The 72,089-nt window shown below is 38.1% G+C and overlaps 2 protein-coding genes and 2 non-coding genes across 4 annotated transcripts; 3 read left to right on the top strand and 1 right to left on the bottom strand.

The window, feature by feature from the left end:
• Positions 1-19,710: 19,710 nt before the first annotated feature.
• LOC104431796 lies at positions 19,711-26,232 on the bottom strand. The gene is made up of 7 exons (XM_039308661.1): positions 25,894-26,232; positions 24,353-24,424; positions 24,198-24,265; positions 22,683-22,830; positions 22,511-22,594; positions 21,752-21,841; positions 19,711-20,260 (listed from the first exon to the last, which is right to left on the bottom strand). Exons 1-7 carry the CDS (start codon positions 26,161-26,163, stop codon positions 20,255-20,257), a joined length of 738 nt encoding a protein of 245 aa, XP_039164595.1. The 5' UTR covers positions 26,164-26,232; the 3' UTR covers positions 19,711-20,254.
• Positions 26,233-33,247: 7,015 nt separating this feature from the next.
• On the top strand, positions 33,248-33,331 carry LOC120289177. The gene has a single exon (XR_005547088.1). It is a non-coding gene; the product is annotated as a small nucleolar RNA snoR117 (small nucleolar RNA).
• Positions 33,332-33,411: 80 nt separating this feature from the next.
• Positions 33,412-33,502, top strand: LOC120289175. The gene has a single exon (XR_005547086.1). It is a non-coding gene; the product is annotated as a small nucleolar RNA snoR116 (small nucleolar RNA).
• Positions 33,503-37,230: 3,728 nt separating this feature from the next.
• LOC120294092 (dnaJ protein ERDJ2A-like) lies at positions 37,231-42,797 on the top strand. The gene is made up of 11 exons (XM_039314010.1): positions 37,231-37,393; positions 37,898-38,126; positions 38,222-38,317; positions 38,506-38,626; positions 38,715-38,821; positions 38,901-39,118; positions 39,433-39,610; positions 39,713-39,832; positions 40,198-40,284; positions 41,293-41,403; positions 41,758-42,797. Exons 2-11 carry the CDS (start codon positions 37,941-37,943, stop codon positions 42,577-42,579), a joined length of 2,046 nt encoding a protein of 681 aa, XP_039169944.1. The 5' UTR covers positions 37,231-37,393; positions 37,898-37,940; the 3' UTR covers positions 42,580-42,797.
• The last annotated feature ends 29,292 nt before the right edge of the window (positions 42,798-72,089 follow it).

Genomic DNA, 72,089 nt, shown 5'->3' with positions numbered 1-72,089 from the left:
TGTCCGCATATATATATATAGACAGAAATATAATATGTTTTATCATGATGATTTTTTCTTTTATTCAATAGAAGGTGCATTACATTTGCATGGTCTAATCTTTGATCTCGAAAATTTCTACAACAAAATTAGACAACCTATATAGTTCCCTAGTTTACCCAAATCGTTTTATTAGAAAATAGGAGTAGATTAAATCCCCATAAGGTATCAAAGGTAACTACATCTTTAAATTGAAATTTTTGCTATTTTAAATGGTAATAACAGATGCAAGTCGCCTTGCCATTATGTGAACACCAGTGTTCAATCGTCAGATCCATCATCTATCTCCAAATTGCTTTTACGTAACTTGAAATATTCGACATTATAATGCTTGTCCAATAAGGGGAAAGAGACGGGAACCCTCGCAGGTAAGTCGTTGGAAAAGGAGCAATTTTTTATATGCATAATATTAGTTAGATGAATCTCACTCAAGTAATCGACAACTTCATGTACAGTACTTACATTGAGAACCTAAACCCTGTCAAACTTTGTGAGTATCTTGAGGTTATTCTGACCTGAAGGGCCGAATTTTGTCAAGAAACTGAACTTACTTTGCTCCAGCAAGGTAACCCTAAACCTTTCTTTCTCTGGGACTAAGCTTTTGTTGGTAGTAGTAAGACACTCTCTGGCCTTCAAATCTTTTAGCTAACTGATGGTAGCCTCTATCAATGCTTCAAATTTTAAAATTGTCAACAGACTCGATATAAGAGTGATATTTTAGAAAAAAAAAAATTGATATGTTTGGGTACAATGTTATAAATTTAAGAATGATTTTATGATTTAAAATGTTAATTAAGGATTTATTAAGTTAGATTAATTAAAGGAAACCAAATCGGTTCAGTATAATTAGTTTCAAAACTTTAGCAGCAAAATTGCAATTTCCCAAAGTTTATGGACGAATTTACGAAATCTGGAAATTCTAATGACTAATCACAGAATTAGAAATCTTAGAATGATTGATAGTGAATTAACCACAAAGTTGGACTTAATTGTATAGTTTTGGAACTCTAGGGGCACATCCGTGATTTCACAAATTCAGGGCACGTATTTGCAAAACTGAAAATTACAGGGTCTGAGTACAGAATCAGAAACCTTAAGATGATTAGAGGTTATTTTATGGTTAGAAGCAATTGCTTAATACAGACAATTTAAGTAATGCTTTTGAAACTTTAAGGGCAAACTTGTAATTTCACCATTTAGGGGGCCTAATTTGCAAATATTGGAAATTCTAAGGTTGGTTGCACAATTAGACACCTGTGGTGATACATAGTTAAGTTATTCAAAAAATAATTGCTTAATCCAGTTAAACTGGATTTAAGTGCAAAGCTTCGACTCTTCAGGGGTAAATTAGTAATTCCACCAGCTAGAGGACAAATTTGCCTGAGCCCTGCGTTTTATGTTAATTCAAAAGGGTAAAAAAGTAAAAGCTGCTTTCGGTAACCTAGTGAGACGTAAGCAATCGATCTATAACAGCCCAATTCTTCTTCAACTATTGCTTCTAGCTTGCTAATAGTTTTCATTAGAACACATTTTAAAAATGGCTGATAATTCCTAATAAACATCAAATCCAAAACTCCTAAACATTGCGCCTGGCGTTTGTTGCATCACCATTAAGAATGGATCAAGTTGGTGCAAAGTAGCCTAATCGAAATCCTAGTGAGACGTAAGACTGTCTCGACTTCAAAAAAGAAGAAGATGAAGGAAAAGAAGAAGAAGAATTGGGCTGTGGCTATTGTGGGCCCAACTTAAATGGTGCTGCAAATCTTGAAGGAAAATATGATGCAGGGCCGGTTCTGGTTAGTGTAGGTGGGCGCGCGCACGCGAGAGAGAGAGAGAGAGGCCTTCCCAGGACAGGGGAAACGGAGAGAAAAGGGTAAGGAGGAAATTAACTTGAGAATACCACTTTCGTCACCGCCGGGAGGGGCGGGGGTATTTATCCACCTCCTCTTCATTCGTCGGGGCCACTTCAAAAGTGTCACGAGACTAGGTGAAAAAGAAGAAAGAACGTAGTGAAGAATTTGGAGAGGAAAAATGTACGATACAAAAGAAGTAACAATAAAGAGAAAGTGTATATTTCTTAAATATTCTGTAATCTTTCTAATCCTAAGATAGACACAATCCATATCAATTTACAATCTATACCGATGTTGTAAATCATATCTTCCAACAAAAAGCCTCTCTCGCAGCCGGGTTTTGCCTTGTTCTCATGGATTGGTCGTTCTAGAATTCGAGGGAGGATTCCAGCAAAAGCAAATCTGAGAAGCTGGAGACTTTCGTGGCGGTCGTTGCTGTGCCCGTGTCATCATCACCCGAGGGGCACGCTTTTTTGGGTCTGTTTTTCAGCCGCGAGAAGTTCGACAAGCCGAAACTTCAAATACCGGCGCTCATGCTCGACCGGTGACGAGTTTCGGAACATCTGCTCGCTCGCTCGATCATCGTTCGTGTTCTGGAAGTTCGCTTTGTCAAGGTACGAACCTCCTCGTTTTGTTTTTGTTTAAGGAAACATGAATTTCTTGAGTAATGCTTGAGCATATGGACCGAAATCGATTATGTTTCGTGCAATGTGTTGAAACCGGCCACCAATTGTTTGTAAAAATGTCTAAACGAAGCTGTGTTCTTGTTTGAGGACACTTTGACGTTCCACTTCATTTGGAAATCGCAACATCCGTCTTCGATCCATCCATTTTGCGTTCGTTTCCCGCGGCGAATCAAGGTGGTGATCATTGATGATGACCCGGTGGCATTATTAGACTGACGTGTCTCATGATGATGGTCGGTGATAGTCGATGATGGTGTCTGTGATTCGGGGAAGGCCAGGAATGGCCGGGGACAGAGAATCTGGTCCGGGTCTCTTGTTCACGGCCCAGAGTTCAGATACCCTTTTTTCGATTTTTTAAAAAATAATATTAAAATATTAAAACACGTTCCTTATTTTTTCTTGGGGAAGAAACCTACCCTATTCTGTAGATGATGTTCAATGAGATGCCTCCTCAAGTCATTGCCCTTATCATTATTTGTCTATTGATAGAGCTGATTAACCCCGTCTTTTTTCATGGTTTCACATGATAATTGGATTCCTTCTCCCTTTAGGATTAAGATCTTGCCCATCTGATTATTAATGCACTGTCATTGATATTAGAAACTAACTCGTCCATCATCCATCGACTCCTATCAATCAATGGCGGCAAATCCAGCACCAGACCTTCAAGAGTCGGCGGCCATGGCCACTAATCCGAACCAGTCCTTTGCTGGAAAAACCGGAGATACTCAAGCTCCAGATATAGAATTGGTTGTTCAGAGGCCGAAGGACATGTCGAACAGATATCCGAACTCCTCTGCTCCCGACAATTCGCTTGTCGCAGGAGACCTACGCACCCCTCAACAAGCATGTAATGGCCTGCGGTTCTCTGGCGTATTTGACTTTGCCCGGGCTGTAAAGTTTTTACTTTTCACCCTCGTCGTCTCTGCGGTTTCGGGCGCCGCGCTCCTGATTTATCTTGCCCTTGACCATCCCAGTCCTGTTCTCATAATCTCAGCATAAAATATGTTACTCTGTTCTTCCTGATAGTTGGATGGACACGCGGCAATGGCAAAATGGTGCGCATTGGTGAGTTCCTGGCCTACGTCGAATTCTATTTGATGATGGTCTTGTTCGTACTTGCGAAAAGGAGCATTGGTGAACGGTGAGAGCAAGAGGAAGCGGGGTCAGCGTTTGCACAGTAGATTTTCTTTACTTCGGTCTTTTGTTTTTTCTTACGCCTAGGTTTCAAAAAGTAATTTTGCCACTTCTAAAGTTTTGTGAAATTTAGTGTTACTACTGTCAATTATTCTAAAAATTTAAGGTGATGGTTTATTATTTAAATATTTTAACACTCCCCTTCACGCTTAGTCTAGTCGTGATTTATTATTTATATGTTCTAATGGAGTTTTTGCATTTTCCTCTTGATTTGTTGTTCCGATTCTCACTCTAATTTCAATGGATATTTAAAGAAAAGCAATTTTAAAGAGAGTAGGATCGCATAAGGGGCTTATTGATTTTCTATAACTATGTCGGTAATGTTCCCAAGCCTAGACTTCACGTGATCAAGAGTTTTGCGTGAAGTGTACGCCATATAAATTCAAAGGGTAAAAAGTAAAGTAACTTCTCATCTAAAGAGAAGCTTAAAAGTATTGATATGTTTTATCTCCCAATTTTCTTATCCTTCCCCGCTAGCTGGTGGGGGATTTTAGGATGGTTTTTAACCGCGGAAAACAAGCAATCGACTGTTACTTTGTTAATTAATTATAACTATTATCCTTTCGAAATGTATTAAAAGAGACAAAATATTTTGCATATCATAACTCTTATCTTTTCAAAATATTTATCCCTTTCAAGTTTGATCTCTTATTCATCTTATAATTCAAAAAACTGAAAATATACACATAAATTGATGGATAATTTATTCAGTAAATTGAAAATTAAATTATAAATGGAAATAATCTTATCAAACAAATGAATAAGATTTCTAATTTGAAGAATATTTCAAGATGGGAATGAATACACAAATAATCTTTACATAATTTGGATTTATAGCTTATGTTATAACTGTTTTGCTCAATGTTCATTAAATATAGAAACTACATTAACACTAATCTACTTTAAGAAAAGTTAAATATTATAACACCACTTATTTATTAATAAAAGAAGTTAAAAATTTGATATATTGCCATTTCATTCGATTAAAGGTCCTTTTGAAATCCACTTATTTTAAATGTATCTTAAGTTATTTAAAAGCAAATATTATTCAGTATAAAATAAATAAGAACATAGGTTTACGTGAAGTTCAAATAATTGGAAATTGATTAAAAAAGGGAAAAAGCCACGAAAACCCCGAACTTTGCCCAAAGTGACACATTTACTCCAAACTTTTTTTGTGACGTGAAAAACCCTAAACTTTGCCAATCGTGACACATTTACCCCAAACTTTTTTTGTGACGTGAAAAATCCCGAACTTTCGTTATGTGACACATTTACCCCAAAATTAGAGGGTATTTTGGTCTTTTCCTTTTTAAAAACATTTTTAAAATTTTTTTTACTTTTTAAAATTTTTTTAATTCTTTTTTTTCTTTTCCCTCCACCGGCTGGCCGGCGAAGGAAGCCGGCGTCCGGCGAGGGCTGCCCTCGCCGGCGTCGGGCGAGCTGCCCTCGCCGGCGTCGGCGAGGGCCCTCGCCGGCGTCGGCGAGGGCCGCCCGCCGGCCTCGGGTTAGGGCCGCCCTCGCTGCGTCGGGCGAGGGCCGCCCTCGCTGCGTCGGGCGAGGGCCGCCCTCGCTGCGTCGGGAGGGCCGCCCTCGCTGCGTCGGGCGAGGGTGCCCTCGCCGGATCCGGCAGGGCCGTCCTCGCCCGACGCCGGCGAGCTGCGTCGGGCGAGGGGTGCCCTCGGGCCGTCCTCGCCGGCGTCGGGCGAGGACGAGGGTGTCCCCCCTCGCTAGATCTGCGAGGGCCGTCCTCGCCCGTCGCCGGCGAGGGCCGCCCTCGCCTACGTCGGGCGAGGGTGTCCCTGCCCTCGCCCGACGCCGGCGAGGTCGCCGGACGCCGGCTTCCCTCCGCCGCCTCCGCCATGGCCGGCGGAGGAAAGAAGAAAAAAAAAAAAAAAAGAAAAAGGAAAAAATAGAATAAAAAGACAAAAATGCCCTTGATGGGGTAAATGTGTCACGGTTTGGAAAGTTTGGGGTTTTTCACGTCACAAAAAAAAGTTTGGGGTAAATGTGTCATTTTGGGCAAAGTTCAGGGTTTTTCGTGGCATTTTCCCTTAAAAATATAAAGAGAGAAGTTCGGAAGCTTTACTATATTAGCTTGTTGTTGGAATAATTTTTAAGGACTACGATAAAAATCTAGCCAATGGATAAAAAGAGATTATATGGAGCTTTGATTTAGGAATTGAAAAGATTCTGTTGTGGAAATGGATGGCCACGTTGGCACTATGCTTTCCTGATCGTCATATGGCAAGGCACGTCAACTGGCTCACATTCTCCCAATAAATATTTTTTTTTTATTGATTTGTAATTTCAAGTCTTTTATGGAGTTCGAATTTCAAGAAAGAAAGCGAATTAAAAGGAAGCATATCAAATTTATTCTCTAATATTCATATTTTGTTAATTTTAAATTTGAGAAGAATTCAAAATACACAAAATATTTTCAAAATAATTATTATTATCCTTTCGATAGATCTAACCATTCCAATTTTATCTCTTATTCATTTTAAAAATTGAAAAAAGTGAAAACATATAAATTTATTGATATACGTAACTTATTTAGTTAATTAAAAATAATTTAGAGAGAAGTATATCTTTTTCGTATTTTGAAGTGCAACATATTTCAACATGTGAATAAGTAGTCAGTTTATTTACTCAATTTGAGTTATGTTAAAATATTTTGAAGGAGCCTATTATACGATTTTTTTGCTTAATGATCATTAACTATAACTATCAAAGAAGTTAAAAAGTTTAACTTAGTTGAAACATGCATATTGACATTTCATTCAATTTCAAATACTTCTTTTCAAATCCACTTATTTTGATATGTCCCATATCTGTCGAAGCAAATCTATTGAGTAAAAAAATAAAATAAAAATGAATATAACTTTATGTAAAGTCCATGTAATTTGAAATCGTTTCAAGAAAAGTTAATAGAGAAGCTCATAAGTTTTAATGTATTTTTTTGTCGTTCAACATATTTATTAAATACTACAATTCAAATAAAATTTCGATAATAAATAAAGAGGGAGGTTACGTGTGAAACTCTTGGTCTGTCAACGGCAACTGTGAAACTTATTAGTGCTGATGGGAAAGAGCATATTGCTTGTGCTGTTGGTACTGGACCTGTGGATTTAGCATACAAGGCTATTGACCTAATTGTTAAGGTTTGAATTTTTGATTTTGTCCTATTACACTCATATTGTATTAAGAAGTCAGTTTAAAGAATACATCTACCAAATGTTATTTTACTTTTCAGTATCATTGTCTTAGAAGTGAGATATTTGTAGTGTTAATTTAATAAGGAATGAATAGGGAGAACACATTTGAATTTTGTCATCGTAACCAAGTATGAAAAGCTGCTTTCGGTAACCACTGAAAAGATATTTTTCATCTAGGTGCTTTCAAATTTGGGGTATAATATAATCATTAGTTTATTATCAAATTAACATTGCAAAAGATTATAGGTATCAAATAAAGTTGACAATATTGGAATTAATTTTCTTGAGTGTTGACTTTCAATTTCAGAACCGACAGATGTGCTCCTACATTATGCTGAACAGGTACCTACAATGCTTCTCGAGTACTCCATGACTGCCGTCACAAAGGGCATTGACGCAATAGCCACAACCCAAGTTTTGATCCGTGGCGAAAACAACCACATGTCTACACATGCTTTAACTGGGGAGACTATACACCGAACCTTCAAGTACAGGAGTGTTTAATATGTTTACAAACCATGTTGTTTTACTTCATATAAACTTCAAGTTATTGCATTTATTGTTTGAATGCCAGTGGTACCGGGTCGAGCATGGATATTGCAGTTTCAAGTGTGAAGGCCTATATTGGAGCATTGAACAAGATGTTGGGTTTCATGGAGCTGACTCCCTCAGAGGTTCCTAGGAACCCAGTGTTCGTGTAACCCCTAAGTTACTTGAAATTCACACTTGATTCGTAAGAATTTTAGAGAGAAATTTTGGAGAGAGAAACTCTGTATTTGTATTTTACTTGTCAATGAGTTGGTATAAATGAGATGAAGTAGGTCATTATATATACAAGTATGAGGCTAATTATAGCCATACATCTCCTCTTAATCTAATGGTGGAGGTTAGATCTCTTCAACTACCAACTATTACATAGCCGTACAATTACCATATTGCTCGCTCCTCCTAGGAGTATTCTAGAATATTAGAGAAAACTCTAGAATTTTAGGAGAAAGGTTGAGAGTCGCTTGCTATGACCATGATACATATGTATCCATGATTGCAAATTAGTTAATTATGCGTTTTTCATATATATTTTGTACCATATATGTATGGCATATGAAAAAGGAGTTGCATCTATGTATTGTCTTACCTTCCAGTCTGATAAATAAATACTAATTCAATGCATTTATCAATATCCAATAGATCTATAAATGATAAACTAAATCTTCTTATTTTTTTCTTTATTTATTTATTATTAGTATTAGATTTCAATCAAGGGGACCTGAAATTTTGTGAACAATGCCGAGTTGAATTTGTTGATTCTCGGATACGAAGATATCAAATGGGATACATCAAATTAGCATGTCCATTTCATTAATTGATTTAGAACATCTCTTATTCATTGATAGTATCTTATCTATCTTTCAAAGTTAGAAGAAAGAAGGAATCACTTGATTTGATTTTCCTGAATGACCCAATTATTATATACATTTCTATCAATTAGATATTATCCAAGGAATAGTTACGGCCTCCCCATCGCTTCCATCGCCACCGCTATGGTCATCATGATACGGAATCGGTCCAACGGTATGCCCGTCAACTAAAAGAAAGATGGCAACGAAACAGCATGATATAAGACTATTCAGAACGCCTATGTCCACCAAAAGAATTGCTGTGTATCTCACAAAAACAAGATCCGAAAAAGCTAGATCCGTGAACTCATGCATCTTGCCCTCAAGTGTTGTGGGTGCATCATAACGTGCTCCGGGAGACTCCAGAGTAGGAGGCGTGGCCAATGATCTGTAAAAAAACAATAGGAGTGAGCTAACGCTCAACAAGCAAAATAGCTAACTTAGAAACAATCGATCCAATCAACACTCAATTCCTAGAATGCAACTAGCATCAAACAACGAGCATGATAGTATGAACATGCATTGCAATTCGAATGCCAAATATAATCACATATAGAATGCTAGCATACATATGATGCATCATATGTCTCATTTCTCCATCTTGTCATGTCATTTGGGTCCACCCGCATCTCATGGTTCAATCGGTTTGCAAGCTGCAAGCATCTCTGCTACCAACCGAGGCATTTTGGTTTGCTAGCCAAGGCATTCTTCTCCAACATCCAATCCTAATATCATTGGGTTCTTGGCTTGCTAGCCAAGACTTTCAAGGTTTGCTAACCTTAGGCATCCCTTCTCTAGGGCATCTTGGTTTGATAGCCAAGTTATTCTCCTCCAACATCCAATCATGGCATCGTCAGATTCTTGGTTTGCTAGTCAAGACTCCCAAGGTTTGTTAGCCTTGGGCATCACATGAGATCAACTATCCTCATGCACCTCAAGCATATCACACATATGAATGACATGACATTCGCATACTCTAAAATACATTCCAATCAACACACCTTTCACAAGGAAGGATACCATGCCATTTACAAGCAAATCGGTGCCTCATTACCACACCCAATCTAAGTATAACTAATAATTCCAGAATTTGTCCTCACCAAATCAGCTCAATTTTCACAAGCCAACGACATATTATTAAAGCCATACTTAGATAGCTTGATGAGTGTAGTTACTATCTTTAGTGGACTATCAACCAAGATTCCATCACCTTTCAATAGAAATTTGTGAATTTTCAAAATTGAATAAAATAGTATAGTTTTGAGCCGTCTTTGAAATCAAAGCCATGCTTTCTTTCTATTCATGTTTTGCTAATTGGGGAATATAAAGAAAGCACGCAATTCGAAGAAAAATATATTAAATGCATCTACCGTAATAGAAGAGACCTCAAAAGAAAAGGAAAGTGTGAAGGGTAACTCTCACCATCATGGTCAAATAACACCTACAGGGAAATCAATACTAAAAAACAAGCAACGTATATTTGCTTGAAGAATAAGAAAAGCAAATGATAAAAGACAAACAGACTAGTAGGCTTTCCTTCCCACAGCATTCATAAAATATTATCAAACTGAACACGAAATACGAGTCTCGCAAATATAAGCAAATAAATGCTCGCATAAATTCTACCCCCAAAGAAAAAAAAATCTCTGGCTTGATACAAGTGGAAATGAGGGGCAAATGCTAAGAAAACATCTCAAGAAGCCTTTAACTATATTGGTTAGCAAGATTTTTTTTACAAAATGAGGAATAACATGATAGCTAGCATGGGAAGGGCCAAATTCAAGGACACCAATTATCTGCAGCAAACAAGAAAAAAAAAAAAAACAGGAGAAAATTTTAAGTGAAAAGGTGAAAAATGACGAAGAAAAAGTTTGCCATGCTCCCAATGTGAAGAGTCCTATGTAAGAACAGGCACCAATTACCACATAAAACTGGGGACAAAAAAAAAGCGTTTTTATTGAAACAATTTTATATCATGTGAAATAGCAATAATAAACCATATATCCAGAAGATAAGGTAATGATGGGAATAACTGACGAAACCAGCTTGACTTTATATTGTGATGCACCACTTGCAGAATCACTTAAGTGGCCAAAAGAACACTCTTCTTGTCTTGTAACATCTAAGCACCACTTGCTAATTCATTAAATCATTTCAAGATTAGCGTTTATTTTCTTCACTAGGAAAACAGCTCAGTTATATATTTATAATTAGAGATAATTATAAAGGGTTGATCACCTTTTAGTTGTCTGTTCATGAACAAGAGAACTTTTGGTATAAAATGATGCATTTAAGATTAGAGCGGTCAAGTCAATCTCAGAGCATCAAATTATTAGAACATGGTGATGCTGCAAAGAAGAGAATATCCTTCTAGGAGTATGGTCGAGGGAGAGAAGAACCTTCTAGATAGCAACATCTCATGGGTTGATAATACGCTAGATTTTTGCAACTCAATTGTGGTAATTAGGGGTCCCTTTTAACCTTGGAAGGGGGACTGCTAAGCCAATATAGATCAAATGGCCTAAGCCCATTTGCTAGTCCATCCCACCATTAACATCCAACCATTTTATTGCTCCACTCGGCTATAAGCTCACATTATTGAGCTAGTTGGGTCACCAATGGTCGATTGCATATATGTGAAGTTTGTCTTTCAACTTAAAGTAAGATATGTGTAAAGCACTAGTGGATGTGGTTGATTTGATTTAATGCTTAAGACCTTCTACCAAAAGGCTCCTATTACCCATTTCAAATGAAGAGACATCATCTTTTTGTTTCCGAAAAATTATCGCACGATCGACACTCTCTTGTTCTTATTAAATCATCAGAAAGTGCATTAACTAGATTGCACAGAATTAACTCTGTAAACTGCACACTCATTATAAGACAAGAATCGGAGTGAACGTGTCACTATGAGAATTCTCAATTCCTTGCAGTTTTAAGTCCTTGATGCTCAATCATACTTGATATAAGTTAAAAGACATCCTAAGACCGTCCAACTTTCTAAGCCAACTAAGATCAACAAAAGCATGATGAGTGCAAAAGGGCTAAAGTCAAATTATACGTAGCAGAGGAAAGTTCTTTAGGCAGTGATTTGCAACGAAACAAGATATAGCAACCATTCAAGCATGACTGAAAAAAAAATAGCAACTCCTATTGCATAGGTAAGTTACTCAACCCAAAACATGGATAATTATTGGTTCTTCAGGTAAGTCCATACGACGTTTGTAGTTATGCTATGATATCCCTGAGCGGAACAAACAAAAATCGGGCAAGTCTCCTCTTAAGTCTCAAGTCTTATCCAACATGCACAAGGTCCTTTTATTACATTATCAACAGTAAGTGCACCGCCATTATGTCACCAAGGTTTACCATTTTTTACATTCATCTCATACGATGTTGCTTTTTGCTTCTCCAATTTCAAATCATCAAAAGAAACCTAATCAGACAAATCTTGACCACAATGGACATTATATTCAATTAAAATGCACATTAAAACTTCCATGAAAAACATGATGCCAAAAAATAACGATGATAAAAAGTGATTCGAACATCCATTACTCCTAAAGCGTTTGTTTAAAAATTAGAACAGGCACCAAATTAAGCACATAGCAAAAAAAAAAAAAAAAATGTAAGGAAAATCCTTATTCTGCAGATTATTTTCAGAGAAATGAGATCCTACAAAACCAGAAGAAGTCTTATAGTACTGCTTCAGTACTTCCACATATGAAAAGGAAAATCAAATTATGATTGATTAACGGGAGAGAAGTATTGCCATGTTTGTTGCTTTGGCAGCCTGATTGATCTCATTAGATTTTATCCACAATCAGTCGACACAAATACAGTATCAATTAGCAACTTGTATGCTAAAGACCATTATCATTCTTTCATCGCGCTTTCATGAAACAGGTGATGGTGCGGCATTGAGTCTCAGTGCAGCAAAACAGGCAAGAATACAATGAAAATCGATGGGCCTAAGAAATTGTTATTGAAGTAGCTATTTTTCCATGCAGCTCTCCAGACTACTAACTTCACATACCAAGCCATGGGTTTCCTTCCCGGCCTCTGCAGAAATAATTGTGAGGAGGAGGTGACCCATAATCTTCAACCCATGTTGCTGAAGAGTATGCACTCATGGATACTGTTAAAATTGTCTCGAGTTTAAGCCCGAAGCGAATTGCTGAATTTTGAAAATAAATTAATTTGAAATAAAGGAAGATGGGTATACAAATTATTCTTCTTGGTGGAGTTGGATGAACGAAACAGAAAATTAAAGTCGCGTGAAGTCTTCTGCATGAAGAGTTAAAAGTGGTGGGCCCAAGGTCAAGTTTGACCTTGGGCACACACGCACACACGTTCAGCGAAGCAAGTTTCCTCATCCAATCTACGCTGAAGAAGTCCCTGCACGTAGACATAATAGGTGGGCCCAAGTCAAGAATTTGACTTTTCTTGGGCACACTCGTATTTCCTTTTCGGCGTGACCTACGTAAAAGGAACCCTACGTAGAGAGGAGCCGCATGTCAGAGGAGCAGCACGCCGCCGAGAGGGAGAAAGAAAGCCATGCCATTTTTACTCTGAGTGCTGTGGGTGTTCTGTTCGTGAGAGACATTCATAGGTGCTAGGTGCTTGGCTTTGGGTTTTCGTGTTTCTCGTGCGGCAAAGCTTATTCGTGATTTACATCCAAGTAAGATTGATGTATTTAGTGTAATTGGGGTTTGGGAAACACCGTGAGAGTGTTTGAGTGACTAGAGTGTGTAATTTTCTTGTATCGCTTGATTTACAGTGAAATTCGCTGCTGCTCTCCCCATGGACGTAGGTCTTTACGACTGAACCACCTAAATTTGGTGTCCGATTTATTTTTCTTCTTCCGTCTATATTTTATTCGATCGCTCGCCCTATCGCAACAGATACCATGCTATTGGTGGCTATTGATTGACTGTACAAAAAGTAGAATTGATCACTGTCTTTCAAGTTTCTTCCACGAATTAAGAGCTCTTCCAATTATCGGATCAGCTGAAAATCCTTTGTCATATGCACCAATGGCTTTTAGAAGGCCGGTGAATTTCTCCTGGTCATCCTGTTACCATGCCAAGGTTAAAGGTGAAGCTTGTGAGTTTCTTATATGCAGCTGGGAAGAACATTGGGAACAAATTTATTAAGTGCAAAGATATCTGTAGTACTGTATATAATAGTCATAGCACAACTGATGTGGTGAATGAGTGGCCAGTAGAAACCTAAAACTACATGGCCTAATGTTTCCAACATATGATGAAGTATTCATGGACTCCCCCCCGGCCCCCTCTCAACCTTGGGCTTGGGAATGGGAGTAAGCACAGACAATATCACCCCAGAATCAAAACATGAAACCTTGATTTTCGTCAATCCTATAAATTAAAACTATGTGATGGCAAAAGAATCTTTCAAGTGCCATAACTTGACATAAATGTACAATTAAGTGCTACATTCGAAGAAAAATAGATCATTAAGTGTTACTTCAGCCAAAGTCCAACCAAAATACGACGTGGCATTTTTCGAAGAAGCGAGTGCAAAATGATGTTGTTTTGCACGCTGATGTGGCAAATTATGCAAAAAAACGACATCGTTTTGAAAGCCGACATGGTAAAAAAAAAATTAATTTAATTTAATTTAATTTAATTTAATTTAAAATTAGTTAAAATATGAAAAAAAATTAAAATTAAATTTAGTTAAAATATTAAAGATAATAATTTTAAAATTAAATTAAATTAAATTATGAAAAAAAATTAAATTAAATTTAGTTAAAATATTAAAGATAATAATTTTAAAATTAAATTAAATTAAATTATGAAAAAATAATTTTAAAATTAAATTTAGTTAAAATATTCAAAATTAATCATTTTAAAATTAATGAAAATTAAAAAAAATTAAAACTTTTAAAAACTTTTAAAACTTTTAAAAAATTTAAAAAATTAAAAAAAAAAGGGTTGGTAGGCTTGCCGCCGGTTGGCCGGGTCGCTGGCCCTGGCTTGGACCCGACAACTGTCTGACCCCCTTTTTTAATTTTTTTAAATTTTTTAATTTTTTAAAATTTTTTAATTTTTTAATTTTTTAAAAAAATTTTAAATTTTTAAATTTTAAATTTATTATTTTTTTCATAGTTTAAATAAATTTAATTTTAAATTTATTATTTTCTTATATTTTAACTAAATTTAACTTTAAATTTATTATTTTTCATATTTTAAATAAATTTAATTTTAAATTTATTATTTTCTCATATTTTAAATAAATTTAACTTTAAATTTATTATTTTCTCATATTTTAACTAAATTTAACTTTAAATTTATTATTTTCTCATATTTTAACTAAATTTAACTTTAAATTTATTATTTTCTCATATTTTAACTAAATTTAACTTTAAATTTAATTTATTATTTTTTATATTATTTTTTTACCACATCGCCCAAAATGACGCCGTTTTTGCATTATTTGGCAATGTTAGCAAGCAAAACGGATGCCGTTTTGCACTTGCTTCGTTGGAAAAATGCCAAGTATGCAATTTGATTGGATTGGTACTTAAATGATCTATTTTGTTCCGATTTTGGCACTTAAGTGTACTTTTCGTAAATTATTACACTTAAGTGTCCTTTTCTGCCAAGTTATGGCACTTCAGGGTTTCGCATGACTAAATCACCACCTTGCTATATATAGTGCCCATCTCTTGATTGTGGTTGATCGGCTGAATGAGAGAGAGAGAGAGAGAGAGTTTGATGAGAGAGAATGACCATGAATAGAGAGAACATGCTGCAGGAGGCTTCCTTCTGCAACAAATTGATGAGAATAATTTTGGAAAGAAGGAACATTTCATCTGCACGAGTGAAAGCTTCACAAAGTTGCCTAATAGGAAATGTGATAAAGCCATATGGTTGATTATTGTGACCTTGAAAATGATAGCATCCATGGTTCAAAACATCATATTCCACAGTTCCTTTCTCGTAATAGTAAGACAGCAAGAATTGTAAATTGGTAAATTCGTTAATTGTAATAATTTTTTTAGATATGAATAACTTCTTTTTTTTTATTCTTGGGCACGAGATGGCCAATCACCGCTGCCTACCGGTAGCGGCGGTTGGCCGCAAAGAACAATGGCGGCCGGCATATTAACATTTTCAATAAAATGTATATAAAATATATTAACATTTTAAATAAAAAAATATAAGAAAATTATATTAAAAATTTAAATAAAAATATATAATATATTAACATTTTAAATAAAAAATATAAAAATATATATTAACATTTTAAATAAAAATATATTGACATTTTAAATAATATTAATATATAAAATGTAGCCGATCGAATTCAGTTCCCTCCATAGAAACTCCACGATGTCCAACATTCAAGAAATGAGGTCTGCCGTGGCCCTTGATGGACCGCCACCGCTACCACGCCAAACGTCAACTCGGCCGCCTCTTCGTCTACCACCACCAAGCATCGGTCGGAGAAGGAAATTTGGCTGCGCGTCATGACGCATCGTATGAGTCCGAGAAAGACTTACCCTTCATCCATACGAGACGAAGGCTACAACACCTCGCTGGGGCACGATCTTTGACTTCGGCGACACAGCAGCACCCCGCTGGGGCACCATCTAAACAAGTCCTCTTCTCCACTAGTTCGGTAGCCGGTAACGTCCTCCTTATTGCCATATACCAACTTCATGGATCGTTCTTTTATTCGGAGTTTTTGGGCATAACGAATTCATACAACGGGCATCCCTGTATACGGCCGTTATAGCTCTGGTAGCATTAATGGTTTTCATTACGACTGCCTTGCTATCTTGGTGATTGTCAAACAATGAAATTCTCTTTTCGTTGTGATTGTGGTGATTGTCAAAGAATAAATTTATCTTTTCGTTGCAATTGCCATTCCAGTAGGTTTTGTCACAGCTTCCACATAATATTGTCACATGATGTTACTTTTTGCTAGACGGATAAACTCTGGAAAGAAAGGAACTTTGTATTGCTGTAGTGAAAGAAAGTTCCTAGGGGTATAAACTCTGGAAAGAAAGGAACTTTGTATTGTTGTAGTGAAAGAAAGTTTCTAGAGGATAAACTCTGGAAAGAAAGAAACTTTGTATTGCTGAAATGGTTGGATGAATTCAAATGAGAGGGAATGCACCCCTTCTTATAATAGAGGCCTTGATTACATCCATTGATCGACTTTTCATCCGGCGGACGAGATCATACCGCCCAACCTACCAACTACAGGAGATTTCTAGATCTTGGCGTAATGACCGTATCGTCCGCCCTTGGAACGTTCCGGAAGAGCTCTTGTTGGGAATCTTAGCAATCGTAAGAGGTCCTCCTTGGAAAGGCACGGCCCTTTAGCTATAGAAACCTTTTGGTGGTGACATGTGTCTCTTCTTGAAGAAAACAATAAAAGGAGTTATGCTTTGAGAGAAAAGGGTTAATACAAAAACAAAAGAAATAAAGAAAAGGAAATGAGCTGAAATTGAATTCTTGGTAAATATGAGCTTGGCTTAGGTTGAATGAGATCGGGCTTGACTTAGTTTGATGCTGTGGCCCAATCCTACGCTTGACCAACAAACATAGAACACCATTCCTTGCATATTCACTAACTAGCCATTAAAAAAAAAAAAAAAGCACGTAGAGAAGTCAGCTGTTTCCATACTATAATGTTTCTATTGCAGAAATTAAGGGTGTAAATCTACGGAGTCGACAATCGCAATTACCATAGGAAATTAAGAATCGAACCTACAAACATGTGAACTACCCCATCCATGGCTCACCATAGATTCCAGAACTACACACTAATTTCCAAATTCAAAATGAGATAATGTCACTTCTTTTTTTCTCTTTTTCTTTTTCCCTCTTTTTTCTCTTTTGGCGAGCAAGAAACATTATTATTAAAGATGTTTATGGAAAGAAATGTTCCCCAACTTGACGGCATCACCTTGTAGACTCCAGGCAAATTCAATGAGCAATCTGTATGGCGAGTCGACCTACCAATGACAAGTAAGACACTCTTCGGCCTTCAAATCTTTTAGCTAACTAACGGCAGCCTCCATCAATGTTTAAATTTTAAAATCGTCAACAGACTTGATTTAAGAGTGATATTTTGGAAAAAAAAAATTAATATGTTTGAGTACAATTTTATAAATTTGAGAATGATTTTATGATTTAAAATGTTAATTATGGATTCATTAAGTTAGATTAATTAAAGGAAACCCAATCGGTTCAGAATAATTACTTTCAAAACTTTAGCAGCAAATTTGCAATTTCCCAAAGTTTATGGATGAATTTACAAAATCTGGAAATTCTGATGACTAGTTACAGAATCAGAAAGCTTAGAATGATTGATAGTGAATTAACCACAAAGTTGGACTTAATTGTATAGTTTTGGAACTGTAGGGGCAATCCATGATTCCACAGAGTTAGGGCACGTATTTGCAAATACTGAAAATTACAGGGTCTTATTGCAAAATCAGAAATCTTAATATGATTAGAAGTTATTTTATGGTTAGAAGCAATTGCTTAATACGGACAATTTAAGTAATGCTTTGAAACTTTAAGGGCAAACTTGTAATTTCACCATTTATTGGGCCTAATTTGCAAATACTGGAAATTCTAAGGTTGGTTACACAATTAGACACCTATGGTGATAGGTCGTTAAGTTATTCCAAAAATAATTGCTTAATCCACTTAAACTGAAATTAAGTGCAAAGCTTTACCTCTTCAGGGGTAAATTGGTAATTCCGCCAGCTAGAGGACGAATTTGCATGAGGCCTACGTTGTGTTAGTTCAAAAGGGCTAAAAAGTAAAAGAAACTTCTTATCAATTATGATATTAACGAGTAACAATTGTTTATCGAGTTCTAATTTCAAATAACGAAGTGCATGAAGAGTCCAATATTGATCTCTTCCAACATTTTTCCTCATGGAAAATGTTTGAGAAATATAACGATTATCCTTTTGAAATATTTATTAGTTTTAGATATCATCCTTATTAATGTTAGAATTGAAAAAGTTGCATATACATAATTTATTCCCTGAATCAAAATTTTAGTTGGAAAGAATAGACAAAACTTATTAGATGAATAAGATTTATATTTTGCAATATCAAATATTTCAAGATATGAATAAGTACACAATTTATCTACCGAATTTAAAAGCTTTTAGTATAATTTGGGGAGATAGCTTATGTTATGGCTCTTTTGCTTAAGTAAATGATTTTTTTCCATTCTACCCATTTTGGTTCAATATGCAATAGATCTATAACGTTACACAATCTGCAAATGAAAAACAGTCGGTCATTATTTGCAACTTGTTAATAGTTTTCATCGAGAACACATTTTAAAAATGACTAATAATTACTAATAGACATCAAATACAAACTCCTAAACATTGCGCCTAGCGCTTGTTGCATCACCATTAAGAATGGATCAAGTTGGTGTAAAGCAGCCTAATCAAAATCCTATTGAGAAGTAAGAGGCTCAACTTCAAAAAAAAAAGGAGGAAGAAGAATTGGGCTTTGACCAAAAAAGTGAATTGGGCCATGGTTATTGTGGTCCCAACTCAAATGGTGCTTCAAATCTTGACGTTTGCGAGCTAGTAGTCACCGAGTGCTTCTATGATATCCGTATCTTACAGGATAAGCAGCCCTTTTCTAAATCATTGAAAGTAGGGACATTGGATTTTTATACATAAGCATGATTCCTTTTGGGCTTAGTTTAGCCCATTTTATCATCTACTGCAAACTTGGACTCGCCTTGGCAATTACAAATATTCTGACCGGTCCGATCCTACTGGTTCGAGGATCACACAGGAGTTTACCGTGAAAAGAAAAACACCCCTATCTTGCATGACCCTTCTCTGGTGAAATTCTACACAAAAAGGAAATTGCTCTAGTCTTGAAATTTTCTCGAAATCCTCCTATCTCACACGTACAGACAGTGAACACTTCATAGATGAGTTTACACTCGTAAGTCTTCATGATAGGCAGTATCGCCTACCTATCGGACACTAAACTAGGTCCGTATCACTTCAACCATATACACTAGCTAAAAGTTTAGAGAATATTTTAATCAAAATCCAGGTGCATATGGTTGGATTTTTAAACCGCCTACGGGAAAGTGGACTAGATAAAATTTCTACAATTATGCATGCGTGGAAAGATAAGCACACTTCCCATCTACCAAAGTGAGTAAATATTCTTCAGAAACCAAAATTTAATTAGTGAGACATGAGGAAAGGAGGGTTCGCAACTTCATTTTAAATAAACGACATCCAATCACTTTAGAATAAAGGACAAACATTCTTTAGGACACCTTAGACCACAAAAGGAGGGACCTCTAGGTTTTTCCATGTCCATAAAGTTCATAAAGCCCCAGCAAGCGAAATGCCTACTCGAGCAATTCATTGATATGGAAATTATTTACACTTTTCATTCCTAAATATCAGAGCCCACACTGAGATCACTAGCCGTAGTAGCCTAACTACAGAACAACCACAACGGTTGATTTGTGATCAATTGGAACTTACAGAAAAAAAAAAAAAAAAAAAAGAACCATCAACACACATTTACATCAATTTTGTCTCTCATATTCCCCTCACATTACATTAATTAGTCAATTTCTCTCCTTTTCCATGTCATTTCTGACTTGTAGCAGTTTTTGCCTTCCATTTTTAGGGTTTTCGTTTCCTTCTATTTTTGGCCAAGGTCAGAGTAAGAGTGGAATGACTACAACTACACCTTCAGTTGAAATGCAGTTCTCCACATCAATTACTCCAGACAGTCTGATCCATAAGCAGCACGCCCTCTTCAGGTACCAATAGACAACCAGCTATCCATGATTTGGCCAATATAGGTCACTTAAACCTGGAAGAAATACATCAGAATAGAATGGAACAGAATTAGCTTAGGTGCAAGAAACTCAAAATTAGGAAAATCTTCTGATGGTTGACATATTGAGACAAATACAAACTATTATTTCACTTCACATCTACTCCCACAATGATTCCTTGACGATCTTTTATATGAGTCATAATAATGAGTTAACGCAACCCCAAAATTCCGCGACTTTTACCATAGTTCTCAGCTTGTACCTTATTACCTTAAGAAAATCAAAGATTCAAGCAAAACAATCTTCCTCACCAAACCAGCATCAGCAAAAAAGGAGCCAAAAGTGGCAGTAAACTGAACTAATTTAGACAGAAGTCATCAAATCTTCATGGACACATCTCATTATTAAGACACAAAGAATCAGGTTTAATAATCTGTCAAAATGTAAGGTTAATTGGGAATTCCCCCAACCTTTGAGGTATATAGCAAAAACCCCTGCCCTCTAAATCTTGACAAGCACCCCTAACCTTTGAGATAGGGAAAGACCTCCCACTACCATATGTAACAGTATTTTCCCTCTGCCTAAATTGACATAACAAAAGACAGATAGTTTAAAGAATGCCATTTAAAACATGTTAACATGTGCATTTTCCACTAAAAATTATTAAAATCCTTAATTCCGTTTGTTTTCAGTTTTGTAGAAGATTGATTGTATCATTGTTCATTCATATATATTTTATTTTGTCTTAAAAAGTAAATTACCTTTTTTTGGCTTGATGAATGCAGAGTTGCCACCTTTCTACATTTTGAATACATAAATTACTAAAAGATTCTTAGATAGACCTAACTGCGAAACTGGGTATTTTGCTTCAAAATTTCAAACTTTCCGAAAATACAGCATATTAATGCATTACAGAAGGTAAATAATCCCATGATTATCAATTCCAGCTGCCAAAAGTATTTGTCACTTTACATTTTTAAGACTTCAAAGATATTAAATGCAGATCTTGATCTTTAAATTAGTTCTATATAACATTTCTAACTTTCAAGATTGTGGCACTTTCCTTCTCACTGACAGGAAATATGACAAAAACACAAACGTAATGGAGTCTTTCATTTCAGAAGGTCAGGAAGGTATTTTAGAAAATTTTAAGACAAGGGCCTATTTGCACCCCCCCCAAAAAAAAAAAAAAAAAAAAACCATAGGTTGAAGGAATAATTGCAAAGATATAAAGGATGGGAAGCTCTTTGCAACTGCAAGAGACACCAGGTTGGGGAAATTTGCAATTAACCAAAAAATGTATCTTCTCTTTCCTATTTCCTTCTTTTGTTTACCCCAACACATGAAAATCTTTGAGCAATCCTGCGACGTATTATCAACACTCTTCTGATCAGTTGCGATGCAACATTATTTAATTCCTAGTCTACATAAGATAAAGAAACCACATCTTTCGTTTGTCATAAAGTCATCTCTAATGCTCTCAGCATCAAATTAATTATTCAGTCAAGTGAAACAGAATGGTGTACCTGTCTCCTACGGCTTTGTATGTACCAAGATCTGGCCATTACGTAGCATGGCAAGAGAAAACCAGCAAACTGAAGAACTGAAACCTGAAACTGAATTTCCAATATTACTATTAGTTTTCATGCTGCAAAACTAGTCAAAAGAGATTAATCACTCAAAAGTTCGATGCACTCAGCACGTTCGCATCTTTTCATTGATCTAAAGGCTGACCAAACTATGATCACAATTATTAGATTAATATCCGGAATTTCATAATCAAATTGTCTCACCAAAGCACAGCACATACTCATGCACTCTTTTGCAAGTGGCAATGCCTTCAACAAAACAGAATCAATCTTAGATTGGAAACAGTCAAAAACTTGCCATAGCAAAACTCACCTTTTGTTCCCAAAAAGTTCCATTTTTCAATCCTAAAGTGCTATTCTAAATACCTTAATTTAATAGGGACCTATAATCGAAGGCAGGGTACACATCTATCATTTCAAAATCGTAGGAAGTAATTACAGTCCGCCAACTGCTCGATTCAATTACCTCCGCAACTTCACTCAGGTAATGACGCCAGAAAGGGGAATGCAAAATAATTTATGTAAGGATATCAATGGTCTGAAATACAGATGCTGCCCCCATACACAAATTTTTCCCCCAATCATGTACACTATTTGTTGAGAAAATTATTCTGAAGAAAAAGTAAATTGTACTGCTATATTCACGTTACAGGCACACCCGTGCATTCTAAAGAATCATTGGTATTGGAGACTTACATCAAAAAACATTGATGATTCTTGCACCATTCCAGTTTCTCGCGTAATCATGAGAGCTTGGCGCAGAAGTAAAATTATCAACAACTGCCAAATAATGATCCACGTTTACTTCCTGATAGAGGCAATAATCAATGAAGATTACCAACACCAAGTCCTAGTTCCAGTCACTTACAACAAGAGCCACAGATCGGAGGCAGGCAATGCTGCTACTATTTTCAACAGCATACTCTTCGTAGTCCGATCGCAGAAATTGCCTTTCAGCAGCAGCTAGTGCTATAAGATGAGAATCACGAAGATTGATATGTGGGCCCCATGCTCGCCTAATCAATAGAAGCACACAATATCTTAGGCTACAAATGCTCAGCAAGGCCACAGTGGCGAATCATAGATGCGACAGACAGTAATATCCAAAATTAAACATTATGACCTAGCATGCAGAGATGGGACAAGCAAAGGCAAGGCACTGTCAGCTAAGACAAGCAGGATGCCATGCTTCTATATCTACTTTGCAGCTGATATTTCAGGTTGGTAATTCAGTGAAATGAAACAAGGTTGGACATAAGCATGGAGAAACTAGGTGAGTTTTCACTTGACAACTTGGAACATGAGAGCTTATAGATAGAATAAGAAGTTATGATCATTTAATAACCAGCACCCTCACGATCATAGCATCCAAATATTTTGCAAAAGAGTAGGGTACAACCCTGGGATCTCACTTCATGCTAACAGTGTGGAATTAAAAGAAGGAATTAATGTGTGAATCTGCCAAATCAGACAACCTAGTGAGAGCACAAACAACAGTAATAATAGCATCTAGAAGAATATCTCTGCCATACACTTAAAAATGATAGACCACTGGGAGACCAAATGATTTATCAATCTTTCTGGGGAAAATGCCTATAGTTATGTGAAAGGACACCCTACACTAGCAAATGCAACTTCTTCCCTTCCTAATACACCTTACCAAGAATAACGTAGCTTGGAATTAGATGCTATTGGAAAGAGACCTTAAATTAAAATTAAAATAAAAAAAAGTTTCAGATAAACAAGTTGAAGATAAAAGCTACTTGGATCAGATAACGGGATTTTGCCATATTTAGAACTAAATGCATTGAAAGACAGAAAGAGATTGAGTAGATAAGAGAATACTCAAGAGAAAGTGTTACTCTTGTGGATTACTATTCTAGTGGATTACTAGTGGCTGTTGATGCCTTAGTCATTTCCAAGTTTTCCCCACGGGAGAATACACTAAGCTGATTGAGCTTTGGAGTAAGAACAAAAACTATCAGGTAACTATGATTGTGTTTTCTTTACCCATTATTGATAAAAAAAAGAAATGAGAAACAATCATGAGACCAGCGGAGACTAGAGGAATGATATGAGGAAAAGATTGCATTTTTCTTGATCATCAATAACCATGCTAAATATCTCCCTCAAACATCAACAAAAAAACCAACAATGGAAGTAAATAAGAAGTTTCAAACCAAAAGCTAAATAAAAAGAAAGTAAAATCCTTAAAACATGCAAAAGAGCATGTCTCCCAACAATTAATTGCTTTCTCTAAGACGATAGAAGATGTTGATTGTAGATTGTTAAAATAAAGCATTTCTAGACATTGGCGGCCAACTAACATAGAAAGTATGCTCCATATAGAGATTTTATGTTCTTTATGAAGCTTAAAAGTTACCTGACATCAATGGCCACAAGATCGGGACTGATGGTGGCAGGTGGCAAAGAATAATTTGGAGAAAAAACCTATCACATGGAAAACCAGACCTTTTATATGTGAATTTGCATATTCAACATACATATTTAGATAAAGAAGCTCAGATGCGGTCCTACCTGGTTGCAAATCTCACAGTTAATGTCACCTTTTTTGTTGCACCACCTTTGAATGCACTTCCTGTGGGCAAACTACAAGAAAGATGAGAGCTGATATCATCAGACAATCCAAAACTCCAAAGCTTAGAGCAGATCCTACTGATTTCAACTTAGGGATCAATGATAAAGCAAAGCATGACTTGGTCATAATCTCAACCAACTAAAGCACAGAAGTACAACTCCTTGAGGAGAAGTCAGGCAAGGAATAACGAAATGATTATCCCAGTACTTGTGGATATATGAAGTGAGAGGTAGCTGCCACCACTCTTCTTCATGAGTACATTAAAAATCTAATGCATGATGCTAATAATTAATGCATCTACGTATCTTGTTTCATATTATAAACCCCAAAATCACATGGCATGAATCTTTGGACAGTCACTACCATACATCATCACGTACCACGAAATGCCTCTGTTTTACCATGCTCAAGTCATTCCTCAATGTTGAACTAACAAAAATCTTCCTTTACTGTGGACATCGCCGCGTCCCCTTTCTTACTCATGGATTTATTGGGTTTTAGATAAGGAAGATAGGAATATTGCTAACTAACCCATCCATGTGAGTCACAAACTAGATGGGGAGGCACTTAGGTACTACAAAAGAGTCATGGTTAAATATTCCGCCATTTACCGATGCTTGTTTAAAAAGCTTCACATTAACATTCAGAACGTTGGTCAAAATTAATGTGTATGCATTCACAGTATCGCTGACGCTTTGTTTTAACTTGGCAGCTGAACGCCCATACCAGTTGTGAATCAACTGTTTTGCATATAGAGAAAATGCCATGTGAAACCCTTTGTTCCCCCAATCCGTCCCCTGCCCAGCGTGAATTCTCCATATTAGTATCAGAAAGTCTCCTCCCACTCTCCTACTCATCCATATATATTCAGTCTTTCGTTCATTCATCGTAGAACAAGTTCTTTCTGTCATTGACATGCTGACTGTCAGCCAAAGGCAGTGACAGTGATAGGAAATGTAGAGGACCTCTCTCTCTCTCTCTCTCTCTCTCTCTCTCTCTCTCTCTCTCTTACTCACACACACACACACACAAGTGCTTTACCTTTTCAACTGTTAGTTTCCCTCGAAGAGAAATCAGAGTAAATACGCAACAGCACACCAAACCCCAACAAAGTCGTAAATGCAAAGAAAATACTGCAGCACACAACCACTGAATTAAAAGCCGTCACGCGATTGAGACCAGCTCCCCCCCAAACAAAAAAAAAAAAATTGCAAGTTCCACGAAACTCCACCTTTTCCAAAGGGGACAAAACAGACTACTTGTTTTCCCTTGTACCTTCTTCGACGAAGAGTGATCACATGGGAGTTTGAAAATCGAGACCCTTGATCACAGACAGAGAGAAAGAGAGAGAGGCAGGTTTCGTCTAATTTACAGAATTGGCGAATGTCAACGCCCCAACTTGAACCACCGAAAGGAAAGAAGAAAACGAAACAAGCTCACGGAGAGAGAGAGAGAGAGAGAGAGAGAGAGAGAGAGAGACCTTGAGAGTGCCACTGCAGGCGCAAGGAGACTCCATGGCCTGGACTTCGTCCTCCTCCTGGCATATCCTGCACTCCACCACCGCTCTCTCCCTCGCCTTCTTCTTCGCCGCCGCCGCCGTCGAGCACCCTTCCCCTCCGTCGACGACCACGACCACCACCCCCGCCATCGCCTGCCTTTGCTTCTCCCTCTCCGGCGCCCCTCCGGCGCCGCCATCCGCCGCCGGCTTCGCGGCGGCCCCGTCCACGCGCACCGTAACGTCGTCCACCATCTCCGTCTCCCTCTCTCTCTCTACGGTGGTGCCGAGTCAATGGCAGTTTCTCTCTCTACAGAGGAGGGAGGAGGGGGAAGGAGAAGAAGGGAAGAAGCAGGGAGCGTGCGTTTTAAAAAGGCAGAGCACGGGCCTTCTCCGGTGACGTATTTCTGGTTAAAATGGGGCCCCTCGTTGTCTTTCGCCTTTTTGTGAATGGTCCAAACTGCCCCCGCCTTCGGACTTGAATTTCGTTCTCTATTTTGAAATTAATACTGTCAAAACTAAATATTTTTTTTTTCATTAGATATACCTAGCAGATATACTATATCCCTTATTAAGACATTTTTCTAAATACTATGTTTAAAAACTGTCGCTCCCGATACATTTCAGTTTATTGAATCTTATAAATGGAGTGATCAAGTGCATTATAGTTTCTTTTCACGTCCATGCATCTGTGAACTCGGGTGCATGTAAGCGATGCTCCTACAACACAAAATTGATGCTCTCAAGTCGATTGGTATTGGCAAGAGAAAAATCACAATTCTATTCGATAAGCAACACGTTAAATTACGACAAGAAAATGTTAATTCTTGTTGATAAACAGGTTAAGCATGTCAAATCATGGCGTATTATTTAGGGTTTTTCATGTTTTTTGTTTTTGTTATGTATTGCGTAATCGGATCGAGTCCCTTACCTAATAATATAGTCCTTTATTTATGTGAGTATAGGGGGAGATAAGAAGTTCAAGAACCAATAATTTAAGATGATTGCTGACCCACCACATCCAAATGAAATAAAATAAATAAATACTTAAAGAGAAGATGCCACCCTTCTAGCATTAACTCTCGCAGAAATGCGGAAATTTTTCTTGATTTTCTACTCATATATTTTCCCTTAATTAACCATATTTTGTCCATTTATTTTATCGAGTGTATGGTCTCTGCCATCTACAATTCCCATGTTATGGCTAGTGGTGGGTTGCCTTTGTTTTGGCTTCACTCGAATGGTTTAGGTGTAGAGAATCAAAAGATAGCATCCAATAGGAAACAATGTGCCTAAGCAAAACCAATTCTATATGATAAACAACACAATTAAACAACAACGGTAAACTATTAATTGTGGCGTATTATTTGAGTTAGCCTTACCTATTAATAAATTCCCTTAATCATGTGATTGTCGGAGGGAAACAAGAAGCTTGAGAACCGATATAATCTAAGATGATGGCCGACCCCCCCACACACGAATGAAAGAAAAAACTTAAAAATAGAAAACGCCACCCTCCTCGCATAGATTCTCGCAAAAAAATTTCAAAATCTCCTTAATTTTCTACTCATATATATTCCCTTAATAAACTATATTTTGTTTATTTATTTTATCAGGTGTATGGTCTCTATGCCATCTACAAATCCCATGTTATGGCTAACCGGTGGGGTGCCTATCTCCTGGTCTCGCTCAAATGGTTTAGGTAATAGAGAATCAAAAAGTGGCATCCAATAGGAAGCAATGTCCTATTTATTTATGTTCTTTTGGGTAATCAAGGAATTTATATATGGAAGAAAAACGTGGTCTTGTCTCTTGTTTGGTACCTCGAGAAATGGGACAGACACCCACAGCATCAAAATCAAGGAGAGTTTGTTTCCGTAGGTAGAGAAACCCCACGTCTCTTTCCTAGTAATTTCCAATGTAGTGTCCGCTCTTTGCCATGATAACCAAGACGAAGAAAATACGTTCTTACGTGCGAAGAGGCAAGGCGTTTCATTAGTGTCGTCATTTGCAAGCCATTCTTGTTTCTCGCATGCTTGCATTGATGACATGCGGATGCACGATCGACTTGATTATACCTCTCGTGAAGGGACATCATTGTGTTTTCTGAGGCATATTCTTTTCGCCATTTAGAAAAATTTATGTTGTTTTTAAAGGTTTCTTTTTGGGCGTGAGGGAGCAATTTGTTCGTTTTAAACTGAGTGGGCAATTGATCATTCCACGAACACGAAGGGTTAGAGAGGATGGATGTTATTTATATTGTGAAAATTTCTTGGCATCCCGACATCCCGTATGTTTGGATCGTTTAGCTCAGTCCCCCTTGGTCTTTATATATCGATAAAGGAGAAAATTGTCAAAAAAGTCATATATTTAATATATAACAGCCAATTCAGTCTTAAATATTTTAATTGTGTCAATTTTATCATAAACCTTTTGACAACTTATTAATTTATTCATAAAATTTTTAGTTGTGTTAACTTAATTCAATTTTTTTTTTTTAAATTTGTCGATTTAATTTTAAACCTTTCGACGATTTATCAATTTAGCTTTTCCAACCAACATTGACCAGAAATCGTTGATATGGTAGCAGCATAGTCAATGTCGATTGTCCTAAGTGAGATGGTGTCGATGTAGACAACTTTTTCCATTTCTCTTTCTTTTTTTCTTTTTTTCCTTCATCAACTATCGTTGGCCTTAGGCAACCCTCGCCAGCCCAAGCACAGGTATTCCTTGCCTAAGGCCGATAAGGGTAATTATCGCCTAAGGTTAGCGGAGGAAAAAGAAAAGAAAATAAAAAAAGGAAAAAAGATTATAAAAATTATTCATGTCAGTATTAATCGTGCCTCGTAAGACAGTCTAAGTTAACTAGATTGTTACGTTAGCAATTTTCCAGCCAAAATTGATCGAAATGATTAAATGAGCAAATCTTTTAAAAATTTATGACTAAATTGATAAATCATCAAAATTTGTATACCTAAATCAAGAAGTCGTCAAGAGATTTATAATTAAATTGACAAAATTGAAAAGCTTAGAATTTAATTAGCCATTGTACAATAAATTTAGGACTTATTGGATAATTTTCACGTTGATTAAGAACGAGTATTATCCCTCGAGTTATTGGCCTTAGATTATCACCCCTTAGTCAAATCGCCACCGGTGAAATGTAGGTTGATGCATTTGACTTTAGAGAAAGTTGTAAGTCGATTTATTTGACTCTGATTGTAATCGAATCAAGTTGGATCGGCATGGTTTATTGCTCAAGGTTATTTTAAGTGGCTCATGCTAAATCAAATACTCCACCTAATCTCAATTAAGTCAAATTTTCACGTCTTTGAATCTTCAAAGGTAATGGTTTGGAATTGCACCTATTTCGATTCATAGGTCCATTGTACTTTATTTCATTTCAACCACAAGATTATCACTAAAATAAATTACTGAGATATAAGTAAGTATATGATATTATAGATTATTGATCTAAGGCTATTAAACTCATGAATCACAAATGGCTATTAAAACGGTAATCACGTTATTCCCTCTTATCAAAATTATATATGGGGTATTACACTTGTGACGACAATTTAGCAACATGTGGGAGAGGCTTTCCCTAAGTGGCGAAGCTTGGAGTGTAAGAGGACGGGACAATAAATAAGTTGGGTGAGGAGGAGACTTTTCTCTTGGACCTACTACAAAGGAAATAGTAATGATTCCGAAGAAACGGGAAGTTCATGGAAATGTTCAATCATGTCCCTTGCCGAAATTTATGTTCTATTTTCGTACATGCCGGCAGATGATTTTCATTGAATAGGACCAGCAGGATCAATCCAGAAGGCTCGATTGAATTACCAACTTAAAATTTCGACCCGCTTGGCTCCATGAATTAAATTTTTCGATACTCAATTTCATTCCAACCACAAGTTTCTTTTATCTATTTTTGCTCGTGGCCACAATAATTCCCAAGTAAACTGATTATTGGACGAATCCCAATCACAATGTGCGGGTCTGATCGGGCATATAGTTCATTGCCCAACACATGCCCATCAAGGTGAAATCGGGATGGATGGATGGGTGGATCGGGCCTTATAGCTAAAATGCCCATGGTCTACCTAGGCCCAACAAATGAAATTTTAGGCCCATTTGACTCGGGCCGAATTCGGTGGCCCGAGATTGGGTCCCCCCACCCGAGCGCCAACACGTCTAGGGTTTACGACAGCTTCACTTCGCCTCACCATCTATTTACCCCCCACCCTCCCTTTTTTTCTCGTTGACCCAGATCTCCCGCCGCAAAAAGCCCAAAACATCTTCGTGCTCGTCGTCATCGTCGTCTTCCATTGCAGGGTTCTCAGATCTTCCATCTTCCACTCGGCTCATCAATTTCGATCTTAGATCGTTGTGCATTAGCTCACTTGGTTCTCGATTCAATTCTAAATCCATTGACTTGTGCGATTTCATCTTAAAGCTTTTATCAGTGCCAATTTCGCCCTAAAATTTTTGATTTTGTTTCAATTTAGTCATAAATATTTTGATTTAATACCAATTTAGTCTTTCTAATTAATTTTGGTCAGATATTGCTTATGTGGATACTAGTCGACTAATATGGCATGGCCGGCGTTAACGTGGTAATAATATTTTGATATTTTTGAATTATTTATTAATTTATCTATTTTCTTTTCATTTTCCCTCTTCTTTGTCTTTTCTCTTTTTTTTTCTTTCTTTCTTTCTGTTCTTCTCCCTCCTCCTTTGTCTAGCTAGTCACCGGTCAGGCGACCAACTAGAGATGAGGGTCGATGGAGTCGACGAGCTTCACTAGCCACTAGTGAGGCTCGAGTCCTCACCAATGGGTAGTAGCTGTGAAGGCGGCCTCACGCTAGGCGAGTGGGACTCACCCTCGCCCCGATTTGGGAGGGTCAGGCCTTCCTGGCCATGGGCAAGGGCTTGAGCTCTTGCAAGAGTGACCTTGTGGCCTTTGGCGAGGGCTTCGCCAAGGGCTAGGCGAGGCTCAACCACGCCAGATCTAGTGAGGTCAAGCCTTGCACTACCTCACCCGCCTAGCATGAGACTGCCCTTGTTGTTGCTAGCGAGGGCTCGAGCCTCGCTAGAGGCTGACAAGGTGGAGGTCAACCTCGACCTTGTTGACCCTTGTGTCTGGCTTGTTCACGTTAGTGTTAGTTATGCCACATTAGTCGGCGGCGTCCACGGCAATAATATCCAACCAAAATTAGTTGAAATGACTAGTTGACACTAGATCAAAAAGGTTAATGACTAAATTGATACCAAATCAAAAGTTTTAAAACTAAATTGGCATCAATAAAGGGTTTAAAGCTAAATTGGCACAAAGTCAAGATGTTTCATATTGAATTGATATTGTTAAAAAGTTTAAGACTATATTGATACAAATGCAATATGTTTATAACTTTTATGATATTTTTCCCCTACTTTTGAATCTGGCGATTCTCCCCCCTCTCCCCCCCAAAAAGGAAGAAGAAGAAAAGAAAACGAAATCCAAATCATCAAACTATCCAAATTCATTTACTTACTACTTGAACCAAATGAATCCCAAACTAGAAAGACCGAAGTTTTCAATTTAGTTTGAATATTTTTGACCCCCTACTTGTAGTTGTGGTAATTATGTCATAGACTAATTGCCATTTACAGTGTTTGCTGGCAATAATAGCTATCATTTCGACCCCCATTTAATAGTTGTAATAACTGGATTGTAAAATTATACATATGGGGTAATTATTTAGTTATATATAATCAAGGGATATGTGCTTAATATTTAGTTGTAATTATAAATAAATTGCTAAGATATAATTAAGTATTTGATATTATAGATTAGTTATTTGAAGGCTATTAAATTCATGAATCGCGAGTAACTATTAAAGCAGTAACATGACATTCCTTCTAATTTATATTATATATGGGGTATTACACCTCTTATCTAGCAACATGTGGGAGAACCTTTTCCAAAGTGGCGAAGCGTAGGGTGTAGAAGGAAAGGACAATCAACAAGTTGGGTAAGGAGGAGACTTGGATGTTTTCTCTTGGACCTACTATAAAAGGAATTGTTAATAATTCCGTGCACAGGCGAAATTCATGTAAATATTCAATCAAGTCCCCCTTACATGTCGGCCAATGATTTTCATCAAACAAGACTGGTAAGATCAATTGAGAAGGCCCGATTGAATTACGGACTTAAATTTTTTTATTTTTGATAAAGGTAAGAGATATATATTGATTTAAGTCAACAAGAACGCTATACAGCAACAACTCGGCACCAGGAACTTGCACTCACAAGGACAATGGTGCCAAGGTAAAGAAAACCAACTGCACGAGAGCAAAGAAAAACTAAATAGTGGCAAAGCAAAAACCGAATCACAAAAAATTACCGAATCCCAATAATTACACAAGTGCAGGGAGATGAATACAAATGTAGGAATGGTAGGACAGCTCGCCAACTGCACCAGAGAAGCTTCCAAAAATTCGAACAAGCACCTTCAGCTGCACGAACCGATGAGGACCTCCAACCAGAATAAGAAATGAGAGAACCCCTACTCGAAAAGGTCTACTGACCAATAGGTGGATCATTCCGCCAACAAGAAGGGTTTACTCACCAGCAATGCAACAATTTACGATTTGTGGTGCTGGGAGGAATCCGGTGAAAAGACAGAGTCTTGTCCCTAACAATCTTCTCCAACCATATCTTCATGGTAGAAAGGGAGGGCGGTCTGCACAAATTAATTTTTTTTGATACTTGATTTCATTTCCGACCAAAAGTTTCTTATCTATTTTTGCTCATGCTGCGGTTATTCCTGAGTAGAACTGATCATTGAGCGAGTCCCGATCACGACGTGCGGGTCCAGTCAGGCGTAGTTCGCTGTCCAACACAGGCCGATCGAGGTGAAATCGGGATGGATGGATGGATGGATCGGGCCGTGTCGCTAAAATGCCCATGGTCTCCAGGGCCCAACAAACTAAAATTCGGGCCCATTTGACCCGGGCCGATGCTGGCGGCCCGTGATCGGATCCCCAACCCGAGCGCCGACGCGTCTAGGGTTTGCGACAGCTTCGCTTCGCCGTGCCTCGCCATCTATTTAACTCCCCTCTTTGACCCCGATCTCACACCACAAAAAAACCCTAAGTATCTTCCTCCTCCTCCTTCCCGCCGTCGTCGTCGTCGTCGTCGATCGCAGAGTTCTCAGATCTTCCATCATCCGCTCGGGTCATCTGCTTCGAGCTCAGATTGCTGAGCACTCGGTCGCACGGCTCTCGATTGCTTGCTTCTTTCCCCCCTTTCCCGTAGCGCTTTAGGTGGCCGGTAGCATCTCGCTCGAGCGGCGTGGGCCTGTGATGCGTAAGATTGTCCGTACCATCTGAGACTACCGTCTCTGATCGACACTCCGTCTTCTCTAGCTTTCTGAGGCCTTCTTCGCTCTCGCTGTTGCTTCCGATTCAATTTTTTTTTTCTTTTTCAGCCTTTTTGTTTCCATTGTCTGCGAATTTTGGAGGCAGTGATGATCCGAAAACATATACCATCAAACTCTGAAGCCCGATCAGGGCTCGTTGATGAGATCGAGAATCGAGATTCTCTGAGCCTTGTGTCTTTTCTGTGCAAGACCTCCTGATTTTGATTTCGGTTTTTTTGCTTTTCTGCTTCAAAGATTGGAGTAGACGAGGGATGGAAAAAGGCAACAAATTAGAGTCACTGCTACGCCCTTGATTTCCATGGCGTAATCAGCGCTGTACGTTGCCGAGATCGACGGTTGCTGAGATTCTAGCATTTTGCCCTTTTCCAGGGCTTTGTGCATTCAACGCTTCCTACACATCTCTACCAAATCCTCTCTCCGATTCACCCATTCTTGAAGTTTGGAAATTTTTGGAAGATTTGGATTTTTAAGATTTTCGCATTTGATTGAAATTGAAATCTTAGAGTTAATTTTGACAAATTCGAAATTTTTTCAAATAGGTCGTAATTGTGGTCGGAATTAATATGTTTCGAGTTCAGTAAATATTTGTTAAATAATTTACATGAAAATCAAAAGAGAATGTGCAAAAGATACTAGACTTAAGGGCGGAGTATGCGGTTAATTTTTTGGAAGTTGAATCGTTAATATGTATACACTAATGTTTGATAATCTTAAAGAGAATAGCACCAATGCATTTATAATAGGAATTAGCCATTTTATACCCCTATTGCTAATTGGATGTTCCTCATTTCAACGAATCTCTCTACATTTTATTTTAAGTCGATCATAATAAGCCGGACAAAACGTAGGATTTGATGGTACGACAAGAATCTTGACCTAATTTATAATGGAAATGTGTCGATTTGTTAATTTTTATGAATTCAAAATTAGACAAGTTGTCGATTCAGCCTCATTGGTTTTACATCGTGTAAACGGGTCGTGTCCGATCTTGCCTAAAGGAAGAAGTGGACGAACTTTTTGGAAGAGTACCGGACATGGTCATGATGATGCTCTGGGGCCTAGTTTTGCACACGAAAAAGTGGACTGAACTTGGAGGGCTTCTCGAGGTGAAAGGTTGTTTTGGGGTTGAGATGGCCATGTATCCTGGAGTTTACTCTGCCAAATGCCAAATTTCGTTTGAAACAAGTGATGAGACAGGGAAATCGACTGGCGATGAGATTGGAAAATCGACACTCCCTCTAGGTTCCGGCACTTATTTAGGTGGTTAGTGTCGAATAATAGTATAGCATGAAAAATTAATATTAGTCATAAATTTATCATTGTTCAGTCATACACTTTTAAACTTCGTAGATTTAATCATAAACCCATATAACTAATTTCTACTAAAAATGTAATGATCTGTCACATATGATAGCATGCAATTACTGCACCATTATGTCGGCAATTTCCAATAGCAATTGGCAATATTACATTGTGATTGCGTAAAAAAATTTAAAACTAAATTGATAAAATTAAAAAGTTTAGTATTGAATTGACATTTATGTAATAGGTTTACGATTATCTGGACAATTTCTCTATATCAAAACCAAAAAGCAAATGAAGGACTACCAATAATATTAACCCAATATGCAATGTGGAAGTAAAAAACCCTTGAAAAGCTCTTTTGGATGATATATATGGAGTTGGGTCTGCAATTCCATTGACACAAAAACAAATTTTCAGTATGAAAATGAAAAAATACAATAAACGAGGCTGTTTTTGCAAATAAGAATAGGATAACAACGATAGTTTTTTTGCTTCGAATGACCAGTGTCGATAATTGCAGGAAATTGTCGGACTAAATTGCAACATGTTGAAGTCAAGCACGTGCATTCAGAAGCCAACCAATTTGTTGTTTCTTTTTTTATTTTTCCATTCAACGTGTTGAGTGAGATTGGACGTTAGATACGCAATGAAGCAACCGGTCCTTCGGAATATCTTAATAAAATTTATGCTCGACACGGAATGGGCGCTATATTTTACAAAATTTAGCATTCGGAGAAATTATCGCAAACTAGTCCCTCGGAATATCTCTACTACATAAGTTTAATAAAAGAAAGGGGTTAAGCATATATGGCGCAATTATATATAGTCAGAATAGTGTTAAGAGGTTATTTGGTTAGATTTGAGATTTCGGTAATTTTAAATACATGCTTATATGATATATCCATATATTTATAACAAATACAGTTTTCCATCAAATGATACAATTTATTCAATTTTAATTTTTTTAAAAGTAAAATAAATGGATTTACAAGTCCTTTGAAAACTTTAAAATAAGGATAAAATTCAAACTAATTTCAATTAAATAATTTTGATTCGATGAATTAAAATATTTTTGTCACTTGAATAATTATAATTAATTTACTTAACTAAGGATGAGTATATTCAAATAACTGTGAAAGAGATGTAGCTCGAGCTTTAACTCAGTAAAGGATACTTCGATTATAATGAATAAATGTGTATTTCTAACATATATAAAGTACATTCTCACAGAAGTCCGACCAAACGAAGGAGGTTCACTTCACTCCTTCAAATAATATGTTTGTTCTTTGAGATTTCATACATTGCAACATGCTGTAAAAGAGAATCAAATTGACAACCATGGAGTTTGCATAGATTAAACTAGAAAGAAGATATAACTCTTTTCACATAGTAATTATTATTTGACATGAATTCTCGGGTGACGAATCGCCATATCACCAACGACAAATACACAATAAATTTTCATCCCCGCCATGTAAGTGGTAACACATTCGAAACCTTTTAAGAGTAAAAACCGAAGTTTACAAGAATATTCGAACCAATTTCAATGAATAATGAAAAAAGCAGCAGTGAAATTTAATTTTCAAAATTATTATATCGTTATCTTTTGCATCTTTATTTAACTTAAAATAATATAAGATGAGACGAGATGTTAGGCCGAAGAAGGGGTTAAAATTTTTCTTTTGTTGGAGGGTTTTTCGATTGGGCAAATATGACAAAACATCCAAAATCATATCTAGTACAACATAAATACCTCAATTTTTTTTTTTTTGTATCGCAAAAAAAAACCTAAACTAATATAAATGTGACGTATGTACTTTCTATTTCAATTCCATCTAGGATATATTTATTGTACTAGTATAAATTCAGGGTTTTTATTATTATTATTATTATTAGGGATGAGCATATTGAACTAGCCAAATTGGGAACCACTCGAGTTGAACCGGACTGGCCGATTTGGTTTGGTTTCTTGAGGCATCAGTCTAATTCCCAGTTCCATAAAAATGGAACCGGTAATTTATGGTCTAGTTTCCGGTTAAGGGAAGAACCTGGACTAGATCGACTCTTTTTTAAAATGTATTTTTTTAATTTTAAAAATAGCAATAATCATTAAAAGAGAAACAAATCTAGTATTTTTAAAAATTTTAAAATTCTTTTTGTTAAGTGATCGGTTTCACTAGATAGGACCGGATTGGATTGAATCGGTAGGTTCGCTCCGATTCCCTATCTAGGGACCATATGGTCAAGTCATCAATCTCAAAAGTTGGGAACCGAGAACCGGATAAAAAAAACAAATACTCCTATTTATGACACAAACTAATAAGATTTTTAATGATATAAACAAGGTTCGAGATATCTACCATAATAAGTAAAATCCGAGATTTTTTTGTGTCATTAAGCCTTTTGAAAGTATCCAAATTGCGCGTATGCAAAAACTGTCCTAGATGTTGACTAAAGATCTTCAACGAGTGGGACGAAAATGCCCTCCAACTGCCGTCGTGTTCCCATGGCTAAAATCGGTAATCCACCGCCAAGCCCTACTGTTACGACTGCTTCAATTGCATCATCATCTTCTTCATTTCGTAGATCTCAATCCGAAATACAGAAAACCCCACGGAGAGAGAAGCTCCTCTTCCTCCTCTTCCTCCTTCGTCTCGCCTCCACGCATTCCGATTTTCGGGCGCTCGCTGCCAATTGGGCTGGCGGGCTCGCATGAGCAGCAGCCTCCGCAGCGAATCGCGATCCTGACGGAACCGGTAATTCCTCAGTTCGATCGGAGGAGCCGGGATGTTTTTTCAATCGAGAAGTGTTTGGTCATGCGATTTTCGCTTTTTGATTTTCGTTAGCGGGATCTGTTTGCCTGATTTTGTGCCGAATTTGTTGGATTGTTGGGGGTTTTGATGATTGGGGCTGGTTTTTCGTGGTTTTTGGATTGATTTCTGCGAGATTTATGATCTAGTTCCCGGGGCGGAGTAGCGCGGTGGAGCTAAAATCTGATTGTGATTTGATTCGCGTAGAGGAGCATGGTCTCTGTGGGTGGTGAAGAACTGTTGGAATTATCACTGAGGCGTGTTTCATTGCGGAATCCTTGATTATGGGATTATAATGCGATGCGTGATGCGTGTTGTGCTGTTGGCTAGTGTTAAGTGCGAGTTCGGTGCGGACCGACCGACTGGAAAGCTTGGATGCTGTTTGGATTCTTATGCTCGTATACCTAGTATAGTTTGTGAGGGCGTGCTGAATTTCGTTGATTCGTGCAGGTTTAGTTGCCGTTGCGGCGATCTTGTGTGCTGAAAGGTCGCCATGGCTGCGTCGGAGGAGAATAGTGCGTTGTTTCCTATTTTCATTTTGACTATAATGGCGCTGCCTTTGGTGCCTTATACCGTTATGAAGTTATGCCATGCTGCTACCAAGAAATCGAAGATCACGCACTGCCAGTGTTCGGAATGCTTGCGATCAGGGAAGTATCGCAGGTCTATATTCAAGAGGGTGAGTTGCACGGTTGGCTTCTTGAAAGGATTCGATGTTTTTGAATGGTACCGGAGTTTATGACTGTATGTTCTCGTTTATCTTTGTTGTCACAGATCTCTACATTTTCAACATGCAGCAACCTGACATTAGTACTGCTCTGGATCGTCATGATATTTCTAGTGTACTACATCAAAAATATGAGCGGGGAGGTAAAATCTATGTTGGGAACTTTTCTATTGTCCTATCTATTATGCTGTTGTCAGTACCCGTGCCAGTTATTTATGAGCTTTTTTTCTTGGCATTTGTATTTGTCATCTCTTATTGCCATCAATGCCTATGAATTTTAGTTTCCTGAATGTTGTTTCTCACTGAGTTGTCTTTTTTCTGGCGTGCATAGATTCAAGTTTTTGAGCCTTTTAGCATTCTTGGGTTAGAACCTGGAGCTTCCGATTCAGAAATAAAGAAGGCCTATAGAAGACTTTCAATTCAATACCATCCTGATAAGAATCCTGATCCAGGTTGATGGTTTTACAAATACCTTCAAGGATGATTTAGTTAAATATTTCATGTATCCTAAAAGCTGACTTTGTATATATCTGTTATCAGAGGCACACAATTATTTCGTGGAGTACATTTCCAAGGCTTATCAAGCTCTCACTGATCCTATATCTAAGGAAAATTTTGAAAAATATGGCCATCCGGACGGGAAGCAGGTAACTTGTCGTTTGAAGCTGTCTACTAATCTGATTAATATTCTTTGAGAAAACTTAAAATTATCCTGGTCTTGTGCAGGGATTTCAAATGGGTATTGCTCTCCCTCAGTTTCTGCTGGATATCGATGGTGCTTCTGGTGGAATTCTTCTACTTTGGATTGTGGGCGTCTGTATTCTTTTGCCTCTAGTTATTGCTGTGATATACCTCTCAAGGTCATCAAAGTATACTGGAAACTATGTCATGCATCATACCCTGTCCAATTACTATCGCTTAATGAAACCGTCTTTGGCACCGAGGTATGTGTATGTCCCATTCATTTTGTTGTGTTATGCATCAATAGTCATGTTTATGCTATTAGATGTTAGTTATAAGCAAGACCTACCATTTATTTTTGCTATATATAAAATGAAGGAGGAAATTGTTAGTTTAAGTTGTAACTGTTGTTTTGATAGTAGGACTCTTCAATCGTTCGTGGAGTTAACATGTCCTTTATTTAACTTTTACTACTCCCTTTCAAGCATCTTCCTGATGTTGTAATATGTTTTTTGTGAACGCTTAGACCTGTAAAGTTTTATAATACTCCATTTCTCTCGTCTACTGTTGCTTGCAGCAAAGTTATGGAGGTCTTTATCAAGGCTGCTGAATTCATGGAAATTCCAGTCCGAAGGACTGATGAGGAACCCCTTCAAAAGCTGTTTTTATTGGTCAGGAGTGAGTTGAATCTGGATCTCAAGAACATCAAGCAAGAACAAGCTAAGTTTTGGAAGCAACATCCCCCATTCGTTAAGGTGATATGCAGCAAGATTGTCATAAGTAGCTGTGGAATATTTTTTTTTTAAAAATAATTTGGCTCTTAATAAAGATGTGGTTGGTGCTTTGATTTCTTTCAGACAGAATTGTTGATTCAGGCTCAGTTAACAAGAGAATCAGATTCCTTGTCTCCAGCTTTGGTCGGTGATTTCAGACGTGTTTTGGAACTTACACCTCGGCTACTTGAAGAATTAATGAAGGTGCTGTTTAGTTTCTTAGTGATGATTGGCAGTGGGATGGGTTTGTACTACATATAATTTGCATGCTTTCTATATAGAAATCATGTCTCTCATGTCCTTCGTTCTTGTTCTTTTCATAATGGTCCATATCTTGGCGGTTATTTTTCAAGCAGTTCCATGCAGAAATGATTGAATCTTTGTATAGCTCTTTGCTTGACATGTGTGTTTCATACTGCTCAATTAGTGGCACAAGAACTGAGATACTAGTATTTATGCTATATGAAAACCTCTTTGATTGTGTTGGTGTTCTTTGTTGACATATTGTGAAACCATTCAACTAGCTTCATTATCCTCTTCCTCTCAGTAATGTTTTAACTTTTCATCAGATGGCTGTCATTCCTCGCACTGCCCAAGGACATGGTTGGCTGAGGCCTGCAATTGGGGTTGTGGAGCTTTCTCAATGCATTATTCAGGTGCTGAAGCTGAGAACTTGATCTTTTTTAATTGTCATCGTCGACTAATTCCATTGATTTGGGTTGTCAAGGAAAGACACTTTTGCCATTTATGCTTTAATAGTTTTGATGCATGAGCAAGCCATTAGGAGTCAAGGAGATTGATTTTCAATCTACTGAACAAATACTTACAACCACCCCCCCTGCTGCCGTGTTTGCATGTGTGTGTTTGTTGCGCTGAGATTCTTTGTTACTTGAACCTTCTGCAGTGATCTCATGATGTCTAATGTTGTGGAGAACTGAACTCAGAATATGCAGTTACAATTCATTGAAACTTGAGTATTAGCTAGTAGCAGAGAGTTGTATGAAGTACAGATATATACGTCAACGGTATGTAAAGCAAAATGACAAATGTCTGATGATCTGAAAATTGATACTACAGGGTTGTTTGGTAAAGCTGAAAAGTGCCGAAAATTTAAGCAGCGAAGTTTATATGTCAACCATTTCAAGTGCTGAAAAAAATAAAAATAAAAAGCTGTTTGATATAATTGAAAATTGGTTGCTGAAATATTACTAATGTCTTGCCAAATACAAAATTATGATTAGTATTGGGAAGTTCTAACAATATAATTGGCCAGATTCTAATAACAATCAATCATTTTCTATGGAAGGAATTTAGAATCCCTTACTTATCATATCAAGTGAATTCTGACTGTAAATGCCAATTCAGCTTATGAAACCGACTTCATCTCATTGAGTGCTGAATTTTTAGTTTTCAGCACTTGATTGGGCTTATCAAACAGGCCTTAAGCCGATGTTCATGATGTTAAAGGTCTGACGTGCATCTTCTCTAATTTGAGGCTGATTTGCCATTTGCCTCCTTTATTTTTTTTTGTCGTTTTTAATGCTCACTTGCCTTTGTCTTCTTTTTCAATATATCTGAGATGTGGAGGGATGTAGAGTTGCACCAAATTTCAAAATTATAACTAATCGTGGGGTGCATGTGGGTGTTTTATGAATGTACTGTAGGCTGTTCCTCTCAGTGCAAAGAAGACAACCGGAGGATCCAGTGAAGGCATTGCACCTTTTCTGCAGCTGCCGCATATCAGTGAATCTGTTATTAAGAGGATTGCTCGCAAGGTGTGTATATATTGCTACATGCATTGTCTCTGGTCAGAAATCTTTGCTCTACTATTCTCAAGGGTGGTCATGATATGCGTGATGGTTTGAGATCAAGGCTGTCCTTTTTTCGGTTAATTTAAATCAAATATTGACCAATTGTTGCACCTGCCGAAGTGACTGTGAGCCCTGTCCCTGAATCTTTTGTATTGCTGGATTTGTAATGTGACTTTTAATGAAAATTGGCACTTCATGATGCATTACACTGTGCAAGTGGATATTACTGAGTCAGCCCTGCCCTGAGCAATGGGAACCACGGCATTGCAGATTTTTTCTTTCTCCTAAGCTCACATCTTTGCTCGTTATCTTTTGCAGAAAGTGAGAACATTTCAGGAGCTCCGGGACATGTCTCTTGAGGACCGTGCCGAACTCCTCCAGGCAGCAGGCCTCTCCAGCACAGAAGTACAAGACATAGAGAGAGTTCTGGAGATGATGCCTTCTCTATCAATAGACATTACATGTGAGACTGAAGGTGAAGAAGGCATACAAGAGGGTGATGTGGTCACGATTCAGGCTTGGGTTACACTCAAAAGAGATAACGGACTCGTCGGCGCCCTACCTCACGCACCGCGGTATCCTTTCCACAAAGAAGAAAGTTTCTGGTTTCTTCTGGCAGACCCCAACTCCAATGACGTTTGGTTTTCTCAGAAGTTAAGTTTCATGGATGAAGCGGCTGCTGTAAGTGCTGCCTCTAAGGCAATTGAGGAGACTATGGAGGGATTGGGAGCAGATGCAAAGGAAAAAAGTAAGGCCGTCAGAGAAGCGGTAGAGAAGGTGAGGAGTGGCTCGAGGTTGGTCATGGGCAAGTTTTTGGCCCCCGTGGAAGGGAACTACAATTTGATGTGTTACTGCTTGTGTGATTCGTGGATTGGTTGCGACAAAAAGGTGAACTCAAAGGTCAAAGTTCTCAAAAGGACTCGTGCAGGCACTAGGGGCGGCGCTGCACTGGAAGAGTCCATCGTGGAGGACGGGATCGAAGAGGAGGAGGAGAGTGATGAAGAGGAGTATGATTATGAGAGCGAGTACAGCGAAGATGAGGCTGACGAGCAGGACTCGAAAAAGAAAGGCAAGACTGCTAATGGCACGGTGCCTAAGAAGGGTTCGAGTTCGGAAGGCTCGGGGACAGATGAGGACTGACCACAGTAGAGACGGTGGAACATCATTGTGTACTTTGACCCTTTCTAGTTACGGCAGGAGTTCTCGATAGGTTCAGGATTGATAGTTTTTATACCGTGGATCTTGGTTCGAGCCAAATGATGATTACAAAGAATTTTGTTATGCTTTCTTGAGGCGTCTTTCTTATTCGATAGCAGTGTTACACCAAATTTTAACTCAGTGCATTGGATATGACCGCATGGTAAACTTCGGAGGAGTGCGAGGGTGGAGATTTCGTTCTCAGTATTTTTCTCCACAAATGTTAGTGACTTGTATTCCTAAAACATGGAGGAAATTACTTCCTTCCTATTTTAGACTTTTCTTGCAAAGATGAGAATGTTTTACTTTAAAAAGTATGACCAAATCGACATGTCAATATATATTTATTTTGGAACGATATGAAAAGTTTTAGCTTGGGAAAGTTGCTGGGTTTCTAAAATTTAAAGCTAAAATATGTCGCAACTCTAAATAAACACTTATTTCACTATTTTTTGTTACTAAATATGTTTTAAGCATGTGAAAAAAGGGCATCATCAAAACCGATACCTTACCTGTCAACTTAGTTCCCCATAATCAAGAACAATATAAAAAATTATCCTGCAATGAGCCCGACTCTCAAAGTCTACCTACACTTGACTTTGTTTAAATATACCTTGAATTTTGATTATTTTGACTCAATAAGTTCCCTGTACTCGTCGTGGTGAAATAATTCCTGGTCGATGAACGAATGCTCGTCATGCTTGTAATGAACATTTCATTAACTCGGAACTCGAGTATGAGCGCTAAGGACCCGCGTGAGGCCTTTATGGACCCGAACCTAATTGTCGAGGACCAGAGCTCAAACGTTAGAGACATAAGCTTTGCCTTTGTGGACTTGGGGTCTGTTGTTGGGACATTGGGCAAGGGCTCCAGGGCTTCGGGCTTGGCCTCAACGAACCTGGGCATAGGCATTGGCAGCATGGGCTTGGCTTTGATGGACTTGAGCCTGGGGGTTGGAGATGTGGTCTGGAATGTCGTGGACCCGGAAACCAGTATTGGGGTTCCCATGTCAAAGCATAGAGTTTTGGGTCCAAGAGTTAATATACAGTCATATTATTTTTCTGAAATTATTTTCTTGAATTTAAGTATAAGTTTTTCAATGATCGATTTTTCAAAGCATACCAAACGCCGAAAAATGAGGAAAATGTTTTCTACGAAACAAATGAAATTTTAAAAATTGATTTTTTTTTTTTGAGTGTTAGATTGTGCAGAAGAGTGGCACGGAATAATGTGATTCATAGGAGAATGCCCAAGAAAGGGCGCGAAATGTGTGCATGATGAGCACATGATTATTGTTTGCCAGCAATCAATGTCACCAAAAATGAGCCGAGAGAGATTGTCGATTCAAATTGATCAAATTCTAGGATATTTTGAAACAAAATTAAAATTCGAAAGAACTTTGAGAGACGAAACCAGGAAGTATTGGAAAATTTCCAGAATCGATTATGATCCTCAAACGAGTCCAACATTAGTTGCTCTCTACAAATTAGCCAACGTCGGACCCTCTGCGACAATGTAGAAAGTTCTATCTCTCTAAATATTTAATTATTAAAGTATTTTCAGGGAAAGAGTACAATGCCGGCAATGAGAGATCCCAACTATGAATCTGCTCAATTCTTCAAAGTAGTTACTAATCATCACCCCAAGAGAGAATTTCAATTTGGGAATTTTCTTTTTGCGTGAGGACAATATGCTCTCTTTTCTTTTTAATTCTTTGATTCCAAACTTGAAAGAGGAGATGCGATTGTACTTTTCATTTCTCCCACCTCCTTTGCTCTGTCGCTGTTCGGGGCTTCGAGCCGTCGGGAGTTCTTTATCCATTCATTCTATGTAACCATCTCCTTCTTCCCCCCCGAATCATGTACAAGTAGAATTATATGGCTTGTTAGAAATATCCAATTCATTAATAATTTCAAGTGGCTTGTTAGATGTGATATGACCAAACATCTCAATAAAATAATCATTGATGAAATACTTTTCTTCAACCATTTAATCCATGGGATACCTTATTTATATTTATTTACGGAATGAATGATTATTCTAGGGTTTTGAGATTCTTTCTTCTAACAAATAAGTAAGGAACAATCTTAACATGTGTATATGTAATCCCCATTGTTCCTCCTATTCAAGGCAAAATTGTATAGAGAGGAGTAAAGAAAATTCACACTAAGCAAAAGCATGACATTTAGCTCAATTTCCGATCTATAGAACAAATGGAATATTCGAGGCATCGTTATACTAAGCCTCTCGCTTTAAGTTTTTCTCATTCTATGTGCACCCTTTAGAAAGAAAATAGTGAGCCCCCCCATCATTTTCCTCTTGTGGTTGGCCTATTTGCTAGCTGATTGGGTAGCTGCATTCGGGATTGGGCTCATCTCTCACAGCCAAGGTAATTTGTTCGCTCATGCAGTTGAAATAGACAGAGCACTTCAAGCATTTTGGGCCTCATTTCTGTTGTTACATCTTGGTGGTCCGGACACCATTACTGCATTCTCTTTAGAGGATAGTTCGCTCTGGCGATGGCACTTGCTCAGTCTCATCTTCCAAGTTGGTATTGTCATCTATGTTTTTGTGCAGATATTTTCTAGTGACAAGTCACTAGTGATCCAAACAATGCTAGTTCTTCTTGCTGGGGTCATAAAAAATGCGGAGAGGACACTTGCACTTTATCTCTCGAGCCTCCTGAGGCTCAACGAATCAATGTTCGTACAAAAAAATCTAAGTGAGAATGAATTGGGGTGGTTGGTTGAAGAACTCGAAGATCCAGGTTGTAAATATTCTAATGAAGAAGAAGCAAAGCTTACTGAGAGCATGGTGGTGAAGCATGCTTACTTCTTCTTTCGTATCTTTAAGGTCTTCCTCTCAGATCTCTTTTACTCAAATGCAGAACGCGACATAAGCCGCAAATATTTTTGCGAAGTTTCTGCAGTAGATGCATTAAGGGTGATATCAGTAGAACTCCATTTGATGTACGAGGTGCTCCACACAAAAGTGTTGGTAATGCGTTCCAAATGGAGCTACATTTTCCGCTTCATAGCCTTCATTGAGGTTGCGATAGCTTTCGCCTTGTTCAATCGCTTCAAGAAGCATCAGCTCCCCAAACTTGATGTGGCAATTACCTATATCCTTCTTTTCGGAGGTGTCGCTCTTGATGTGATTACTTTGTTTATACTCGTTTTCTCCGATTGGACTGTTGCTGAAATTATGCACTACAAAACTAGAACATCTAAACCATATTCATTTCTCCTTCGACAAAAAATAAAACTACATTCATTTCTCCACAAGTTAATATCTACCACAGATGACCTGAGGAAGCCTCGATTCGCCACATGTAGAGTAGAGCCTAATGCAAATGCTACGTACACGGTCTTAGATACACCATTCATACTCCGAAGGTGGTCAGAATCCATCTCTGCTTGCAACTTTTTTTCTGAATTCTGGAAAGAGAGTCCAAGAAAGATGTACAAGCGTGATCAATGTTGGGGCATCATCGCTTTTTCTGATATCTATAGCCTTACATTCCATATGGTTGAGAAGATAATCCCTCATTTCCATCAAACTTGCGAGAAATTCATCGGAAGGGAATTATCAACCCTTGCAATGATTCCGAGGTACGTGTCCAAGAATCCCTGAATCCCTTTATTTATGAGCTATGGATCTTTATCTTTGAGGAGGTGAGATGTAAATCCAAAAACGCATGTAATCCGACAGAGGTGAGGAAGATATTTGAGGCCAGAGGTGATATGTTTCTCCAAGGTAAACTGGGGGAGGTCAATCTTTTAGGTTATGTCACCAACACTACTTACGACATTAGTGTTATAATGTGGCATATTGCTACTGAAATCTGCTACAACAAAGAGAAACCCACAGAAAAAATTGATGAAAGGGAATTTAGCAAGATCCTTTCCGACTACATGTTGTATCTTTTACTTAATCAACCCCATTTGGTGTCTGCTGTGGCGGGCTTCGCTCGAGTCTCGATGATGGCCATAATGCTTAAGTATGATTGTATCAGCAGAGATGTCAAGGATGTGGAGGGGGTATGCAGGGCATTGTGTAAAGAAGATCTTGGCTTAATCTCCGGTTGGAAAGACCCGCTCTACTTGGGGATCGTATTGGCCAAAGAGATGGAAAGGCTTGGGGAAAGGAAGTGGAAGGTGATGAGCGGAGTGTGGGTTGAGATTCTAACCTATGCAGCAGGTCACATTAAGGGAGAGGCATATGTGCAGGTGCTGAGCAAAGGTGGAGAGCTTCTTGCCTTTGTTTGGCTATTGATGGCTCACTTTGGTTGTCTCTACAAACCTGAATGGGTCACCTATGAGCCATTTGTGTTTGGGATGGATGAGAAAATGGAAACATCACTCGACCATGATAACGGAAATCAAGAGGAAGATGATAGGTCAAGAGCAACACAACTCGTCTAAGTGATTTCAACTGAATCAATTTCATTCGTTACCGACTTCTCTCGGATGTTGCCAAAATCCTAGCTTCACTCTCCTTTCCATTCCTAAGTATTTTGTTTTTATCAACGACTAGATTCAATGATTATTATTGGACAGCCAGTTAATAAATTATTCCTCTCTTCCATGAGAAGAATATGCTTCCTCCTTTCTCTGTTTAGTCTTTGATGCCAAACTTCAAAGGTAAGATCGGAATGTACTTTTCCTCTTCTCCCATCTCCTTTGCTACTTATCGTTATGGAGATGATTTTTATGGTAACAGGCGTATACGTTTATTAGGACATGACCAGAAACATTAGTCATGCCTTGAATCATCTACGCCACTAGTGCACGTATAATAATTCAACCAATTTTTCCTCTGTTGATCTTGATCAAATGGATAATCCCATTTTAGACGAACCAAAGCATTGAACTATTGCTTATTTAATATCCCGTTTTATGATTCATGGAAATTAGTGAGTTGGAGTTTTTCTGGTAACATTGATCGGTTCATCGGAAATACAACACAAGACATCACATAGATTACGTCGTTGCTTCTTGAAGAATTAGATTGGAAATGGATTGAAGTAGAGATATTCCTAGAACCAAAAGAATGACTCTATCAAGATAGAATTTTCTCTTACTTGAAATTTCAATCAATAGATCAACAAGTTGAACTTATCAATTTGTGTTGGTCTTCTCTCTGTTTCCACCATGGACTCAAGCCCTGTTTGGTTGGCCATTTGGAAGGCACTTTGGGACTCTAAAGTCCCTTGGCCAAATACAAATGTGTTTGGTTCATTTTTTTGGGTGACTTTGGCAAGATGCAATTGCATCTCCAAGTGGCTTTAAAGGCCTTTAGCCCAATGTAGCTCTAGAGATACTTTGGGAAGTTGCATTTTCAAAATGTAAATCCACGATCTTGTTCATCTTCTCCAAAACCACCGCACACCACCGCACGAAGAAGCGGGCGACCGCCGGCAAGGGTCGTGCGCGCCGGCGACTTGTTGCCGAGGTTGCGACCCGGCAATCGTGCGACCCAGGCGGCTGCTTGAGATCGCGCGACCCTAGGCGACGACCCGGGCGACGGTCGCCCGAGGTCGTGCAACCCAGCGACGGTTGCCGGGGTTGCGCAACCCCGGCGAACGGTTGCCGAGGTTGCACGACCACAGCGATCGTCGGGGCCAAATCCGACCATTCGGCCACTAGGTCCGGCAGTCCGGCCGCCAGGTTCGCGGTCCGGTGGCGGACAAAAAAAAAATACATTTTTTTTTTTTTTTTTAATTTAATAAAAGTCATTTACAAATGCAAATTTTATCAAACGTTATTTGCATTTCGGAAAACCCCCATTCTCCCAAAGGTATTTGCATTTTTGCAAGTGCATTCCCCAAAAGCCAAACCAAATGGACCCTCAGTGTTTTAGAAATATCTTGCATTGGAAAAATCCAAAAAGGTACAAGAATCATGAACCAACTATTTCGCGAATGAACACGAATAATGTATCTCCGACATTAAATGGTAGAAGAAAAGTATCTCATTCACGATTAGTTTAATGAAATGTTTGGTCATATTACGTCTAACAAGGCATTTGATATTATTAATGTATTAGATACTAACAAGTCATGTTAGTGTACTTGAATATGGTGTGTGGGCCAAAGAGGAAAAGGTTCCATAGAATGTGTGGGTAGAGCATTCGCGACGGCTCAAAGCTACGAATGGCGACATCTCCACTTTCCAGTTTGAAATTAAAGAATGCGAAGGGAAGAGAGCATATTTTCCTCACGCAAGAGAAAATTCCCAAATTGAAATTCTCTCTTTAGGTGATGACTAATGACTACCTTGACGAATTGAGCAGATGCATAGTGGGGATCTCTCATTTCTTATTGTACCCTTTCTCTTAAAATACTTTAATAATTAAATATTTAGAAAGAGAGCATTCTAAATTGTCTCATCAAAAGTTTGCAAGTGCCACGTTAATAGCTGACGTGGCGTGTGCCTATTTACTATTATTCAATTACAAATTGACACATACCACCAGAGCAATAAATTAAAAATCCCTTAATCTACCTAGATTTCTTTTTCCTCCTATTCCATCTTCCATCTGTAGCCACGAGCCCAACCTTCGCCCCTCCTTCTGCCATCGCCACCAATGAAGTCAGAGTTGACGGCCCCGCATTAATCCAGTTTGGCCGTCTCCCCCGCCCGGTGCATCGATTCCATATCCGGCGACGAGTGACTAGATATGGTCACGAGACAAGCCATGGCTGAAGTTGATCTCTCTCCTTCCACCACTCAACAGAGATTCCATGCATTGGAACTGGTGGCTTGTAGGAAAAATATGGCTTCGAAATGGGTTGAACAATGAAATCGGATTGAGTAAAACAACTCGGACTTTGATGCGTGATATTACTTTTTTTAAGAATTTATTTGCCCCACAATGTTGTTGATGGTCACCGGCAAAAACCCTCAAGAATACAACAAAGTCTCAAATGAGAATACTAGACAACAATTCTAGTATTTCTCCAGGATTTCTCTAGGAAACAATCGAAAAATTGGCTGCAGTTTTTTTTTTCAGAAAGAAGACTCGAAAATGACCACTCCGGTTCTTCCGAAAATTGACAAGTATAAAACAGTCTTAAAACACACGCAACTCTTCGTGAAAATTGCAAAACATGAACAAACGTGTCTTTTCAAAAATTGTTCGGATAAACAAATGCGTCCCTTCGAAAGAAGTCGAAAACCGAACAAACGCAACCCTTCGGGAAAAGTTGTCTTGAAAAGACACAAACAAAATTCGGAATAATAATTAGTTAATTTTTTTTATAAAATAAAATTTCAATTTTCATTTTATTTTATTTCCGAAAATTCTCAAAAACAAAACAACCTTTGGTAGGGTCTAGCCCCATCCAATCATTCCTTTAAGTACAAAAGGAAATCCCACACTTTTAAATTGACCCACTCCCTCCCACTTTTCCTATGTGGGATAAGGAAAAAACACTTAGTTTGTTTTGACAAACAAACTTCTAACAATCCCCCACTTTGTTTGTAAAAACAGAGATTTCAAAATAAAAATTTTAAAAACCGTACATCCAAAATTTTAGTAAGATTAATATACATACATAAAGGTCTCTTTCGAGTTAAACCTTTACTTAGTGCAAAGTATATCAAAGCTCTATCAAAGTGACAAGTAGCTTGGCTTTAAACTTGTACTTTTATGTAATAGAACCGGACATATCGCACATATACTAACCTCTTGTTTCAGCGAGAAGTTCTATATTACTCCGCACTATTATGGCCTTGTGCTTGATCCTGTTTCATGAGCTCTCTAGAAAGCAACCCTCACTTTCGTAAGAAGCGGCACACTTCTAAGCTCATATAGGTGAAGTATCTACTATGTGTTTCTGTTACTATCAACACACTACAAACTTGTATCATATTTCATTAAGAATTCAATTCAGCCTACAAAACGTAACAGACGATACTAACTTCTCATATCAGGGCTACGTCAGTATCAAACAATCACATTCAATAACTTGTTCTTACCCATTAAACCTTGTAACTAGTGATGTTCTAGAAAAAAGGTCGGGTTACCATTATTGGTGATTTCAATTAAAGGGTTTCAGCCCCATTTCTTGTGAGGTCATTATTACCATGTGTCTTGGTAAAGCCTTTGTCAAAGGATCGGCAAGATTATTACTAGACCTCACATAGACAATTGTTATGATACCATCTTTAATCAATTGTCTCACATATTCATGTCTTAGACTAATATGTCTAGACTTACCATTATTGTGATGACTCAGACCCGGGGCAGTACGGAGGGATGGACTGAGATCGCCTTGACAGTACGTGGGTGAGGCCAAAGACATGTCTCTCGTCCCACATCGCTTAGGGGGGAGTCCTGAGCTAGTTTATAAAGGCTTGGGTCCCTTTAATATGTATAACGCGTTTTAAAGCCGTGATGACTCAGTGTCCAAAGCGGATAATATTATACAGTGGGGCTCGGGTCGTTACAAATGGGATCAGAGCCGACTCCCGACCGCGTGTGGGGGTCACAGCAAGGACGCTGTGCCTTAAGGGGGGAGAATGTGACGACCCAGACCCGGGGCAGTACGGAGGGATGGACTGAGATTGCCTTGGCAATACGCGGGTGAGGCCAATGACATGTCTCCCGTCCCACATCGCTTAGGGGGGGAGTCCTGGGCTAGTTTATAAAGGCTTGGGTCCTTTTAATCTGTATAACGCGTTTTAAAGCCGTGAGGACTCAGTGTCTAAAGCGGAAAATATTATATAGTGGGGCCTGGGTCGTTACAATTATAGGTGCTACTATAGGCTCTTGCCAAAGTAGCCTGACTATCACATTGGATATAAATAGGAGGCACAGGACTAGGCCATAATTTGGAGCCATGGCCGTGAGCCCACTGCTCAGCATCTGGAAATCTGCCGCTTAGCCACCGGGACGACAGAAAGGGTGGACGCGGAGGTCGGTCATCACTCATGGCCATGGCTCTGAATTTGGAGTCTTGGCCGCGAGTCCATTGCTCTGTGTCTTTAATCTGCCGCCGGGATGACAAAGAGGGTGGATGTGGAGGTTGCTGTCGCTCATGGCCATGGACATGGAGCCCATTGCTCTGTGCTCCTCGTCTGTCGCTCAACCTTCGGGACAATAGAGAGGGTGGACGCGGAGGTCGACCTAGATAACGATACCGTCACTCAACAGCCAGATTTGGTTTGCTGCTCAATAGCTTTGAGCTCGAGTCTTGGCTCGTCCATGGCTACCGGTGACAAGCTCAACAGCTTTGCCACAGACACGGTGGGGCGATGGCTCAAGGATGGTGGCGGCGGCAGCTTGGGTGGTGGAGATAGCCAAGCCCAGGCTGAGCAGAGGTTGAAGATGGAGGGGGAAAAGAGAAAAAATTAATTTTTTAAATTTCCACGTCAATAGTCACGTGTGAAGATCTAATTGGATATTGGTACATGCATGCCACGTCATCCGTTATACTGAGCCTCTCGCTTTAGGTTTTTATTATTCTATTTGCACCCTTAGAAATAAAATAGCGAACCACCGCATCATTTTCTTCTTGTGGTTGGCCTATTTGATGGTTGGCTCGGTAGTTTTATATAGGATTGGCTGCATCTCTCACAACCAAGGCAATTCGTGTGCTTATATAGCTGAAATAGATGGTGCATTTCAAGTATTTTTGGGCCTCATTTCTTTTGTTACATCTTGGCAGGCTAGACACTATCACTGCCTTCTCTTTGGAAGATAGCTCACTTTGGCCCCGCTTGGTAACTGGCCAAATAGTGTCTAAGTTAATTTTTTTGTTCTCTGGAATAAAAAAGAATAAAAATCCATTTGGTAATTTTTTTTTTTGCCGGGAACAAATTTATTCTTGGGATTAGATTTGGAACAATTTTTTTTTTAAAAAAAAAGTTGATTCTTTATTCCTAAGAACAACTCCAGAATCAAGCTTATTTTTTCCCTATATTCTTATGTTCTTTTCCTTTACTTCTTTTTTTCCTTTTGCCGGTCGTTGGCCCCGGCTAGGCCGAGGCTTAACCTTGCCCAGCCATTGCGAGGTCGGCGTTGCCGGGCCATGGCAAGGCCGACCTCATGGCGATTAGGTGAGGTTGAGCCTCGCCTAGTCGTTGGCAAGGCCCCAGCGAGGCTCCGGTGAGGCTATTGGCCATCGCCGAGGCGGTGACCGGCGAAAGGAAGAAGAAGAAGAAGAAGAAAAGGAAAGAAAGACAAGAAAAGAATAAAAAAGTGAAAAAAATTAATAAAATTATTTAAAAGTTCAAAGAAGTTCTAAGTTACAAAAGAATTTGAGTGTTGTACCAAACGAATTTTTATTCTAGGAATAGAAAGTTTGTTCAGTTATCAAATGTTTTCAAATGTTCAAAACTCGTACAAAGAATAGAATTAGAAAAAGTCATTTCGAGCAGAAATTGTTCCCGAGAATAAAATGATTATTGAACGCACCCTTTGGAGATGGCACTTGTTCAATCTCATTTTCCAAGTCGGTACTTCCATTTATGTTTTTGTGCAAGTACTTTCCAATGATGTTGGTGTTGTTTGCCAGAGTCATAAAAAATGTGCAGAGGATATTGGCACTTAGGGCGCTTTTGGTAAACATTCTGTTCCCGAGAACAATGTCTAATTATAAATGATTCTTTTTGATTTTGTTTCCGGAAACAATTTCTGCAAAAGAATGCGTTTGGTAACTGCGCACAAAATTTTTGATTCGGAATAGAAAAATAATAGAAATGTGTTTGGTAACTACATAAAATTTCTATTCCAATTCTAAAATTTTATCAAATCATATAAATTCTATTGATTAATTGTATTTATACTAAGTAATAAAAATATTAACTAATCAAATTTTTATTAAATAGTAAATAATAAACTATAGTATAAACTATAAATATAAATACTAAATAATAAATTAAAATACAAAATTAAATATGTATTCTATATGTAGCAAAATTTCAATTCCTACTTCAAATCATTTTTATTTTTTTATTATTTTCCTTTCTTCCTCCCCTTATTCTTCTTCTTCTTCTTCTTCTTCTTCAAGGTGGCCGGTCGCCGGTTGCCGGCCTTGGGACGATCGGCGACCGACCGGATGAGGGCCGGTGACCTCACCGGAGTGTTGCCGGCCCTCGGCGGGGTTGTGCCTCGTCGGCCAAGCCTTGCCGGCGGTTGGGCGAGGCTCGATTGAGCCTTGGTTGGGCGAGGTCGAGCCCCGCCAGCGGCTAGGCAAGCTTGGCCTCACCGGATCTAGGCAAGGCTCACGGTGGGCTGGGCGAGCCTCCGGCGAGCACGCCAGGCCTCGTTGGCGGTTGGGCGAGGCGCCGGCGAGCTCGCCTGGCCTCTCCGGTGGCTGGGCGAGCTGCTAGCAACTGGCGGCGGACGGCAGCAATCGGTGGGGGGTGGCGGTGGCGACGGACGGCAATGGTGGCGGCGACGGAAATGGCGGCGGCGGCGGACTTGAAGAACAAGAGAGAGGAAGAAAAACAAGAAGAAAGAGGAGAAAAAGAAAAAAATAGGTAGACTTGATTCTAGAAAATCAACTTTTTTTTTTAAATTTTTAATTTTTGATTCTACTCCAAATCTATTCCTGGGAACAAAAATTTTACCAAATGCGATTCTGTTGCAAAACTACTCCCGTGAACAAAAGAATAGAATCTAGCGTTGTTTGGCCGGTTACCAAACATGCCCTTAATCTCTTGAGCCTCTAATCTCTCAAGCCTCCCGAGGCTCAAGAAATTGATGTTCTCACTTACTTGTCTCCTACTAATAATTTGACTAGAGAACTCAATCCTCCGGGGAAAGGGTACTATAATGATGAAGAAGCAAAGCTTGCAGAGAGTATTGTGGTAAATCATGCTTACTAATTTTTAAAAATGTTTAAGGTTTTTATCGAAGATCTCATGTTCAAATTCATGTACGTGAAAGAAGTAGAGAATATTTCTCACCGTTTTCATGACGGATGTGTTGAGGGTGATATCAATCGAACTCCAATTGATGTATGAGATGCTATACACAAAAGCATTGGTAATATGTTCCAAGTGGGGCTACATTTTTTGCTTCATAGCCTTCACTAACCTTGTGCTGGCTTTCGTCCTATTTAATCTCTTGATGTGACATCCTTGATTCGGACCCCTATCTAGACTGCGAGGAATGGACTAAGGATCAGTATGCTAGTAACAAGGATAGGTTGTGACTCAACCCTAGGTATCGTTCACGAGCTAACTAGTTGATTAGGGGCGAGGCGACTCAAGATTAGGGTTGCGATAGATCGAGCGTTCGACCAAGAAAGGACCATTCGACCATAAGGATTGCTGTGGGCGTTCGTGTGTTGTCATAAGTCGATTAATAAATGGGTATAGATCGATTCAGCTCAAGTATATGTCAGTCGTGGATGACGCAGCATGGTCAATGTACCATTTGTGAAAGATGTTGATCCCATTCTGAACGACCGTGAGTTCAGGACAAGTTGATCAATCCTACTCAATTACATGACAATCGCAGGGTCATTCATGGATCGACCAAGCTCAAATAAAAGACGCGTAAAACCCTGAACATGCGTCGAACTCAGTTCGAGTTTGGCTGCGTGAGCTCAACCAATGCCGCCCAAATTCGCGTAGGGCACGTTAAGGCCATTTTCGATCAAAACTTCGCCACAAACCCCGATTCGATTACGGATATCGATTGTAGATGCTGTCAAGACATTCCTATTCAATTGAAATGATATTAGTGAGCCCATTAGCGCATTAATTGGAGAAATGTGCCAATTTGATGAAATAGACTTTAGTAGACCTAAAGATGAGATCAATTTCACTTCTTGAAATGAAATTGGGTGAGACCAAAATCAAATGGCTATTCTTCAAGGGTGTAAGCATCACTTTAGAGAGAAAAAGCATCACTTTAGAGAGAAACAAGGAGGCAGAGCAAATTTAGTTGGTGCAACTAGGCTAGTTGCTCTTGAAATATGTGCATTATTGGACATGGAACTTGAATGACAAGATTGATTAAGTCAAGGGTGGAGATTGCTTCTTGTCATTGAAGCCAAGAGGGTAATCATGGACTAAGGATACTAATGCAACCTTGCATTAAATGCTTGATAGATACCCAACTCCTCATTTCTTCTCTTTCTTCCTTAAGTTCTCTTCTTTCTCTCTCCTTTCTCTCTGTCTCTCTCTCACTCACTTGGCTGACCCCTTCTCCCCCTTCTCCCTCTCCCTTTTTCGCCCGCTTGTCACTCGTCTGTTTGTCGTTGCACCGTCACCGCTGCATTGTCTGCCGTCGTTGCTGCTGTGCCGTCGCTATTGCCGCTGTTGCACCGCCATCCTCACGTCGTCTTGCCGTTCGCCATTGTCGGCCATCTCAAGCCGTCGCCCTCACGCCACTGTCCATTCGTCATTTGTGTATCCCGTGTTCTGATTTTTATAAGTAGATTCCTTAAACTCGGCTAGGCCGTTGCGTTACGTAACTCGATTTAGGTTTGGTTCTAGTGTTGTTAGAGCTATCCTAGGTAGAGAAGCTCATGTGATTAATATTATATGTTTTGTTCATAATATGCTTGAACTATAAGGTTTGAATATAGGCGAGGAGTAAGTATGTGGTCATCGAAGTTGTTCGGGTTCGTGTGATTAGTAGAAATGATCTGTTTAGGCTCAGGTTATTGCTCGGATTAGAAAGATTGCCGTGATTGTTGTTTGTGGACTGTACGTTATCGATACTTAGGCTTAATCTTTATGTTTGATTGTTATGGTTGGTTATATAAGCATTATGTGATGTAATTTATTGTATGTCATGACTATTGTTGGTAGAATCCTTAATATGTGTTGCTACTAGGTTTGATTGCCAAGAATTTTTATTGCAATATGGATGTGGTCATCGCACATAGAAGTCCGTGTCATGGTCAATGCTTGAAACCACATTGAGCTTCCGAAGCTAGAATTGCGTTGGTTTTTGTACGTACTTGGAAGTACGCTGGCCGGGTCACTCTCTTGGTTAGGCGATATTGAGGCGTATTGTCCGATCCGGGTTTGATTTAGGTTAGTACTCGAATGTAATTGTTCAATCCACGATTCTTGTTTTGTGCTTGGCATATTGGATCGATGCATTTCCGATAGGTCAGGAGTTACACATCGCTTGGCACGTCCTTGGGGCACTCATACCTTGACTAAAGTGGAAGATAAAACTAGTTGCATGCTTAATTTGTATGGTCACACGAGGGATTCCGTAACTGAAGGTTTCGGGGGACGATGTTACCATCGAGAGACGCCGAAGGGCGATACCCTGAGGTTTCCAATTGCCACTCACGGGGATGATTACGGAACGATGCCCGAAAGAATGCCCAATGGGAATTCGGATGCTGTGTTCAATAGGGCGAGATGATGTCCCAAAGGTTTCTGGAAGAGCAGGAAGGTTTCGGTTATGTGTGATTAATAATTGGACTCGAGATGGCATAAAATTATGGGGTATTATGTGATTCTCAAGACGCTAAATATGTGCAAAGCATTTCAGTGTTACGTGCATACTTTGAAAGTTAATTAAAGGCTCGTGCATGTTTGATATGGCTTTATAAGAGATGTGTAAGACGCGTGTATAATTTAATTGTCATTTTTAGTGACTTAGAAGGCACGTGCATGTTATAATTGTCGTTACTTTTGACGTGAGAGGTATGTGAATGTTCTGGAAGTCGTTAGTTCAGTCTCATGGTGATATATTAGAAGTTAGTGTTTGACACGTGAGAATATTATTGGCTATTAATTGCACTATATGTGGCACGTGTGAATTTTTATGCCATTATTTAGGTTTTGAGAAACACGTGTACATGGTTGAAGTTATTAATTGACATGTTTAGAAGTTTCATGAGTATGGGATACCTTGTAGTTTTTGATAGGATGGATGTTCGGGTTGAGGATGAGTTTCTTCATGTTCATAGTTAAGGCAAAGCATAGGCTTTATTATTGATCTGGCATCGACATGCTTGGGTCAGGTAATCATAAGGTTTCGATGCAAAGCATCCACCTATACGAGACTTAGGTTATTTACTTATTGAGTTTTCAACCCATTTGTTGTTGTTTAACCTTTTCCAGGCCAATAGGTATGGATCCACTACCCACTCGGTTCATAAAATTTGGTGTACCCATGAGCATGGAGGTTACGGTTATGGATGTGTTTAGAGAGGATCCCGCATTTCGAAGGATCGCTACCATTGTCTGGGTAGATGAAGGCTATCGCGATCTCGTCCCCCATAGTTACCAAGCTTGGTATCCATTGTTCGATAGGGATCTCTTCGAACCTCTTCGTGGGTTCTATGGTCCGCCCGGATTGGACGAAGACGCCGGCCCACTAGATAGATCAGTAGGTGATGCTTATGTGGCAGGTTCTCGCAAGGGAGCTACTTTTGCTTATGTCTTGCTCGATGAGATAGGCTCAACTTGAAACTTGTAAACCCCTCCCCCATATCTCTTTGTGGGGCGTTAATCGGAATGGCCCTGAAGAAATGGACTTGTAAATGAATCGTTTCGATTATATTAATGAAGCATATATAAGTTGTGTAGTATATGTGTGTTTTCTTTACTATTTGTTTGTTGTTGTTGATTATTGGGTGATTGAGTTGCACGCTTTCGCATGTGCTTAATTCAAAGATAAAAATCAATGGGATGGCGATGCCTCCTGGGATATTGGAAATTAATCCCAACGAAGTGGTTGTTGCATTCTAGTGGCAAGGATAAGGTCCGGGGTGTGACACTTGAAAAAGCATCCCCTCCCTAAACTCGTTGTGGAAATTACTTATTCCCTTCTTTTCGAGGGGATGGCTCTTGATGTGATTGCTCTGTTCATGCTCGTTTTCCTTGATTGGACTGTTGCCAAAATTAAGTGGTATAGAGCTGGCAATATGGGTCAAAAACCTATATTATAACCCATTTTTAGTTAAATGGGTCATATATGGGTCAAGTGAAAGTTAAATATGGGTCAGAAATGGGTTAAGTGAAGGTTAAATATGGGTCAGAAATGGGTTAAGTGAAGGTTAAATATGGGTCAAGTGAAAGTTAAATATGGGTCATAAATGGGTCAATGAATGTAAAACACAAAAAGAAATAGTCTAAATGGGTTATAAGGAAACTCATTTTAAAGTTTAAACCCTTGGCTTTTTTAAATTTATAATTTTTTTAATAAAAAATCGAAATTATAATTATTTTTCATATTTCAATTTTTTTTTTTTTCTTTCTTTCTTTTTCTTCATTCTTTACCGGTGGTCGGCGACAAGCCTCGCTAGATTGGCGAGGCCGAGGCCTCGCCCGACGTCGGCGAGCTCATACCTTGCCGGATCCGGGAGGCTCGGCCTCGGCCGGGCGAGTCTCGAGCCTCGCCCGGTCGTCGGTGAGGCCGAGACTCGCCGGATCTGGCGAGGCTCGAGCTTGTCGGCGTCGGGCGAGGCTCGATCTTGCCCAGTTGGCGGGCGAGGCCCGCCCGGCGTCGGCGAGCTCGAGACTCGCCGAATCTGCGAGGCGAGGCCTCGCCCGACGTCGGCGAGCTCGAGCCTCGCCAGATTTGGTGAGTCTCGGCCTTGCCGACGATCGGCGAGGCTTGAGCTCGGCGGCGTCGAACGGGCCTCGGCCTCGCCGGATCGGCGAGATCGAGCCCCGCCTTACGCCGGCGAGCTCAATCTCGCTTTGTGGCCGATTGCCGAGTGTCGTCATGGCCGGTGGCCGGCGAAGGAGAAGAAAAAAAAAGAAAAGAAAAAAATAAAAAATAAAAAATAAAAAATAAAAAATAAAAAATATATTTTTAAAAAATAAAAATTATATTTTTAAAAAAATTAAAAATTATATTTAAAAAATTAAAAATTATATTAAAAAAATTAAAAATTCGATTTTTCAATAATATTTTAAAAGAACTATACAAATTTTCCATAAAATTTGTATTGCATAAAAATTGTTAAAAAATTTGTATTACATAAAAATGTTTTAACAATAAATAGGTTTTAGCAATACGGGTTGGGTCAAGTATGGGTCGGATATGGGTCGGGTCGGGTATGGGTCACTAGATTTACATTACAAGAATATGGGTCAAAATGGGTTAAATGGGTCAAATATGGGTCGACCCATTTTCAGGACCCATTTGCCACCTCTAGTGGTACCACACAGAATTGTCTAAACTAGACTCATTTCTAAACAAGTTGATATCCGCCATGGATAATTTGAGGAAGCCCCAATTCGCCACATGTGAACCAAAGCCTAATGCTTATGATGTGTATGCAATCTTAGATACACCATTCATATTTTGAAGGTGGTCAACATCCATCTCTACTTGCAACCTTTTGTCCGAGTTCTTGAAGGAGAGTCTGAGAAAGATGTATAAGTGTGATTGGAGCTGGGGCATTGTCGCTTTTTCTATTATCTTCAATTTTCCGTCGTGTATGGTTGAGAAGATAATCTCTTATTTCCATCAAGCTAGAGAGATAATTGCGGGACTCTGTGGTTCGAGGGGAAGATTAATGATTGCGAATACTTACCATGTGATCAAGAATCCCTTTATTAAAAAGCTATGGATGTTTATCTTTAATGAGGTTAGACATAAATTCAGGTATGCGGAAACTTCAATGGATGCAGAAACTTCAACAGATATGAGGAAGATATGTGAGGCCAGAGGTGATCTGTTTCTCCGGAGTATACAACTCAAGGTATATTTTAGCTATTTTTTGCCTCATGTCACCGAGACTAATACAAGAGCAGCATTATAAGTTGGTATCTTGCTATTGGAATGGTACAACAAAGAGAAATCGACAGCCAGAAATGAGGAAAGGGAATTCAATAAGACCCTCTCTGACGTCATGTATATTTCACTTATTCAGTACAACGAGGTGTCTGCTATTGCAGGCGTTGCCCAAATTACGGAGATGCTGAACAAACTATCGTTCCACATCAGTGATGCGGCCAAAAATGTGGAGGAGCTATGCAATAAATTGTGTTATATTCCTCCCGAAAACTTCCATGGGATACCCACGCTTGGGGAGGGGCTCGAATTGGTAAAAAAGATGGAAAGGCTCGGGGGGATATGAAGTGGAAGGAGAAAAGCAGAGTGTAGATAGAGATGCTGTCATATGTAGCATGTCATATTAAGGGCGAGGCATGCATACGCACTGGTGCTGAGCAAAAGTGGAGAGCTTCTTGCTTTTATTTGGCTGTTGATAACTCATTTTGGTTGTGCATACAACCCTAGATGGGGCATGTTTTTTGGTTTTTAGTCCGAAAGATCTTCAAAATATATAAGGACTGGTCAACGCTGTGGATCTTATTTGGTTGTTGATAGTTCAGAACATACTCCCCAGGCGGGATATTTAATGTATTAGCTATAGCATTGCACGGATCGATACACATAGACCCTACTCGGATCTCTAATCCCATTTGCTCCCTAGCTATTGCCTATCAGTGTTAGTATCAACTCAACAGAGTGCTTTCGCCTTTGAAAGACTCGGAAAAATAAAGTGGATTGAGAAGAAATTGCTCTTTCTTTTCATTTTCTATTTTTTGATGCCAAATTTCAAAGGGGAGATGCGAATGTACCTTTCTAGTTATCCACTCATTCCATGAAACTATCTCCCCTTTGTCCCACGCCTCATTCGACCTATCAATCATGCACATGAATATGATTTTTTATGGTTATCAGGACATGACCCGAAACATTAGTCAATCAATTTTCCCTTTGTTGATCTTGATCAAATTTGATAATCCCATTTTCGACGAACTAATGCATCATATCATTATTGTCTAATCTCCCAGTTTATGATTCGCAAAAAATAGGGCGACAATGCTTTTCCTATAACATCGATCGGCTCATGGGTATTCCCCAAGAGACATTACATGGCTTACATCTTTATTCTTTGAGAATTAGATTGGGAATGGATTTAAATGGAGCTTAAATCTAAAATATAGGCAATGCATGAGATGCAATTATTAATTAAACCTATTTACATGATATGATTTCTATCAACATACTAATATTAAACTACGTGATTCATTAAATGACATGCAATATGTGAGGTGCATATTATGAACCTAACTAATTCTTTATGAGTTACGCACGCAATATTTTTGAGATTTTCTTTGTAAGTTTAAATAGGAAAGTGCTTAAATCTACTTGATAACCTAATTTAAATTAGGAAATTATTTAAATTAAATCCTAATCTAAATTAGGTGATTTCTTGAGTTACTACATAATTCTAAAATAGGAAATTTATGCGAATACAATCTAACATTAAAAGCAATGTAGTTTTTTTTTTTAAATTATTTTATTCCTATTCTAACGACATATTAAATATAACATCATACATAGATTATATTAAAAATCACCACGCCCAAATAAAGAAACCAAATTAATTGAGGATTCAATCTTTAGTGCCAAACCCCAATTATTAAACATATATATGCAACGATTCAAACGAAAAAACTACCTATTCAGGAAACGCGAAACGCTCCAAGTTAAATCAGGTTAGAATCGTAATGTCTCAAATTATGTAGCTGAATATATTCAAATCAAACGTAATTTAGGAAACTACCTTAATGGGAGTTTGACACAACTGTCAACGGAAAATCGATGCGTCCGAGGGCTAGAGCTGCATTGGCGGGGCTACGAGTGACCGAGGCTTGTGGGGGCACCGTTGTGCAAGGAGGGTCGCCAGCATACTAATCACGAGCGGCAGAGGGTGGCGAGAACATGGCAGAAGCTATAAGACGTGAAAGCGCAACCCAAGATCTCCATAATTAGAATCAAGAACACATGTAATCATATAAAAAGATTTACGTAGCTTGATTTGGATCATCGTTCTGGATGCGGAATAGTGACGATGCAAACTCAAGAACTTTTCCTCTATTGCCCTCTACATCACTGGCTCAATGAGATGGTCTCTCACCCTCAGGGCTTAGTAAATGCTCCTTTATGAGAATGATTGTGCGTGTTAGGGTTATAGGAAAAACTTGAGCACTATTTATAGAGTTTCCAATTAGACCTTTTCATTATGGGCTAAGCTCAAGTCAGTCGACATTAGCTAACCTCATATTAGATTAATTAAGAAACTTTCTATTTCAGCTTAGACCAATATCGTAAAATGGTAAATTACAATATCAATTAATGTAGTCTACATTAGAAAAACTCTTACATTCTCCCACTCGGGTTATATTAATTGAAATTGTATTGTATTTACGCATCTTGGTCTAGAGATAATTCTTAATAGCTAATCATATCTCATAAAGTCTCAAATATCGAACCATGACGATAACTATCTGTATACATATAGAGACTTCCATGATTACGAGTATATGTGTCATCCCCTTTGTCAATCAACATTCTCTTATCTTAAATGTCACAAGTACCTGTATCACTAAAAAAATATCTTTATGGTTTAATGAAACCGCATACGTCTTATCTTTATGGTTAACCTTTCTTTATGTGTAACATTCATTTGCTTAAGAGTAATAACCGAATGCCCCTAACCTTCTCTCAAGGTTTATATAATACATTGAGATTTTTATCAATATGTATTCAACATAATAACAATGCATTTATCAATACTTTATTGAATACAAAAGTTGATATATATCAAAATGTTACTAAATGTAATAAACATATATGTAAACTTTATTACAGTAAAAATAAAAGCAGCTCCCACTAAAAAACAACATCCCTTGATGCCTTTAAGCCCCTGTTAATGACATGTCGTTCAAAAACACAAAGGCGTAAGCTTTTAGTTAGTTGATTTGTAACCATATCATCTGTGGAAACATGCTCCACTGGAATGTCACTATTTTGTACCATTTCTTTATATTCAAAACTTGACTGCCATATGTTTAGACTCCTTGAGACTTTTGTTGTTATTAATAAACGAAACTAGAGATTATTGTCTTAATATAATCGTATGGGTCTATCCACAAAGTTAAATATGATCAACTTCTTAATAAGGTTCCGGAGCTAAATAACCTGAGTAACAGCTGAAAATCATGCTATAAACTTCGCTTAAATGGTAGAAGATGACATATATTTCTATTTAGTGCACCTCCTGCTAACATGAAGATGTATTTCATTGTCGACTTTATGTCATCCTAACAACCAATAAAGTCTACATCTAAATACCTTACTAGTTGCGGGACCTAAACATGTGTGTAAATTAACATATAGTCTTTTGTCCTCTTTGAGTACCTCAAAACCTTTTTAGCAGTAACTTAGTGATCGTATCATGGATTTAACTAATATCTACTTAGAAGTCTTGCTGCAAAAGCGACGTTTAGTTTAGTGCAAATTTGAGAATACATGATACTTTCAAGTACAGTAACACAAGATACATCCTTGAATTAAGTTTTTTCAATGTTTGAATGAGGGTATTGTGACAGATTTAGTTCATCACTTTTAATGACAAGCAATTCCTGGCTTGTAGTGATGTATACTAAATCTTTTCAAAATATGATCAACATATGTCATCTTAGACAAACCCAATATATGGCGAGGACGATCCTTACGGATCTCAGTGCCAAGAACAAAAGACACCTCGTCAAGGTCCTTTGTCAAATTTTTTGTGATAATATCCATTTTGTCTCATACAGTAATTCAAGATCACTGCTTGCAGGCACGATATTATGTATATAGAGTGTCGAGAAAAATAAATTTCCTCCCACTGATCTTGTAGTATTTACACCAATTTACTTTGTTTTTAATGAAACTGAATGAAGTAACAACACCATGAAACTTCAAGCACCTTTATCTAGAAACTTGCTTGAGGCCATAAATAAGACTTTTCAGTCTACTTACAAGCTTTCTTGAATCATCTGCCACAAAACCTTCGAGCTGTATCATATAGACTTCTTTATCAAAGTATCCATTTAAAAAGATAGTTTTAACATCCATCTGGCGTATCTCTATATCAAAATGCGCTACTAATGCCATGTTTATTTTGAAAGAATTTTTAGAAGAGACTAGAAATATGCTTCTTCACAGTCCACTCATTCTTTTTGAGTGAAACATTTAGCTACCAATTTAGCTTTAAACTCATCAATCTTTCTTTGGAGTACCTTTTGGTCTCATACACCTATTTGCAGTTGATGAGCTTGTGACCTTTAAGAAACTCAACAAGTTCCCAAACACTATTAGGTTTTATAGATCGCATCTTATCTTTCATTGCATCTAATTATAGATTTGTTTGAGGACAAGAAACAACATTTGTATATGTCACTAGATCAACCATACAACAAATATTGTAGTTATGCTTTCATAAATAGACTATATATTTTGGTAGTATAACTGATCAATTTCTCCCTAATAGATCTCCTGAGTAGAGTACAACTACTTCATTTTGCACTTGAAAGACTTAAGAAACTTCATCGAGAACTGTCTTAATAACAATACCCTAAACCTCGATAGGCCTAGTCTGTGGCGTAGGAGACTCCATAGTTGTCTGTATAGGCAAAGATAAAGACACAATGGTTTCCACTGTACTATAATCCTTAATAGTCCGAGAGCAGCTGTCCTCTGCGGTTACATCGAATTCCAGAAACTTTACTATCTATAATTCCATAATTCTTATAACCTCATTGGGGTCATAAAATCGATAACCCTTTGAATGATTTGGGTGAGATACCAAATAATATCGAGTGGTTTTGGATTCCAATTTACTTAAAGTTGGATTATATAACCTCTCTTCTGCAAGACATCCCCAACCTTAAGATGGTTCAAGCTAGGTTTATGCCAAGTCTATCACTCAAAGAGAGTTAATGGAACAATTTTGGTAGAAACATGGTTTTATATCTGAAAAGGCTGCTTTCAAAACATTGGCCCACAAAAAATTGGGTAGATTAGTCCTAGTAATCATACTCATCATCATGTCCGTTATTGTGCAATTACGCCTTTTGGCTGCACTATTGTGTTCAGGATTTTCGGGCATAGTAAATTAAGTTACCATATTAGAATCTTTCAAGTATTTGACAAATGACCCTTTAAGCTATTTAACATTACCATACTTACCAAAATACTCATGGTTAGGTCTGACAACCTTTAAGACTTATCACAATTGTTTTTCGATTTTAGTCCAAAAAAAAAATCTTGAATTTGTCCAGAGATTTAGACTAAGATTTTTTATTAATCAAGTATAGAAGAAATAAGTATTAATGACTGTGTTGAAACAAGAAATTTCTACACAATGTTACCATATAAGGTTCACTAAGTTCAATGTGAATGACCTCTAATACAAGGAACTTTTTTCTTCCTAATATTTAGAAATTAATAATTAATAAATAAAATAAAAACATTGCATTCATCCAATAAAAAGAAAATCGAGGATTAAATTGAATTCTTTCTAAGACTTCTTTAGAAACCAAAGGAATGACCGAACAAATGACTATTCATGATTCCCTAATTGAATCAATTACATATCAGTTCCAAATTAGAGGAATGTTATGGTAAAACTTCGTTTGAAATGATGTGGCAGGTCAGAACTTCAGGCTGCAGTTTTATTTTTTATCTTCGTCATCTTACTTCTACAATAGTCTACGCAAATCTTTAGGTAACTTTTAAGAGTAGACAAAATGTCAACTTTATCAGCCTTTCTACTCTTTCTCTAGACATGTGATCAAGACGTTAATGCATAAAACTATTCCTTAAGTAAAAGTCTTTTGGAAACGACATTTTCAAACGTATATGCCATGCATATATCATTGTGAGTTAAATACAATCTGTACAATCCATTGAACATAATGCAGTACTCAATCTTATTCGAATTAATGAACATAAAAATAACATTTTATTTTATTTTATTTATTTCAAAAAGTAGCTACATATATTCAAACATTATACGTAAACTAAATTATGTCTTGAAGAATGTATATAAAATATATTTCTTATTAAAACTAGAATCTAGAATGAAAATGATATCTCTCACGAACTCAATGTCGACTTTACAGTTGTTTCCCATGAGGAGCTATGATTCACCTTGATTTAGCTTCCTTCGGTTTATGAATCCATTTATGGTAAAAAACATAATTTGTTGCACTGCTATTTAGCCACCATGAACTAGACGGGGCTTATGATGAGTATTGGATTCACAAACAATGCCAAAGGATTTTTAACCGTAGCTAACGCTTGGGCAACCAAGTTTTATATATTTGCTGCAGTCTTTCTTTACGTGACTTTTAAAAAAGAAGAAGAAGAAGTAATAGTCACCAATTGTTCTTGAAGGATTCTATCTAAGCACCCAAACTGTCGAGAATGACCGGTGGTTTTATGAGTTCATTTATGAGTATGATTTTTAAAATTCAAATCTATTATCTTTAGAATGTAATCTCTAACCTCATGAGAACCATCATACTTTATGTTGAAGAGTCCTTGCAAATATGTCCCAATCTTAGCATTAGACAAGACACATTTTCAACCCACAAAGGCTTCCGTCATCTTTTTAATAGTGCAGTTTACTGGTAAACTACTTTTCAAGTGTTGCTAAATAGAATGTTTTATGGATAACAAGCAAATTTGATTGCTCTCTTCTTAAGTAGCAAAATGTGCTTTCTAGAATTTTGTACCGTCGGCAGTTTGGTCTACCGACCTATCTTTTATAAGAGCAATTTGAACATCTGCAAGCTTGATCCCAAATAGAAAATCATCTTTTCACTACTTAAAGTTTGAACCTCAATGGTTACGGAGTTATCAATTATAGATAAGGTGACTAAAATAAGATATCTGAAACCTAGCTTCCTCTTATGAACTCATATTCAGCTTTTGCCAAACCATTTTCATCTTTTTCCCCCATCTGCTTAACTTGGCAACTTATCCACCAAACTCCCAAAGAAGTGAAAGAGTATGCACAGTCCTCCAAGTTTGACCAGCATCCAATTCTAGTCACTGAGAAGGAGTACTTTGTTACTCTTCAGATTCTCCTAGAATTTCCTAAATAGTGGACTCAAAATGGATATTCTCATATCCATTATGGAGTTGTGTGTCTTACACTCACTTTTCATGGTAAAAAAGGCATGCTAGTTGTGGCCAAAATGGCCCTATTGGACACTCGGTTCTTAGAATACTAGCATGCTTGTATTGGCACCGTCCAAACCACTTTGAATGCTGGGATAGTCTTTGTAGTTCGTATCCAAACTTCAATGTTACTCTTTCAGATCCCCAATTGATGTCTTTTGAAGGCCCAAACTTAGCTTATTGGAACACCTCGGACTGCTAACTTTATTACAACAACACTCCATTACCAGATAGTCTATCGAGTGCAGAATCATACCTTGGATCTCAATTTCCAAAATGGAAATGAAGATGCCTTGTTCATCTCCATGCAAAATGATCAAGCCTCTTGTATCCATGTCCCTAGGTAGATTCCTAAAGAAAAGTTGGCTAAGCTTCTCCCAAAGACTTGAATTACCAACTATGAAAAGCTGCACTAGAACAATAAGCCTCTTCAATCCTCGGACTTTGAATTTGTGAGAAAAAAAGGATGGCACTGTTGCCATCAAGTTCAACAAAGAAAAGAAAGAAAGTCCTTCAATCTTCCAAAACCTGTTTATGATCCAACCTTGCGTTTCGGATCCGATCCCTGACCCAGACCCAAAGAAGCTTGTCAAATACTTCCTAAGTGATGGAAATTCTATCCGTTGCTATAAAGACCCTTATGGTAATTGTTTTTGAGATTCTTTTTGCTAGTGTTCTTCATGTACAAACTTTCCCGACGAAGTAGATCCTGCTACAAGGCCCAAGCAAAAAGCCATAAATCCTAAAGAAGGCCTATTCCAAAGGTATTTGAACGAAGACCCCTCTGTCGATACTATTGGTGAAAGTGATAAGTTCCAATATATGGTTTCATATGCTCCATCTCCACCGCCCGTATACACATCATCACCGCCATTTCTCGCTTCACCACCTTTGCCTCCTCCCTCACCTCCTCATAAAAAAACCAATTGTTTCCCCATTTTACAAACAGATCCTTAAGTGGGCAAAAAAGAATTTATACCCATTTGGACTTCCAGGAGATACTTCATCTAGTCAAGAAACTCAGAAGAAGGCCAACCCTTCAATTTCCATGTTCCAAGATACATATTTTCCTCCCCTTATGCGAGAAGGCTCTAAGCTTTATTTTTTTGCTATCAAAGAATTTATTGATTCTCAGGGGAGATATTGTCATGTCCCAAAAATACCTGCTCCAACTGATGTGGACGAACAAGGAAGGCAAAAGAGAACTCCTGTTGCTAAAGCTATTTTGAACTAGCAATTCGAAACTCTTCTGGCACACAACAATGCTTTTAAAACGATTAACTCCAAAATCGTTAATATACAGAGAGATCTCAAAAAAAAAAATGATTAAACCACCAAGAAGATGCTTTCAGACTTCCAGAAAAGGCTTCACGCCCTGGAATTTGGATAGCACTTGGGATATCATCATCTTGAGAGCCCAAAGGCAGAAATGGAGAAGCTCAAGAGGCAAATTCAACTCCTTGAAGAAGGGAGGTTCAAACCTTCTAATCTATTCCCTACTTTGCCAAGAATTGAGTATTCTCTGCCAAGAATTGAGTATTCTCTTCCACCCCCAAGTACTTCAATTTTTGTAGCCATTGTAGAAACCTCCACCAGACATAATAGCATTGATGTAGTGGAAATGCCAAATCGCCTCAAGGAATTGGATAGGATAATGAAGGAAAAAGGAAAAGAAAAATTCCTGAAGAATCCTCCAAGCCTGTTAATGAGGATTTGGACTGGATGATGTTGTCCAAACCATTAGAACCATTCCTGAGAGAATTGAGCAATCTAGAGGATAAACAGCTTGATCCGTTGTCCCAAAAGATGAGCCTCCTCAAGATCTGATTCTTCCAATTAACTCAGATTTAAGCTCAAAATTAGATTCAATATCTCTCTCATCTTCCTCTCCTTTTTCGATTCCTCTTGTTGAATCCTTCCATATTATACTAGTTACTTCCACAATATTTATGGCTGACCCACTAGATCAGGAAATGGAAACAAATCCCTTTGAACCAGAGGTTCTTCAGCCAAATAGCTCATCCTATACTCCTACTTTTGCTAAACAGTTTTTGACCCTCGATGATATTCCATATTTCAAATGTCCAGAAAGATTTGAAAAATTTCATTCTTACATAAACGCTCGAGCTCTCACAAATCAAGACAAATACGAAGTACTTTTCAAATTTGTCACGAGGTTCATAGGGAACCTCAAACATTGGTGGCAATCGGTTCTAGAACAAGACCAAGTTAATTTTTTGTTATTGACAGATTTAGGCCAGGCCATTGTTTTCATGTACCACTTTTTTGTTGGTAAACCCATTGACCTCCATGAGCTCAAAAGAAGAGAGTATTTTGAAAGAAAATGCTGCTCTCTTCAAGAAAAGCATCTCGACAAGCATTATTGAGAAATAATCAAAATTTTTTATGGTCTCGGAGCTGATGCAAATCTAAAATAGTTTTGTCTAGCCTCTATTCCCAGAGAACTCTCTCAGCAGGTTGAGAGATCCTTTCTCAACAAGCAAAGAAGGATTGTGGACATTTCTTTCAGAGAGATACAACAAGCGATCCATTTTGTATTGATGATTTATGTCTCGGATGTTAGATGATGAAAACTTAAATCAAAGACAATCGAGAGCTTGATGGCGCTTGTTCACATCAAAATTTGAAGATCAAATGTTCCAAAAAAGATTGCGATGGCTCTTGCGGAAAGCATTCTAGGAAGAAAAAGCATTTAAAAAAATATAGAGTTGAAAGAACCAAGCATGGATCTAATTACTTTCAAAGAAAGAAAAAATGACGATTTCTGTGAAGAAGAAAATATTGTACAGATCGCAAGAAATCAATTTGATGCTTCATCTGGAATAAGAAAGATCACTTCACCAAAAACTGCTCTCAGGCAAAAAAAGGTCAGAACTATTTTATACATTATATTGAAATTGAAATTGGTGTTTCTCTTGAAAATGATGATGTTGAATCATTGTTTTCTGTTGATGAGGATTAATCTAAACATACTCTTTGTGTTATTCTTTGTTATCAATTCCCTAGCGAAATCGACTTTGATTCAGACTTTGAAGATCTTTTCTACATATCCCTCACTTTTGTAAATCAAGAACCTAGTATATATTCTAGTCAAGTTCATTGTCCTCATTTCCCTGTCAAGATCTTCACTTCAAAGTTTGCTAAACCAATCACAGTCATTGCCTTATAGACACTAGTGTTAGTTCTTCAATTTTAGACACTAAAGTTCTTCCTAAAGAATACTGGACTTCCTGTGTTCGGTACTGTGCGGACTACACAAAAAACTATTCAGTTCTTCCCTCAGTATTCTATAACCACTAAAATCTTTGGATCTAGTTTTCCCAACAAAGATTTGATCATTGACTGGGACATTATGACTCAAATTAATCATTCTTGGAAAATGTCTTAAGTATAAAGACCAAGTCTCTGAGTTTGTCAATATCTAAAGGCTATTTTCTATTCAAATGAGTTTGTTGGATCCGAGCATGTAAAACTTGTTAGAATCTTGTTCAGAATCCCACTCTGAATTCTCTTAAAAATGCTCTCACCCTTTGTGGAAAAATCCAGAGTTTTTTGTTCGCCTCTCTTTGAAAAAAAAACGAAGACATAAATCCTATCAAGGCGAGTCATATGAGAATGAATTCGGAACATCTTCCTTCTACTTAAAAGGAATGCTTAGAGTTACTGCAGTAAGGCATTATTGAAATTTCAGATTCCCAATGGGTTTGTGAAACTTTCTATGTTAACAAATGAGCTAAGCAGAATAGAGAAAAATGCGGCTAGTAATAAATTACCAGCCCCTTAACCTCTTCCTCCAAGATAATAAGTTCCCTTTGCCTTCTCAAAATTCCCTTTTTGCTGAATTATCCAAAACTCGTATTTATTCCAAGTTTGATCTTAAAGCTGGATTCTGGCAACAGGGCATTCATCCTGAAGACAGATCCAAGATAGGGTTCTGTATTCTAAACATGCATTTCCAATGGAAAGTTCTTCTTTTTGGCTTCAAAGTAGCCCATTCCTTGTTCCAAAAGGCCATGTGTCGCATCTTTCAATCAATCTTGCCAAGTGCAATAGTCTACATTGATGATATATTACTTTACAGCCCTGATGAAGAATCCCACTGCCAACTTCTCGAGCAATTTACAAAAAATTGTAAAGAGATATGGAATTATACTTTCTCAAAAAAAGATGAACATTGCCCAGATGGATATCAAATTCCTAGGTATACACCTTAACAAAGGTAGATTTTATTCCTAATATTGCCAAACTGTTGATCCCGTTACAATCAATGTTAAAGAAGAATCCTCCACCTTGGGGAAAAACCCAAATCAAAGCAGTCGAAGAACTAAAAGGTGGTCTCTGGAAAGCTTGACCAACGTTCGCCTATTGTGGGATAGCATATCTGCTATAACTGACCTGGTGTTCTTTGGTTCTAAGTATATGTCCATCATCAATTGGTATTATGTGATAACTATGTAACTTGA

This window comes from Eucalyptus grandis, chromosome 1, assembly GCF_016545825.1.
Source record: "Eucalyptus grandis isolate ANBG69807.140 chromosome 1, ASM1654582v1, whole genome shotgun sequence".
In the NCBI taxonomy this organism is placed as follows: domain Eukaryota; kingdom Viridiplantae; phylum Streptophyta; class Magnoliopsida; order Myrtales; family Myrtaceae; genus Eucalyptus; species Eucalyptus grandis.
The sequence above is the reverse complement of the archived record's forward strand: the minus strand, read 5'-3'. Positions and strand labels throughout refer to the sequence as shown.

What these genes read in the sequence shown, in the direction of transcription:
- LOC104431796 (XM_039308661.1), bottom strand. Translation starts at nt 26,163, where the DNA reads ATGGTGGACGACGTTACGGTGCGCGTGGACGGGGCCGCCGCGAAGCCG. An exon ending in CCTGCAGTGGCACTCTCAAG is followed by an intron (nt 24,425 to 25,893) that starts GTCTCTCTCTCT and finishes TCTTTCTTGTAG; the next exon opens with TTTGCCCACAGGAAGTGCAT. An exon ending in TCCGATCTGTGGCTCTTGTT is followed by an intron (nt 22,595 to 22,682) that starts GTAAGTGACTGG and finishes ATTATTTGGCAG; the next exon opens with TTGTTGATAATTTTACTTCT.
- LOC120294092 (XM_039314010.1), top strand. Translation starts at nt 37,941, where the DNA reads ATGGCTGCGTCGGAGGAGAATAGTGCGTTGTTTCCTATTTTCATTTTG. An exon ending in TCAAAAATATGAGCGGGGAG is followed by an intron (nt 38,318 to 38,505) that starts GTAAAATCTATG and finishes TGGCGTGCATAG; the next exon opens with ATTCAAGTTTTTGAGCCTTT. An exon ending in TTTCTCAATGCATTATTCAG is followed by an intron (nt 40,285 to 41,292) that starts GTGCTGAAGCTG and finishes AATGTACTGTAG; the next exon opens with GCTGTTCCTCTCAGTGCAAA.